The following is a 72089-nucleotide window of genomic DNA, read 5'->3' as shown; positions in this document are numbered from 1 at the left end:
GCACACTCCCTCGTGTACATCTTTCAGGATAACTCTTCCTTCTTCGGGTGTAACGCATCTCTGCAATACTCCCGATATACTTCGCTTGTACAGCTCTCCTTTGACCACAGTAAAAGCTTTGGATCGTCGAATAACTCGCCTTGCTTCTACCGGATCTTCGGGTATTTCTTTCCTTAGGATATATGCTACGTAAACCTGCATCCAGGGAACTTGTACCATCATCACCTCATGTGATTCCTCTTCCTCTCCCGATGTGTTTGCTTCTGATTCTGCTAGAGCCCCCGAGTCTTTCTCAAACTTCTCCTTCTTCTTTAGCTGTTTCGATATTTTCTTCGCCTTAGTTGATCTTTCGCTTATCTCCTCCCAAAATACGCCAGGTGGTATTGCTAAGCATTGCGATCCGATGTTTGCCAAAACATCGGCTTCATCGTTGCTGAGTCTACTAATATGGTTCACTTCACACCCATCAAAGAGTTTCTCGAGTTCATTGTATACCTCCTTGTATGCTATCATGCTGTCATTGACTGCATCGCACTGATTCATCACCTGTTGAGCCACTAGTTGGGAGTCGCCAAAATTTTTTAATCGGGTTGCTCCACAGGCCTTCGCCATCTTCATCCCATGTATGAGCGCTTCATACTCCGCCTCATTATTGGATGCATTGGGAAACGTCATCCGCAGCACGTATTTCATCTTATCTCCTTGAGGTGACACTAATATCACGCCAGCTCCAGCTCCTTCTAACCTCTTGGACCCGTCGAAGTTCATGGTCCAGGTACTCGACAAATCTGGGGGTCCCGTATTTTGCAGCTCCATCCACTCTGCGATGAAGTCTGGCAAAATTTGCGACTTTATTGCTTTTCGTTTTTCATACGTGATGTCCCGAGGGGAAAGCTCTATTCCCCAAAGGGAGACACGGCCTGTAGCTTCTGGATTGTTTAGGATGTTTGATAAAGGCGCCTCATTGACCACTATTATCGGATGCGCCGAAAAATAGTGTCGCAATTTTCTTGCAGTTGTAAACACTCCATACGCTAACTTCTGATACTGCGGGTACCGCTGTTTTGAAGGCGATAAAACTTCACTGATAAAATATACCGGCCTTTGGACTCCATGAAGTTTCCCTTCTTCTTCTCTTTCTACCACAAGTACCGTGCTGACCACCTGAGGTGTGGCCGCGATATATAACAGGAGAGGTTCCTTTTCCTTGGGTGCCACCAGTATTGGAGGTGTCGAGATTGTGCGCTTGAGGTGCTCAAACGCCCTATCTGCTTCTTCGTTCCACTCGAACTTTTCTCCTTGTTTGATGACCGCATAAAAGGGCAGCGCTTTTTCTCCTAGCCTGGCGACAAATCTGCTCAGAGCCACGACACGTCCTGTCAGCTGCTGTATCGCCTTAAGCTTCGTCGGCTTTCTCATTGTCACAATTGCTTGTATCTTCTCAGGATTCGCCTCAATTCCTCTGGCTGATACCAAGTATCCAAGGAGCTCTCCCGCAGGAACGCCAAAGGAACACTTCGTCGGGTTTAGCTTGAGGCGAAACTTGTCGAGGTTGTAGAAGGTTTCCTTGAGATCATCGATTAAAGATAACCCCTGCTTTGTTGTAATTACGACATCATCGATATATACTTGAACGTTTCTACCGATCTGCGTGGCAAGACACTTTTGCATCATCCTTTGATAAGTAGCTCCCGCGTTTTTCAACCCGAAAGGCATCGTTTTATAGCAGAACACACCGTAAGGTGTTATGAAAGCTGTTTTGACCTCATCCTCTTTTTTTAAGCGGATCTGGTTGTAACCAGAATACGCGTCCAGGAAGGAAAGACGTTCGCATCCCCCTGTGGAGTCGATAATTTGATCGATCCTCGGGAGGGGAAAGTGATCATTTAGACAATGTTTATTGAGACACGTGAAATCGACGCACATGCGAAGGACGTCAGTGTTTTTCTTCGGGACCTGGACTGGGTTAGCAACCCATGTGACTTCTGTATGCAGCTCCTTGATGAAGTTTGCCTCTCTAAGTCGATTAATTTCCGACAGCATAGCTTTGCGGTTTGGTTCCGAAAAACGCCGCAAAGGTTGTTTAATTGGTCTAGCCATTAGATCCACGTGAAGATGGTGCTCGGCAAGTTCCCTGGGTACTCCTGGCATGTCAGCTGGACACCATGCGAAGATTTCCCAGCGCTCACGGAGGAACTCGACGAGCGCGCCTTCCTATGCGCTATCCATATTTGTTGCGATAGCTATCGTCTTCTTAGGATCTGTCGGGTGAATCTGTACTTCCTTCGAGTTCTTGGTGGTGTCAAAGGTTGGCTCCTTCAGTGGCCTCCCTCCGTCAGGCAACACATCGTAATCAGTTGTTAACCTTGACGCCATATATTCTGCTTGCATCCCGAAAGTCTCTGACAGCCGATGAAAATCCTTGTCGCACTTATCTGCCAGCGCGAAATTGCCTTTTACTGTGGTTGGGCCCTTGGGTCCAGGGAGCCTCCACAATAAGTATGTGTAATGTGGTACCGCCATAAATCTGGCATAAGCGGGTCGTCCTAGCAGAGCATGATACTGTGACGGGAAGTCCACAACTTCGAACTCTAGTTTCTCTCTTCTGTAATTCTCTCAGGTTCCAAACTGAACGTCGAGATTGATCTTTCTCAATGGATAACTTGGCTTCTCCGGGGTGATACCATGGAAACGTGTGTCAGTTGGTTTTAAATTCGCCAAAGATATGTTCATCTTCCTCAATGTATCTGCATACATGAGGTTTAAGCTGCTGCCTCCATCTATGAACACCCGTGAAACGTCGAATCCTGCAATCACCGCTGGCAGGATCAAAGCTGATTGCCCTGGTCGTGGAACTTGCTGCGGGTGGTCCGCTATGGTGAAGCCGGTGTCCTGCCCCGACCAATTCAAGTACTCAATCGTTGGTGGAGGCATCTTCTCTGACATATAAACTTGTCGCGAAATCACCTTTTGGGTCCTATTCGAAGGTCTACCCTTTTGAATCATCGACACTGCTCCCGTTGTGTCAATATAAGGGCCATTGCTGGCTGGGGTTGCCGCCAATTGCAATTGATGTCTGTTTTCATCGGTAACTGCGGGTGGAGGTGGAAGGTGAATCTCACTCCTTGGCCCCTGAGGGTTTCTGCCTGCTGCCTGTGCATTGGCATGTCCCGCGTATCTATTCAATGCTAGGAAAGTTCGGCAGTCCTTCTGAAGATGACCCGACTGTCTTTTCCCAGTATTATCGAGAAAGAAATGCATCTGGCACGGTCCATTCAAAAGGTCCTCGGGTGATACATGCGGTCTTTGGAACCTTGGTCCATTATTTTGTCTGTTAGAACGGGGAGCATCCCTGTAGTCGCTGCGCTGTTCATTACCCCTTTGATAGTCATCTCGATGATTTTCTCCATTATTTCCTCGGAAGCCAGCCGATATTTGGCCAGGAGCATCATAATCTGAGAACTGTCGAGAAAAGCGTCGTCTATTTTGATTATTTTGGTTGCGGTCGTCCTCAGGCGACCTATGCCGTTTATTTTGAACAGCATCTTCTTCGTCTGCCCAGCGATTCGCTATTTCCATGAGTACTGCTATTGTTTTTGGATTGGTCCTTCCCAAATCCTCGATTAGGTCCTTCCTTCTGATACAAGCAACAAACGCATCTATTGCTCTCTCGTCAGATATGTTCTCTGCCGAATTTTTGATGATGTTCCATCTCTGGATGTACGTCCTCATTGGCTCATCGTACTTCTGTCTGCAGGCCCTCAGCTGCTCTATTGACGCGGGTTTCTTGCATGTGGATAGGAAGTTCTTCACAAACATGTCCTTGAAAGTTTCCCAGCTGTCGATGGATCCAGGTGGTAACTTTTTTATCCATGACCTCGCTGCTCCACTTAGGTGTACCTGAATACTCTGCATGGCAGTTGCTTTGGTTCCACCCGTCAATTTTACTGTCTCCAGGTAGTCGACTAACCAGTCCTCAGGATCTTGCAGACCATCGAACTTCTTGTAGTTGTCGGGTAATTTAAACCCAGACGGGACCCAAGTTTTACGAACTCGTCGAGTGAAGCAAGGGAGCCCGCACATATCTTCCTCATCTACTTCTGGTGAGTGCCGACGTTCTCTCCTTTCTTGTCGCGCCCTATCGATCCGCGCCTGTGTCGCTGTATTTCTCGCATCACCCGTTCTTGGAGGATCTTGCACTACCACCGTGGGTCGTGGACTATTTTGCCTTAGAGCACCTTCGGGAGGTGTACTTGTGCCCGCGAACGCTGTTCCCATGACTCCAACTCCTGCCATAGCCATATTGTACATCGCTTCTCTTGGATCTCCGGGAGGTGACCTGGATGCCAGTATGTAAGCCTGAGTCACCATGTATCGAGCTTCCGGTGTTTTGGGAATAATGTTTCCTCTTGTGTCTATCGACATAAAAGACATGTCGAGGTTTTGGACCAGATGCTCCCTCTCGCCCTCAGGTATATGCTGCAGCCGAGATCTTCCTCTATTACGGGCTGCTCTGTGACTATCTCCCGAAGTTCCTGATTGTCGACTCAGCTCAGCTCTTCGCCTACTTGACGCGGAAGCTGCAGCTTTTCTCTGCTCAAGTATCACCCTTTGTTTCTCCAGCTCTCGACCAACACGCGCGAGTCTATATTGGTATGCTTGCAACTCCTCCATCGTAGCGGCGGTGGTCAGCGGAACTGTACCGTTCAAGGCTGTTGATGCTCTGTCCCAAGCTGCTTGCGGAAGTTGCAACTTTTGGCGTGGTGTAGTTCCGACATACTTGCTGCCTAAACCTCGCGTAAGATCAGCAGGATCGATGTATAGATTTCCCAAATCATCGAAAGCCTCTGATGTTTCGTCCTCCGGGTGACTGGATTCGCCAATCACGTAGACTTGATGGTATGTTGGCCTTGAGTGGTTATCTTCTGGGTCGGTGACACCGTCGTAACGATCGGCGAAGACCTCCCGAATAAGGGTAGATTTGTCGATGAAGCTGAAGCTGTCGATGCTTTCCGAGTCGCTGTCCAGATCGGAGTCCGTGAACGACCTGAAAGACATCCCGCCGAACAGATTGGCGAGATTTTCGCCGACGGCGGGCTTGCCGCTGCTTGTCGACGAGGTTTCTTCGCTTGACTTAGTTGACGATGATGATCCCGAGAAATCAGAGCCAACCGCTAACGGTCCCGAACGGATCGGTGCCGCTAAACGATGTGATCCTTCTCTCCCGACGCAAAAGTAGAAGCTCCCGAACTTCATCTCCATTGGCTCTTCCAGATAGGTATATGCATCCAAACGGGCGGGAGGGTGAGGAACAAAATCAACGAGACCAGTTTCGATCTGTTTACCTCCGTCCATCGCATTGCTTGCCACCGAAGATGTCGACGATGTTGAACGTGCCATCGAGATCAGCTCCTTGTCGCATCTAATTCCCACAGACGGCGCCAATTGACAAGGTATTAACTTGTCAATGCCTACAAGTTGTAGACTAGGGTTTTCGTGGAAGTAGAGAGCAAGTAGATCTCGAGGGTTTCAGCCGGAAAAGTACTCGACTGATAGAAAACTAGGGTTGTGTTGACAATGAAATCGATCCCCTCTTTCTCCCTCGGCTCCCCTTTATATAGGAAGCGAAGCCGAGGGTTTCGTGATGTACAAGTTTACAAAGATCGGGAGACTCTTTGAATCCGTCCCGTAATAGTTACAAGCTCTTGTTCCTAATACAATTCTATCTTTCCAAACCGACACTTAATTGGGCTTCCGGGCTTCATATTCCTCGAGTCATGGGCCTTCAGTAAACCCCGGGTACCTTATTCGGCAGGCCCATTGGGGATGCCTATGTCACCGGGTGCACCTGCCAGTCTACCAGGATCATCTCCCGCCACCTTGACATCGATGGTGACGACCGAGAGGGCTTGGCCGGGCCAGGATAGGGGACCCACGGGAAGCTCTACCCCTCACGCAGACGACAGACCACGTGCGTTCTCGCTACCCGCGTCCCTGATATGGAGATGTCCCATTGGTGGGCGCCGACATGCAGCTTCTCCATCATCATCATGCTTCTTCTACCTAATTAACATCGTGGCAATGGCGTAGGCTCGGCTCACCTGTGGTCGTACAGCGCGGTGGAGCACTCAGCAATATAAGCCCAAGGTCTGGAGTTGCACGACCTCATTGTGCAGTCTTTGCCAGCAAGGAATGAAGCCTACTTCATCTTTTAATCCATACTCATCCCTCGCGTCGCCCTCTTTGCGGGCAACACGAGGGAACCCTAAGCCGCCACCGTCAGCTTCCCCTTCCGGGATCACTCCTTGTCGCTGCTGCCGCTAGCCTCTCTGCGGAGGCGGTAGGCCCTCGTATCCAAAGGGGACGGGGGAGAGCTGCGGCAGATATAGGTATGGACGTCTTTGGGCACGGGTTTGCGCGAAGCGGAAACATGTATGCGCCTCAAGTGGATGTTGGTGGAAAGGAGGAGGTGAGGCGGCGGGCTAGCGGGTCGGGCAGCAGTACGGCTAGCTACAGCAGCCAATCATGCCCATCTAGATCTGATCTGGGCCTTGAGGGCCGTGACTTCTGCCATGGGACTGGCGCGACGACGTTCGGCAGGCCCTGCGATGGGGCGGTGAGGATAGAGGTGAAGGCAGTGGTGTGGCGGCGCGTAAATTCGGTATTGGTGAGGCGCGTTGATCAGCTTGGCCATGGACCTCCTCCTATGGCGGGCCCTCGTGTGGCGTGTCAACGTATGTCAACAAGAGCTATCAAGTGGCATTCTGATTGGAGGTGAGGTGGCCTTCGTTAGCCCTATTCCAATCAGTGGTACTACGGTGTACCGCTGCTGGAGCCGAAGGAGACACAGTCGAGTGGATCGGCGAAATCCCCTAGACTTGTGGCGGAGCCGATGTTGCTTCTGGTTTTTGGGGTCGATTTTAACTCGCCCTCGGAGTCGACAGATGTCGACATTTTTGCAGAAGTGGAATTTTACGCCGACAAGCCCGAATAGACCGTATCTGGTCGGCGAAGTACTCCTTGCGGCCCGATGTGGAAGTCGAAGCTTCCGATCGCCACATCCACCTCCCGGCCTAAGTCGCCGGAAGCCGGGAGAAGGTCGTGTGGGTGCGGACGGATTATTACTGACCCGAAGCACACCTGATCGACCGATTTCATCGAGTTGGTGCTTGATGAAGAAGAAGTCCCCGGATTCATGACTCCAATGCCCAAACTCCCCACGGACGGCGCCAATGATGAGGTGTACTCTCGGCAATGCCCATTATTATGGACTTGGGCTTACGGGAATGAGAACGTTGGTGATTCTGTCAACCTATCCGCCAAACTAGGTAGCCGATAAAAGATTGTAGATTGGAAAAATTAGTCGAGTAGTATATTGCAAAACTAGGGTTACAGAGGTGTTATGCGTATGAGTCGCTTTCCCTCATCGGTGGCTCCTCCTATCCCTTATATAGTGGGCTAGGTCTCCGAGTCCACCTTCGGGTCGGTTACAATCTCTATGTCGGTATACCCGATATGGGCCCTCTTTAGGCGTTTGCCTACCTTATACTCTCCATGGGCCGCGTGTATTCTTTCCCGAGTCTGTACCAAGGGCTAACATGTCGGGTGGGTTGCTCCGTGCGAAAGCTCGGTTCCGATTGTTGGTACCAAAGACGATGACGCTTGTGAGCACCCTCATTGGAAGCTTCATCGGGGAGCTCCTGCACCTGGCTAACCTAAGTGTTCTCCGGGAGAAAGCCTAGATCTTTGTTTAGATCGAATGACGTCCGTGTCTTAGACGTAGCTACCTCCTTGGAGGCACCATCTTGGAGCCACCTAATCGAGTTGGTTGTGTGATTTCTCTGTTCGTAGTGTTGTCAGCCAGTATGGTGCCCGTGGCGGGGTTTGAGTTCATGCTTGGAGGTGGTCATCCGCATCGTGGTTTGCTCTTTGGTCTAGTTGGTAGACCATGCTTGTGGAAGAGTCCGGCGCTCTCATCGGAAGCCGAGTTACCGAGTTTGTGTTCATATTGGATCACCTCATTCCCGTTTGGCACCCCTTCCTCTCTGTGGGTGTTGCGGGGTGGCAACGAGGCGGCCAAGTTCATAGAGCCTAGGCCTTGCTTGGTCAGATGAAGATGGAAGTCGAGACCCTCCTCCCTGATGGTTGTGTCATGGTCCTTCTTGCAAGCCAATGTTGGTGATCGATACGAGGATTGGATTTGTTTTTGTTGTGGTGTTATTGTCATCGTCGTTTTTTTCTAAAAAATTTCCACTCCTTATTTTTTTCTTTTAATTGCTTGGTAGATGAAGATGGAAGTCGAGACCCTCCTCCCTGATGGTTGTGTCATGCTGGTCCTTCTTATAGGCCTGTGTTGCTGGTCGGTGTGAGGATTGGATCTGTTTTTGTTGTGGTGTTATTGTCATCGTTGTTGTTGTTGTTGTAGCTTATTGTTTTGTCACGTCATGGGTCCATGTCCTGACTCGGCTGGGTGTTTTATTGTTTTTAGGCCTGTTTTTTTATAAACCAAACCACTTTCCTTACTAATTGTAAAAAATCATAGCGCTAACTACTCTTAGTTCAAAAGAAGGAATGAAGCCTGCCACACTGATGATGTCAGGAAGGTCCCGCATGATCACTACGTAGTGATGGACATGGACCATGTCTCAGTGTGTGTCTCCCCTCGCACTAGTAGAAAAAGGGAGCCAGTCTCAGTTTTACAATCGGGACTAAATGCCCCCGCCTCTTTAGTCGCGGTTGTTGGGCTGTGAACCGGGACTAAAGCCCACCCATTTTAGTTCTGGTTGTTGTGATGCGAACTGGGCGCGCGCTGGGATGGAGGCCCTTTAGTCCCAGTTTGTAACACCATCTAGGACTAAAGGCCTCCACGTGTATTTTTTTACTTAACTTTTTTTTCTAATTTTTTTCCACTCCCTCTTTTCTTTTATTTTTTCCAGAATTTCTAGTATTTGAGTCATTTAACCAGTTTAGTCTCTAAATACACTTAATCTCTAGTTAAATTACTTACTCGTGATCAACCTTGCCGCTCGGTCAATCATCCTCAAACTACTCCAGTACTAGCACGCTTAACTTCTCGGTTCCTTCGGTTCCGCTTCCAAGTGTTTTGCGCGCATGCTATTTATATTACTATCATATCAATTCTATTAACCTATTAATCACGATGTCACACTTTTTTATTTTTTGAATTTCAAATAGTACTTTTTTTTATAAACAAAAGTAATAATGTAATAATAATCTTGAATAAATAAATAAATAAATTTATTTTGTAATTTTAATTTTTTTTTTGCAAAACCTAAAACCTAAATTTTTTCATATTTCCGTTTAGTAGTTTGAGAATCTAAAACTTGGCTAAAAGTTTTTCGCGTAGATACATTTTATTCAAGTTCGTATACACACAATATTCCCATTTTATTCGAGTTCGTATGCTCACATTAATCCCGGATCCAAACACAAGCGAAACTAATGCTTCGAGCAGCACCGAACGAAAAACTCTTTTTCTACTAGTATCACCATGCACAACCCACTCGCCGCACGTCCGATAGGGTCGTCACTGACCCTCTTGCCGGAAGTTGGGACTGTGTGCTCACAGCGGAGTCAGATCATAAACAGGATTGACTCGGAACGAAAATAAAAATGTCAGATTTTATCTGCAAAGTGAAACTGCTAGGCCCAACAAGGCTCGGCAAATGGATCTTGCTTGCGGGTTTTAATGTCATCCAGGCTTTGTCCGTCTTATGAGTTCATTCTCTAAACACCTACTCACATAATCACTAGTCTTTAGCCAATTTACACCACGCACCTAATCACGCGGTTGTCCGTCAATGTTCGCTGGACTGTCCACTTACATCGGCCATGTCCCACTATCCTCCCGGTAGAATCGCTGCCCCTTCCATCGACAAGTTCAAGTTGTCCTTCATGTTCGAGATGCTGAATATTCTGTGTTTCCTTCAGTCAGTGTTCAATGTCTCGTCCAAACCTATTCTCCTCGTCGAAACCTATACACGGCACAAGCTATCAACAAATGGCATGACGCTTCCATATGAAACATCTGTATGCAAATTGGGGTGGCTAAGAGCATCTCTCTAGTAGTTCTCTAGTAGTACACGTATAAACTCGAACCGAAAACACAGAGTTCGGTCTCCCGAATTTTTCAGTTTCGATGAGTTTCGATGATTTTAGTCGCCGCGCAAAATAGAAACTGAAAACGAGAACTAAAAACGGAAATCAAAAGTTACGGGAAATTTTGCTCCAACGATCCATGCAAAATGAAACGAAATTTTGCTCCGATTGAGCTACATTCGAACATAATTTACACATACTAATCAAAATACTAACTAAACCTACTCCTCCTCGCTAATTTAATCCCAAAAACTACGAAATTGGCCCCGGGATTGTCACCAGGAGGGTTTTTTTGGCGCCGGCGACGCCTATGCGAGGACGAGTGCGGCCACCTTGAATGGCGCCGCCTCCACCGAGCTCCCGCAGGTGAGAGCTGGCCCGTCTTCCTCGTCGTCGTCGCTGTCGCCGCCCGACGGAAGCACCGGCAGTGGCGAGCTACACGAGCCGACGGGCGGTGCCTCGGCTTCCGCATCGCGCGCCTCGGAGGGCGCCGGCCAGTGCACGAACCCGCTTCCACGCTCCGTCAGAGCGCGCCCGCCTCGCGAGGTCCGCCTCCGACCGCACCCCCGGCGAACACGGCGGCGATCTTCCGCCGCCGATTCGCCCCCCTCCCCTACCGCCCCATCTTGCGCGCGCGATTGCAGAGGGAGTGGTGGCTTTCGCGGAGCGAAAAAGCCAAAGACGGCGAAGAAATTTGTCGCCGGAGGTGGAGCGGAGACGCGACGGAGCGGCGGAGTAGGGTTTTGGAACCCTACTCGCCTCCGCGGCATGTATATATACGGGGCAACGCTCGCGTTTCTCAGGACCCCGAGAAACTTATACGGGCCGGACCTCCGATTCGGTCACTGATCTGTGACGCTTTCGGCCCGTACCCGTAAATCCGCCGGAAAAATTGAGTTCTGGCGGGATTTACGGGTTTCTGTTAGAGTTGCTCTAAGGAGATCATTGGTTGGTTGGAATTGGCCGAGAAGTGGTGTGGCCTTCGCACCGAGGAGAGAGCGCTACACATGATGCTGAAGTTACACTACTTGGATCTTATTGTTGTTTAGAAAGTGCAAATCCGTCGAAATTCTTGGCTAACTTAGATCAAAGTGGGTGTTGCAAACACCAATATCTTCCACCTCAGAGCAAATGGCAGGTACAAGACTGACGGGGTCATGGGTAATTCTTTGGGGAATTTTATTATTTGCCCCTATTTACCTAGAAACTATATATACGATTTGCCCTTATTTACATTAGACTCTCTTTTCTGCCACTATTTACTTTACCAATTGATGATTTGCCCTTTTGAATTATTTTTGCTTCTTTTGAGGATTTAGGACAAACCCCAGGACAGAACTGCCCCTAGCTGCACAAGGGAATAGAATCAGATCGGTCCTTTTCTCCTCTGTTTAGAACAGGAATGGGGCTGGGAAGAACTGTCCGCGAGCGCAGCTGCCGCCGGCGCCGCTCGCCACTGCAGCACTCGCGCAGCTTCCGTCATCTACCGCCCGTCCACCTCGCCGTCCGCCTCGGCGACGTCGTGGCAGCCGAGATTTTCATGGAGGCTGCGGCCTACTGGACTAACTGGAGCGCGTGATCTGCGCGGACGACAAGGTGCTCGCACGCGGCGTTGCAGGGATGCTCATGCTCTCCCTTCCGCAGCACGAGTCGCAGCCGGACCAGGCGGTGCGTAGGATGACGTCCACGGCGGTGAGATTCCCCGCGAAGGTCTACACACTCTACAGCGCGAGGAGGTCCTCTATGACTACTCTATGTTAGTAGTCATTTCAGGGGGCGCGACTGACTTTTCCACCGATTTTTCCTCCACGTGAAAGTGCAGCAAAGAAAAAAGAAAAGCTTTTTTATGTTTCACTAGAGTTTCATTTGACATCTCAAAAAGTTTATGTGGTTTCCGTTGATTATTGTTGATAAAGAAAAACGGAATTTTCATTGAAGCGGTTGGCATATGTTATTGGGCATTATCCGATGACCCAAATCTATGATAAAATCAAATTTGTCCTGTGAAAGATAATAACCTATTAGTAATACCAAAATGAAAAACAACTCCACGACATCCATTGGTTTGGAATCATCGTGTTGGCGCACTACTTAACCTCGAAGTGTAGAACCACTAGTTTTCATTCTTGAATAAATTATTCTCCTATTTGCAAATCATTGGTTCTCGTTTTTGTTTCAATAATAATTGTCAAGCATTCTCATATTTGACCAACAACTAAGAACCTCTATGAAACTTTTCAATACTTTTGTGCATTAACAATTCTTTTAATCTGTGATTTTTTCTGAAACAGTGAGGATTCTATTTTTTCGAAGAGTTAAACATTTTTGAAATTAGGGAATAGTTTTCAAAAGTTAGAGAAAATATATTTCACCCGTTGAATTAACCCAGAACGCTTTTTTAAACCTAGCAACCATTTTTTTTTTCCAAAACATGAGCATACGTTAAATATGCGTTGACAGCTTTCATGGTAAAATAATATTCACATTAGCTAGATCTTTCATTTTGGTGGGAGATCAAGTTATTTTTCATAAAACTTACAGAAAACCTTTGCTGGGTTTTCGCAAAAATATGAAAACCATGTAAAACCTCCCCACGACTACTGGCCCAAGTTGGATTGGAAGTGTGGAGTGATTGCACTCATATTTTTCTGCCAATAAGAGATGCAGCTCCTATTTTTCTGTCTTGTTCGAATGCATCTATTATGTGGAACCATAGAGGAAGGAATCAGAAGATTGAGTGGAATATTAGTGAAACAATTATTTATTCATTTAGACCTCAATAAAGCGTAAGCGTAACATGAAACTCTTGTGAAACTTGTATGAAACCTCAACACTTTTTGTGGAGGGAAACTTTTTGTAAATCCGTGAATAGTTTTTTTAAATAGTGAACATTCTATATTTTCCAAGCTATGACCATTTTTATGAAGTGGATGCCCGAGATGTGAGTTTATGAAGTGGTAGAGCATATTGGTTTCGTATGCGACAAATGAATGTCCAAGAGATGAGTTTAGAAAGCGGTAAGTCCAATGATTTTACTTCTTCGAAAAGGACTAAGAAATTTTATCATCAGTTGCAACATGAAACATTTTCGAGAGAGGGACGACTAAGAGATTTATAATAACCTCACCTATAACCTATATAGATTTCTAGCAAAAACAAGAAAAAGATGTAAAAAAAATGACGACTTGTCGGCCCAAATATTTAGCGATGTGGTCACTCATGTTTTTCTTTCTTTAACCTTTTTAGATCTTGACACAAATTCGACTCTAAGAGGATATGTGGTTCTTATTTTGCTATTTTACTTTGGATGCATATGTTATATAGAACCCTAGTAGAACGAATTAGAAGTTTTGGTGAAACAATTATTAATCCCTATGAAACTGCATTGTGATTGAGAGATTGAACAGGACAGACTGTATGAAGTGAAACAATTAATAATTCTTTGAAACTTCAATGAAACTCTTGACAAACATGTAACCCTGATGAAACTCGTGTATAACCTATATGCAACTTTTCAATACTTTTGTGCATTAACAATTATTTTAATCTGTGATTTTTTTTGAAATAGTGAGCATTCTAGTTTTACAAAGCGTTAAACATTTTAAAACTTAGTGGATAGTTTTAAAAAGTTTGAGAAAATATTTTTACCTGTTGAATATTCTTTTTAACCATGACCGCTTTTTGAACCCATAGAACATTTTTCCAAAACATGCTAGATCTTTCATCTGTACGTGGGAGATCAAGTAATTTTTCATAAAACTTAAAGAAAACCTCTACTAAATTTCTAGCAAAAATATGAAAACCATATAAAACGTCCCAATGACTACCGGCCCAAATTGAATTGGAAGTGTGGTGTGATTGGGCTCATGTTTTTCTACCGAGAAGAGATGCGGCTCTTTTTTCTGTCCATAAGGTTGAGTGGAACAATTAGTGAAACAATTATTTATTCAGTCCGTCGTCCTCCTGGTCTCCGACCGCCGTCGCCCCCTCCCCTGGCCTCCCCTGGACGCCGCTCGCTGCCCACTCGCTGCCCCTGAACGCCGCCCGCCGCAGAGCGAGCTGAAGGCTGCCGCCCGCTGCAGTGCCTCCCCTGGCCGCTTCCCGCTGCAGCCTGCAGCCGACAGCTCTTCAGGGCTGCAGCTCTTGAATTCCAAGAATATAGAAGACGTTTTTTTTTGAGCCGCCTCCGGATCTCTCCCGAGGCGACCCCGGGGCGACCGCGCCGCAGCTACCAAACCCCGCCCTCCCCGCGACCCTCTAGCCCCGCTGCCGCCGGAGGAGGCCGTCCCACGGCGGACGGCGGCGGCGGGAGGTCTCCCTCCTCCCTCAAATCCAAAAAACCAACCGAAATCACGTCCCCAAATGGCCCCAGAGCTCGATCCATCCATGCCGCGTCCCGTCGGCGTCCTCAGCGCTCCGGCGTGCTGCTCCTCGGCGGCACACTGCCGGCGCCGTCCTCGCGCAGGTGGACGTGCGAGGTCTGACCCCTCCGCACGCCAATGCATCGACGGCGCTGCCATGTTGCCTCTGCCCCAGCCTCCCGGCCATCAAGCTGCTGGGCGCGCACGCCTCCTCCCCGCCTCGACCCCGTGGGGGCGCGGCTTGGCCCGCTGGACCTCGCGCCAGCCGACGGCTCCCCGCCCCTACTGACGCCTCTGCTGCTCACCGCCGCCGTCATCTATGCTCGGCCAGGGCCCTTCTCCGGCGTTTTTGGCCCCGAGCCCTTGCCCATGGTGGTCCGGTCGTCGATCCCGGCGTGTGCGGCGTGGCTCGGCTTGGCCCATGGCGCCCCTGGGCCCTCTGCAGTTCGGCCGCCCCAGTGGCCCGTGTCCACCCTCCTGGCCGCGGTTCTTGCTGAGTGGGGGAGGTTGGCCCGTCCCGATGTTGTGGTGTCGGTGCACATCCGGGCGAAAGCCTGCGGACGACGACGCCGCGGGCGTCGTGCTCCTTAGTGGAGGCATCCTCTTGGCTCTGTGCTCCACCCGTGCACGCTTGGGGCGGAGTCTGCCTCTTGCTTCCCGCTGGCCACCGGCTAGCTTTCCTGTGGGATCAGGTTGTTGTCATGGTGGCTCCGACAGAGCCGCCTAGATGTTCCGGGGTGGCCTTGGCATGCGTCGCCCTTTGACCACGGGGGCGGCACACCGGTGTCGTCGCCCCAGTCTCGGCTATCCGACGCCCTTCAACTATGCTTCGTCTCGGCTGCACATCGCCCTTCGGCTTCGCCGGCGGCACACCGGTGTTGTCGCACGGTCTCGGCTATCCGATGCCTTTCGACCGTGCCGGGACGCCTCTTGGTGTGCTTCTGTAGGTGTCCAAGTATTCCACTACCTGCTCCCTTGGTCTGCCTGCACGCGGTGTGGTTCTCACCGGAGATCCTCGTCTGGTGGTTGGCTTGAGGTCCTCGAGTTGGCCCCTAGTTGTGGCTTTGCTCGGTTCGTGCTAGTGGCATGACTCGATTCTGCGTCGCCCTTCGACCATGGGGTCGTCACACCGGTGTCGTCGCCCCAGTCTCAGCTATCCGACACCCTTCGACTGAGCTTTGGTCTCGGTTTCTGCAGGTCATTCGTCTTTGCCCGTCGCTTGCCATGCCAAGTCGTAGGGGTCTCCCTTTGAGGTGCTGGCCTCCCGGGGGTTTCGGTTGGCTTCGGATGCTAACCTCCCCTTCCCTTCAAGCTGTATCCCCCTGTATTTCCTCTCCTGTATCCCCCTGTATTTCCTTCAAGCTGTTTGTAAGAACATGAGCCCTCAAAGCTACTTTCGTGGAATGCAACAAGCGGTGGGGCTTCCCCGGCTGCAGCTCTTCCGTTGGAAGCCGGCCGGCCGCCTCACACCACCAATCTGCAGATCGAGCTCAAGGAGGCTCCCAAGTGGGGGAGGCGGCGGGAGCGTCGGCCGCGTCCAGGGTACGGTTGAACATGGGGGCGGGGTCTGCTCGGCGGCAGATGGATGGGCAGGGGTAGGTGGGGGCGTAGCACGGGCGGCGAATGGCGACTGTCTCGGCCGGATTTCGAGGGTGGCGGAGCACGGGAAACGGATGGCGACTCTATCGGCCGGATTTCGCGGGTGGAGGAGCGCCGGCGGTGCAGTACGTGTTGGGATGCTATGGATCTGACCTGTGGTTTTCGATTGAGGAGGGGACACGATGCGAGGCAAAAGTAAGGCAAATCCTTCGCAAAATTCAATAACACGGGGGGTTAGTGGGAGTGCATCTGTACGCACACATGAATGGTCACGATAAGACCGAGACGTCAAACACTGTGTGGTTTTGGTTTTTCGGGCCTAGGTAAGGTTGCCTAGGCTTTCTGTACATTTGTATGGCACCGTGTATCTAGCATAATTAAGAAGCACCCTGATGATACTACGCCCATACAGGACAACTCCCTTGTGCTTGGATAGCATTTTTCTTGGGCTAGAAGTGAGGAGCTCAAAATTCTATGAGCCGTTTCCTAGGACCACTGCCTGGCAAGGTTTTTTTTCTCGGTCACAATTTTTTACCGGGGGACACCAGAAAATACGGTTACCGCGGAATCTCTGAAATCTCGGGAATATTTCGAACGAGTTTATTCAAACGAATTTTGAATTCAAAAAAATTCTAGCGTGAAAGAAAGAATTTTCTACCGTATTTTTGCATAACTGCTAACGCAACGCAGTGGCATGACCTATGTGCCAAACAGCGGTAGGTTTAGTGTTCGAATCACAGTTCTGTCACATTTTTTCTTTTTAAGCAAAAAAGAAGAATTAAATGATCAAAACAAACTTTTGTGGGATCGGGTATTCGAACTCAAGACCAGAGACAAAAGGCTGGCGCGTAGCTAACCACCACGCCGAACAAACACGTTCATATGTACACTATACAAGCTTATTTTATCACAGACTGCAGTCTAAATTCAAATCAAACCGAATTTTTTTGGCCGGTATCACTCTTTCTCGTGGGGTAACGGAATGTTCGGTTTTCGGCGAGATTTCGGATATTCCGGCCGAGAAAAAAATCCCTGCTGCCTGGTCAGCCATTGTTTTCCTCCAATATTCCAGACTACGCTGTTCGGTAGATTGATTTTACATTTGTAAATCTCAAGTCTTGAGTAAGAGCAGTTAGGGAGTATTTATGCAATGGCTATCCCTGAACTTCTCACTATTCTTCATGCGACTGTCATGACTTCCGTGGACCACTCATTATTCTTCATGTGATTGCCAATCACCTACTCATTTCGTGAGGTTCAACCTTTCTTTTTCTCTTCTTCATTTTCAACAGAAAACAAAACATGGACGCACAGTGGTCACGTCATTTAATTTGTGCGTGTTTGCATGACAAAAGTGAAGATATACATTTCCGAATAACTTGTTCAACACTTATCACATGTTTAGCTAACCAATGTTATATATAGTCGCACGTATATTTTCCCAACTTAAGAATTAGTTAGTCTTTAGAATTTCTCCTATAAATGATGCTAGACTACCCTGCCATCCAGGCCACCTGAGAGGGGCAAAACAATCTGATCCGTCCGTTTCAGCCGCACAGTAAATTCTGATTCCCACTTTTACCTACAGCCGTCCGATTCAGTGATTTTTTTCTCACCCGCTGCTGCTCGTTGAGGGTGTATGACGTCTGGGTCCGCGCTTAAGTGGGACCACTTGTTTGCTACGGTGGGCATCCGGAGTCGCGTCGCTCAGAAAATGAAATGCAGCGAAAACCTAACCTACCGCGAGCCTCTCCTCCCAATCCCGTGCCTCCTCTCCTCTCCCCCAATCGCGGCCTCCTCTCTTCCTTCCCAATCAGCCGCCGCCTCCTCTCGTTTCTCCTCCCCAATCCGGTGCAGAGGAGTGGAAAGGGACGGCGGCGACCCGTGCGGCGCCAGTGGTGGCGGACTCGCCGTTCCCCGCGAGCGAGGAGACAGGGACGGCGGCGACCCGTGCGGCCCCAGTGGTGGCGGACTCGCCGTTCCCCGCGAGCGAGGAGACAGGGACGGCGGCGACCCGTGCGGCGCCAGTGGTGGCGGACTCGCCGTTCCCCGCGAGCGAGGAGACGAGATCGGTGGGGCCCTCGACCTGCGCGAGAGGCGGCGTGCGGCGTGGCGGCGGCTCCTGTCCTCTCGGCTCCGGGGCTCGAGGTTTTCTTCTCCCCTCACGTATTTGGGCCTCTCGCGCCTAGCGACGGCGCGGTGGAAGGTGGCGGCTGGACAGGGCAGTGGAAGGAGGCGTGCGCCAGCCCCGCCGGTGGTTTCCTTCATCTCCACGCGGCGGTTGGCGACGCAGAGATGGGCGACGCGCACGTCGCGCATGCCCCTCCTCCTTGGCATGTTCTCATCTCTGTCGGGCAGGTGAGCTGTTGCTTCTTTTCTCTGTCTTGGGTACTGCGTTGTGGGCTACTGAGGCCCTCACGTTGATATTGGATCTGCAGCAAGCAACATGGAAGAAACTTTGTTCCCACAGCACAAGTGCACGAGAGGAGAAGAAGAGCACCAGACTTGAGATGTTGAGCGTCACAGTGACGCAGCCCGCTCGCCATGGCAGGTTGTGAGTGAGTTTTGCTCCTTCTTTTCTGAAGTTTCTTCGTGTGATTAAATGCTTTCGTTATGTGATTATTTCACAGTGCAAATCAGGTGCAAAACTGTGTCATTTAGATTTATTTTCAGTGGAGTATCCTGAACCACCAAAGATTTTCTTTTTTACAGAGCATGCAAGATTGAGGAATTTGATTGGAGCGCTTCACATAGTGGTCTAAGTCTCTGGTTCCTCCTATGCCAATGTCCCGTTAGTTCCGATTGTATTCACCAACTTTACACTTTCTTCCTGATTTTGTTTTGTAGTCACAATGCTACATAACTCAAGAAATGCTCCTATTCTACAAGTAACCAAATATGTTAATATTGTAGTTGTTTGTGTCATTTAGATTTATTTTCAGTGGAGTATCCTGAACCACCAAAGATTTTCTTTTTTACAGAGCATGCAAGATTGAGGAATTTGATTGGAGCGCTTCACATAGTGGTCTAAGTCTCTGGTTCCTCCTATGCCAATGTCCCTTTAGTTCCGATTGTATTCACCAACTTTACACTTTCTTCCTGATTTTGTTTTGTAGTCACAATGCTACATAACTCAAGAAATGCTCCTATTCTACAAGTAACCAAATATGTTAATATTGTAGTTGTTATGCCACCTTCAGGACACATGTTAATAGTTTATTTTATATTTGAAACCTGTCTTTGTTCGTCTTTACACAAATGAAAAGCTTGAGTGTTGCCGAGTCAAAAGAACATGCTTTTCGAGACAATCATTCCGGTTCTAATGTTTACTAAATTTTGGAAAGCTTTTAATACTACTTGATTTTAACTGTCTGGCTTCAAATAGATTTATTATACAACAAAGTAATGTTGTGGAGATTTTGCCAATGATATTGCTCTAATTGGGTATGAATTTTTTCCTCTTTGTGTACGACACATGCTAGAGAATGTAAGGAACCTTAAAAGTGTTTTCTTCTATTTTGCGGTTGACAGAAATCCATCATCTGAACAATGGGGGCATGGCATACTCTCTGCAGCTCACTACGGTAGGGAAGTACTTCACGTCATGTCCAAAAGCCGAGTGTACGTCGACACAGCGGGTGGGGTCGGTGTCACGTCCACTGACCGAGCGGTTTGTATGGACCTAGATATATAATTTCTATTTTGAGTTATTTGTGATTTTTGCTTGCTGAAACAATCTGATGTTTTTAATAGCTTCCAGATCATAACATGGTGGTAAATGGAAACTTATAAAATAAATTTGTTTGCAGGGTGTTGCTGAGCTGGGATGAACATTCATGGATTAATATATGTCTATATTTTTACTAGAAGACGATGAAGATTTGAATGTCTGCATGTAATGCTTCACAATTTTACTCCTTGCTTTTGAAGGCTCTGCATGCTTCTCTTCCAACCAATTACTTACTAGGTACAACTTTATTCCTTTACCACATCATAATTGTTTTATTTACTCTTGGCGTCCATGTTTTATATTAGTACATATCCATGTATAGGCTCAAGGTGCTAATATATGCATTGTGCTTTGTGTTGATTCACCGGTTATTTAATACCGAGTTGCGTGCGTGTTTCCTTTTTAAGAATGTTTGATTTCCATGCAAACAGTGTCATATATGCAAAATGCCAAGTTAGATTTTTGCTAAACCATAGTACATATATAGCGGCAATGCTCGTTTAGTTGAGCTGTATATATGTCTTTCTAAGTTTGTGTAGTTCAATATATTTCATTTAATTGTTGGGAAAATTAGCACCTTCCCTATATCTCCTTCCATGTGCACTCTCTGTTGTGTTTTTGGTTTGCAGTGAGTAAAGGTGCAGCTTTGTTGTTCTTCCTTGCATTGAAGCATGTCGACTAAACCTTCTGCTCCTATCATGCCGCCCAAGGATTTGTTTAGAATGTGCTAATAAATATAGGTCTATGGTGTTCTCCGCTGTTGTAGCAGCAGTAGATGAGGAGCCCTACGATATCCTATATGCCCAACCTATGGTCTAAATTTTATCTACGTCTATGTATGCCACATTGCCACGAACTACTGACTGAAACTAAAATTTATCTGCTTTTATGCATAGCCGATATTCTCTACATATGTTTTCAATCGCTGGTGCTGTCTGTATTTATGCTGCATTTGTTGCTGTCATCTGTTTCATTTTGTGGGTTAAGAAAAAATGAAAGCAGATCTATTGAAGATATCTTTTTTAAGTACATCGGCTTTCTATGGTGTGCTTTCTGAGAGGCATCTGTGTAGCATGTCTGCATTTACTTTGTTATTTTCAACGCACATGCTCACGACATGGGTAGGCACTGAATGATTGTATTGGTCTGATGGCCATCTTTTTTATTTAGCAATTTGAGTATTTCAGCTTACTCTCAGAGATCTATCACTTGCTTAGCTATGTCAGTGTTTTCTTTTCAAATATCTTAAGGAAATGGGAGCTTCTTGGCCAAAGTATTCTGTTTGAAGCACATGTTGCTTCAGGATTTGAGCTGTGTTCATGTGCAGCTATAATAAGAGTAAAACAGAACCAATGTTTCCATAGATCAAATTTGGGACTAAACACTGACGCCTGCCTTATGTTACTGCCCTATGCTATAATTTCTATTAGATTTGAATTTTCTATGCTATGTCTATGAAGTTTTGTCTGCATTTAAGACCTGCTGCTGCTCCATGGTAATCCTAAGGTAAATCCACATGTGGTAGTTCAGATCCCAACATCAAACAATCCTCTGTTTTTTCTGAGAGGCATTTGTGTAGCATGTCTGCATTTACTTTGTTATTTTCAACGCACATGCTCACGACATGGGTAGGCACTGAATGATTGTATTGGTCTGATGGCCATCTTTTTTATTTAGCAATTTGAGTATTTCAGTTTACTCTCAGAGTTTGAATATGTCACTGAATCCGTTTTACAATTTCTCCTCTTGAGATATGACAATCATTCCCAAACCATGTATTAGCTCATGCCCAGATTTCATTCAGAAAGTAGTCTGTTTCCGAAATGTGTAGATGGATAATTGTTCAGATTTTGTTCTCAGGGTTCCTAATTTGCTTACATATAAGAGTTGCACATATATACATATATTCTCATGCCAATGCATATATTTGTCTCGTGAATGGCAGCTGCAACAGCCTGACAGTATGTTCCTAAGATTGTTGTTGCTGAAGAGATGATTGCATGTGAAGAACTGCTACAGATCAGATGGCAACCTTTGATCAGGTTTTCACCTTATGATCTCTTGGAGTGATCTTACCATTCTATGGCAACCTTTGATCAGGTTTTCACCTTATGATCTCTTGGAGTTATCTTACCTTTCTAATGTGTATTCGTAAATTTCCATTTTATTTTGCTTCTTTGACTTTTTTACATTTATGCGATTAAACCTCTCATTCTCTTTGAGTTTTTACATTTCTTTGATTTGTCACAACGAAGAGATGCTTGATGAATCATATATATACTGATATATATATGTTCCTTTCAGGTTATCAACAACAGGTTTGGCATCGTTGAGGCTGCCTTTTTTATGTTAGTATTTGTGCTAAATTTTTGAAGCTGCTGCATCGTAAAGAATTGCTTTGAAGAAAATATGTATTTGGTTCTAAGATGTGTTCAATTTTTTTAATTTGTTGAATAGTATACACGCAGCGTTTATTATTGTTACTGTTTAAACTCTGAATTATTTGAGCTGAAAAATACGAGTTTGAACCTGAAAAGTTATGAGTTTCGGCAATGCATATGCCTCCGATTTAGATTCAACACACGTACAGAAGCATGCTGTCACTAAAAAGAATGACATCAGTTTGTTGATAGAATAGGACTGCTAAACTGCCTTGAGTTCGTTGATACTGCTAAACTGCCTTGAGTTCGTTGATACAATGACAACATATGGTTCCGGCCATGGGCAGTGATATGGTTCATTTATTTTCTCAAGAAAAGAAAAGTGCTTTAGTTTTTTTACATCTATTTTAATTTTTGGTGCAAATGGGGTGGCATTTGATGTATGCAGTCAATGGAGATTGACCATGATGATGGCTGCATATGAGTGAAGAAGACAAATGCTCTGGATGATGCCAATATGTACAAGGATACAGGGGTGGGTCTATCAAATTCCTGCTATGCATCTCTGATACTGGTTAAAGTGAGCTGTGGCGGAGAGAGTTACATTGGTATTTCATTTTCCATATCCTTGCATTTATGCATCTTACTCAATGAATGTGTTAACAAGCTCATATTTCAAGGGATTGGTCATTCATGGTCCGTTCAAAATGGTTTCATGGTCCATATTAAAAGGGATTGGTCATTCATGGTCCATATCCAGAGAGTATTGTATACATGTTATTGCAGCATTGGTACATTCCTTTTAGGTAAAGTAGAAAATGGTTTTTTGTTTTGTATATAATTGGTTGTAGTAGCCAGTGAATAGTAACCCTATCCCATGAATATCCCCCAAGCCATTGTTTCATTTTGCATCTCTGATTTCATAGTAGCCAGTGAATAGTAACCCTATCCCATGAATATCCCCCAAGCCATTGTTTCATTTTGCATATCTGATTTCATATTCGGGCTGACATAGCATATTCTCCTTGTGCAGAAGCAAAGTGCCATGGTTATCATCACTGTTTTGGAGGATATAGACTCTATGCCTCTCCATCCCTTGGGCTTCTTTGAGTGCCGAAGTGTTTCATGCTGAATGGTACATATAATCTTGCGCCGTTTTTGTATTTGGAGTAAAACAGGGATATATTATGTGCAATTCAAAAACGGTACATTTTGCTTTCAGTTCTTATGTATATTTATTACTAGCAGTACAAGTTTCCTTTGCTCTTCCCCTAGAAAAGAACATTTTTAAATTTTCCCGAATGGGGATAATTATTTTTGACCCTTTCTCTTATTTAGGTTGGTGTTGGCATGTGCATGGAGGGAATAATAGAGCATAATCCACTTGTTTATTATCTAAATAGCATTCTGTGGTCAAAAGATTAAAGCTGATGTATGCATTAGAAATACACATGGTCCCTGATGTGCCGTAAATTATGTTTTACTCCTCTCATGTAATCATTTTAGACAAAGCTTTTCAACTTCATAGATCAGTGCATAACGTTTAAACTTGAAAGATTAAGTTATAATTAATCTGGTCTAAAGTGCTTCTGCCGAGGCTTTCTTTATGTACTTCCTGGTTTCAGTAACCCCATGAGATTTATTGATATTTTTATATCTACAGGGTCTATGTTGGTTGATGATATAGACCCACGTAGCAGATCAGGCGTCAGCTTGACTTTCTTTTCACCATGCCCCAATCTCTGAACTACTCAATTCTTACATGGAGTAATTTTCTGGTTAAAAGGTACTTGGTAAATGGAGCACGGTGCTGGAGGGAACAGAGGCGGCTGGACGAGGCAGCGGCGCGATGGGTTTGGGCTGGTGCAGGGAAGGGGGGCTGCCGTGCGTGCGGGAAAAAGTGGTGTTGGTCATCGCGGGAGCTCGGACAGCGATGGCGGTCGGACAACAGAGTGGCCCCTTCTCAGTGGAGGATCTTCTCTTCTCCGTCCTTGACTTCCTGGCGATGCGGTTTGCCGGGTGAACAGAGGCGTCTAAACAAGGCAGCGGCGCGATGGGGCTGGGCCGGTGCGGGGAAGCGAGGTTGCTATGCGTGTGGGGAAAGGAGGTGCAGGTCATTGCAGACTCATCTCTTCCCGCCCACTTCATCTCAACCAGGCAGCATGACCAGCAGCGACGTGCCGCTGCCGCCGAAGCGGTTAGGGGTCCGAAGCTGCTCGCCGAGCCCTGTCACCGCAGGTGTTCTGCCAGAGCGCCGCAACTCCCTGCCTCGACAAGGAGGCGTAGCATTGATGGCGGGCGACGACCGGACCAGGCAAGTCCATCCCCTCTCCTATCCTCTTCCATCTCAGTATTTGTTCCTCTATGCGTTGTCGGCGTGGCAGTGTATACTCGATAGCGTGTGGCAGTGGCATCTAGGCGTACAACGCCGACATCTTGGCGTGGTGAGTGCGAGGAAGCACGCTGCTGGCTGCAAAGCTAGCTTAATTTAGCAAGCTATCCAGATCGATTGGATACTTTTTTTTCTTTGGTAGCACGCTATGCACATGTCTCTGAATTCTTCTTCTCTCTCAGTGCTGGGAAATTGTAGAACAGATAAGCCATGGCTGAGATGTATCTCACCGAGAAAAGCTGAAGATGGAATCATCTATTTTGGGTGATTAGTCGGCTTTCAGTTTCAGCTCCTTTTTTTTTGAAATGGGGCAGCCCCAGCCTCTTCATCAATTTCAGCTCATGTGTCTCCCATCTCGTCATCCACAAAATCATGGAAGTTGGAAAGAACCTTCAGCTTATGTAGAAGTAGACATGAAAGTGTGAAGACCTCAAATAATACTATGAGAGCATATGATATACTTTTAACAACATGGCATCAGTAATGAGCAACTTTCTTCAGATTTTCAATATATCTTGTTATCTTTCTATGTTTGGGAGTCGAATAATGTCTGATTGGTTTTCCATATTTCAGCTGAAGAAGTACTTCAACGACACCGGAGATTTAATGGACATTCAGATGGTACATCATCATATTCCTTGCTCACCTCATTCAAGTTATCCGCATGCAGTAGAATTTATGCATTTACTGCTGCCAGCTGTTCTGTACTAATTAATGTATGTTAAATTTCATTTTCCCAGAACAACGTTTGGAATCAGCTGATCCAGTTTGAGCTCCTGTGATCAAACCACAATATTTTGTCGATCTGCTCCATTTATGATCACGATAGTTGAGCATTTATTCATCTCTCAAATATTTTCTGCTAATAAGTCTTCACATAATCATATTCTCTCTTACTGCTCTTTTAATAAGAGACTTGCTCGTTGCTCCTCATAAAAAGAACAAAAATATTGATATTACGTTGTATAATTACTAATATTTCTGACCGCTCACAGAATTTGTGTTCATTTTGTTTTCTTGTCAGTATGTAACAAGGAGGCAGTATGTCATAGTGGCTGATTTGGAGGAAGGATTTATATTTTTTAGCTTCCCATTATGATTGAATAAGAACAATAGATTAATTTTCCTATTGGCAGCAGACACGTGCTGATTGGCTATTCAACATTAGCTTGCAGTTCACTATCAGGGCCAAAATGAAGCTGCAATTCACTCGCATAGTCCTTCTCATGAGGTATTTCTTTTCCTTTGACCTGAAATAGTAGTAATAGTGGTTCCAGGAGGCTATGATGGTTTTCTAATTAGCTATCCCTGCCATGAGGTATTTCTTTGGTTTATTTTAATCATTTCCATGCTGTCAAGCTTTTGGCTTTTGGCTGATGATAAATATTACTAGGCAGGACCTGGAGGTATTCTGACAGCTGTGAATCGAGTGCGAGGTCTTCCTTAGGTACCCGTGCATTACTACCTTTTTTTTTTTAAGTAGTGCAATTACTACCTTCTCAGCTGGTGTTAGTTCATGTTTGGAAACTCTCACAGCCACTACTCGGTTTGATTGATGTGTACTTGTTACAATTTTCAGTAGCAAGTGTGTCACATATTTCCAAATACCATTATGAGTCATCTTTTCTATTCGACTTCTTACTTCTGATTGATATATTTGATTTGTATCTTCTGCTATGACATGTCTCCGCATTTAGATTGACCATATCAGTGTTACATGTACAGTTATGCCATCCTGATTCCAGTTATGCCATCCTGATTCCGCCTTCTCTTTGCTTAGTATATATATGTTTAATTCATGTTCCAGTATGTGCTGCAAAAATAGTTTTATTGTTATATGCTAAATAAATTAATATGGTCTGACTTAGCGGTGGACCAAATTAATTTATTTTCCTTTCTGAAGCCTCCATTTCTAGGTAGATATAAATCGCGACATCGAGCACGTGACGAGTTTATCTTTCTCTTGCATGAGCAAGAACAAGCCAATTGCTGCATGAAAGAGATAATTTGTTTGCCTTCTCTAAAATATTTACTTTTCTTTGTAAAGTTTTAGCCTATAAATATAACAGTTAACATGTCAGTAATCACACCAAGTAATGGCAGCCTCGGCTATATATAATAAAATAAAGTATTTGCCAGATGTTGGTTGTCATGTTTTATAGTTCTGTCCATGCTGCTTATTATGTGTTGTTCATGCTTTAACTTGTTTCTCATGCAAAATTATTCAGCCTTTTGTGCAAGCTATGGTTGATTCTGCTACAACATACATATTGGTCTTAGGACCAACACTGTTGCCAAGTCGGGTGGGACGGGTAAGAAACCAAAGCAGTAGTTGGTCTGCTATGCTATGTCTGCACATGATGTTTGTATATTAGGTACAACCTAATTACATTGTGTATACACGTTTCTGATCTTCCATACTGCTATGCAATTGTTCTGTTTCTATATCATTCCTTTAGAAATTATGATATATATTCTGAATTTCTATTGGCAGGGTGGTGACGATGGTGCTGTCTTGACACACTGGCAAAAGATGAATCGGTTGCAGATTAAATGATTTTTTTATTATTATGTAGCTTCTATTTCTTGGTTCAATGCAATCTGGTATTTTTGCCGTAGAGTTTTATGTTGACATTACTGTCACTTCACTTGCAATATGGTATTGTTGCCACTTCAAAATTTGCATTATTATTTGATCAAATTCAATCTCGTGTTGTTCTGGATATTTCCTCGCTATTTCCGTGAACAATGAAATATATACTAATTATTAATACTAAAATAAGATGAAATTATGGTTCAAATTGTGACTTGATTATGCCATTTGCGCGATAGCGCAACGGGTCATCTAGTACTATGAAACACAGGAGGAAAACAAGAGATCCTGGTTTATCTATACTCTTATATTGCAGAACCTCACTAAGAGAGGACAGTGTGTTTTTGCACCCGGGTGCATATGCACCCTTTATTTGAAATGCGTTTTCAACATATTTAAAAATGTCAAAAAATACAGGAAAAAATGTCTCGTGTATATCTTGACATGTTACATGATCACGTAGTTGTTTCAGCAAAAACCGACATGTTTTGTGCCCCGTGTAAAAAGACATATTTTTTTCTATTTTTTTAACTTATTAAAATATGTTTTACATATATTAGGTGCATATGCACCTGAGATCAGTTTTGAATTCCGTTCAAGTTTCTTCTATAGATGCACACATCTGGTACCGTGGGTTGCTTTCCACGTTGACAGACGCCGATCGCATGGGCGCCACACAGTGAAGTGTGGCGTTGCTCACATAGGCGTCACACAAAATGGTTAGCGGACTGAAATATTTTTGCCGGAGGTCATTTCGTGCAATACTTTCATTAAAGTGTTATTTTTATGAAAATCGCCACGCAGACTGGACCGAAAGAACGATCTAGGGGCTGTTTGGTTCAGTGGCTATCCACTGGATGACAGTTGATATCCACTTTTTTAGTGGTTATCCAGCGTTTGGTTTGGAGGTTAAAAAGGATAGGGATAACCAGATTTGGCTCAAAACGGTGGTTGAGCCCATCCCGCAAAAAGTGTTGGACGAGGCCAACCACTTTTGGCTCTCTCACCGAACCGTTTTCTCGTTCGGTCACCCCCTCCTGATAGAAAAGCACCATATCTTCGCTCGCATCTCTACATGGTGGTTTTTGGAGGGAGACGCCACCCGACACATGGGGGTGTGCTCGAAGGGAAAGACAAACAACAAACAGTAGGTAGGTGAGCCATAGATCAACATCGGCACGGTTATCCATCGGCAGACGCGTATGCCAAAGCACACTCCTATCTGCAACCAAACAGGCTGTGGGCTGCACGAGCAGGGAAGAAAGTAGTCTATGCAGGCACCCAAACAACGGGGCCTTGCTTCCCTCTCCGGTGCAGAAAAAGCTGCCCATGCTACCAAACGACCCGCGCTTCATGGCCCATGGCCCGTTCGCGACGCGCAGGGAGGCCCATCTCGCTGGCGCAGTGGTGCAAGAAATCCATGCAAGTTACCAAACGCTCCCAAAGCGTAGGTGACTCGCTTTGGCATGGGCCACCCATACACATACTACTTGGGACATATCAAGTCTCCAAACACCCAACTTGTAGAGTTAGCCAATCATTTCTTTTTAAATCCTGGTTTCCCGCTTGTTTTTTTCTTCAAAATGAGAGCATAGCCCCAGCCTCTACATCAACTTTTTTTTATTAGATTATTCACAAAGCCTTACAAGGAAGATACAAAGATCAACTCGAAGCCACCTTTCTAGCGACAATTCACTATACCTACAAGCAGGGGCGGGCGCAGCGCCCCTATTCCCCGGCGCTCGCCCGGGCTTCCGGCCGGCCGGCAATGAGTATTTTATACGTATTTGACGCATATTTGACACTGTTTGACACTATTTGACACTGTCTGGCACTGTTTGCCCGAGCTTCCAAATATTTTTGGGTCCGCTTCTGCCTACAAGAGTGATAAGGGGGTGACCATGAACAGGGCCAGTACCCTGACAATACACCAACACACATCATCTAAAACCGAATGCCTTCCCAAGCCGCCCATTGGCGGGTGAGAAGCACAACCAGTCAAGCAAACCCTCAACGCACGCTATTGCACACGCCGCAGAAATCGCTACCGCCGTCTTCCTCGAACCCATCTCCAAGAGGAATCTCCGCGTTGACCTTGGTAGGCCTGCCATCGATGCCTCCACGACGCCAGACGACACCACCATCCTGCGTTCGTCCATCACACTGCGTCCGTCTCCGAGACACCACTACACCATGCCCCCAAGACTCGACGATGCCGACGCAGCAAAAGCACACCGCTCCACCTCAGCACCACCACCATCCGTAGTCTTCTCCAAAAACGATGCCCGCAACAGGTAGAACGGCGCTGCGTGCCGCCATCGTCCGATCCGGGAGACCCGGGTCTAGGGTTTCCCCCGGAGCAGCCCAGGCGAAAAGAACGCAGACTGTAGAGACAATGCCTTCAACAAGGTAACAATAAACAGGCGCCGCCATCGTCTGCCATGACCGAAATCGGGGCCGGCTTTCACCGGCAGCCACGCCTCGCCGTCGGGAACTAGACGGCGGATCGCGAGATCCGCCGAAGGTAGCCAATAAACTAGCCGATCTCCTCCGGCGAAAGAGAAGACCACCACCGCCGTGCCTAGAGTAGATGCTCCAGGCGCCCTCGTGAAGCGAAAGGAACACAAACGAGGACCGCACGCCGCTGCCCGCAGGAGCCCGCACATCCCTTCCGCCCGAGCCCCATGGGGCCCGATCGGACTGAACGGCGCCGCTGCTGCATCTTGCGACCGCCGGACCAACTGTGGCCGCCGTCCCCTCGCTACACCGACGCCATGAGAAGAGGCAACGAGCGCCATCATCCCTGTCAACTCGGCGCCTGGAGGGAAGTCCGCCGCCGCCACCACACCGCCCGGGCTTTGCCCGGCGATGCTCCCGGCAGCGGCGGCGGTAGTGAGAACGCAGGAGGGGGCTAGAGGAGTGGTGGGTGAGGCACGCCCCGGCAGCGGCGCGGCGCCGCCACGCGGGGGCGGTTTAGGGTTGGGGCGGTTTCCCGCCTGTTTAATTCGCCGGTTCTACGCAGAAAATAAATGAATTAAGTGCAGAGCAAATTGTACTACGTAAGAGCACAATTAAAACGGTGAAATTACGGTTTTCACACGGTACATTCCAATGCACGAAGAATGTGGTGACGCACAAAAAAAAGTAGACAATGTTAACATTAATTCTTTGGTTCCGTTATTACCAAGATGATGGTATCCACGAATATTCCAATGCGCACTGCATACATGATGACTGATACCAGACGATCCACGAAGGATGGTATCATACAGTGTACCGAGTGAACGTCAAAAGCAGCCGCTGTCACCTTCATTAGATGATGGATCTTCGTGGATGATTAATCGATTTCCATGATTGCAATTCCCTCGTCACACGCGATGGCGAGGCTACACGCATATGATGCTCTGGTTAGAGACGGAATCTAGAAAATTAAATGATGGGGGGCGACTACACAATTCGTGGGAGATTCATTTACCTTTTAGTCATTTTAATGCATGCGAAGCCCTTGACACGTCCCATATTAAAATTAACCCTATTCTCATACCTGCAAAATTATAAAGCATGGTAGTATTTCCATTGACTGGTTCTAGTACCGTTGATGCATGGCGTCATTATGAAGGAATGAGAAATGCAGTTGCAATGTTTGCCCGAGTGAAAGATGTTGGCTAGCGTAGGGTAATAAAAATGGTACCTGTGAGTTGTTGAGTTACAAAAAGCAACAGTGTGGTCCTCTGACACTGTAAGCAGAATCGGACGACCCGAGGGACCTTCAACCACAGCAATATTACAGCCCCATTTTTGGAGTCCGTTGATAAGTTTGATACATGTATTTGATTGCAAATCCCAGATCTGGTAAAAACATGGAGCTTGAGGCGGCACAACAAAATAATTTACACATGCATCATTAGTAGTAAGTACTATATTTTGCTTCTTTTTTCATGAGCTCTGCATGTGTTGCTATAAAAAAATATTGAAGATGTCATACCTGTGCACTCCCCCTGAACGCACTGTGTGTAACCAAATACTGCAAAGCCCCGCCCGGGCAGAAATAATCAAGAGCCAAAGCAAATCCTTGATCGCACACGAATGAGGCGACGGGAGTAGGAGAATCCATGTTCCAAAACTGTCAATTTCAAGCATCAGTATGACATTATTAGGGAAATTGATATGGAAACTGCTCTTATACTAAAAAAAAATCTACACCAACTAATTAATAAACCTTTATCGTGGAGTGAAGTGAACAACTAGCAAAAGTGTTTCCCGCAGTCTGCGGGTTGAACTTGGCTTGAACCACACAGTTTGAGTGTCCTTGGAATGTCCTTATGCACTGCCAGCCAGCCTCCCAGTTCCAAAGTTTGATCAGCTCGTCCCAAGATGCCGAGAGCACTAATGGCTCACTAGGGTGAACCGCCAGTGAGGTGACGCGTTCCGCGTGACCTCTAAACTTCTGCAGCTTCTCCATTGTTATGTATGAGTACACGTGGATGTATCCTTGATCATCGCCGGCCACAAAACCCATTAACGGCTCAACGAATTTAGCTGCCCGAATGATTTCTTTACCTCCGAATGTCAGCAGTCCTGTTTTAGCTTGGAATGTCATCACTTTTGTCTGCGAGGAAATGCAAAATGCGTGATCAGCCAAGTACATGTCCTCCTACTCTATATTTTAAAGCAATATGTAAATTTCTCAAGTGTCTCCATGAGCCGCACCGCCCTGTCGTCATCTTCAAAAACCCCGGCCCTCGAGCGCTGTGCCTACTGAGCAGCGGGCATTCAAGACTGCCGGGCCACTTGGGACACGGTACGAGGGCATCTCCAGCCCCAGTCCGTTTTGATCCGTGCGGACAGGCAGGCCAAAAAAAAAAAAAACTCCAGCGGGACACCGCCCCGTCGCGTCGTTCGCGCAGGTCCCCAGGGCGCCCAAGCGCAGCTAGTTCTGTCCCAGCCGACGCTGATGCCGACGAAGGAGGAAGAGAGCGTGCCACGGCTCGCTGCCTCTTCCGGAGTATCTCTACCGCCTCCTCATAAGCGCCCGCGACTGCCAGTACAGTAGCCATGTCCCGATAAGCGCAGCTCCTCACTGCGCCCCTGCCGCGCGGCCAGGTCGTCCTTCTCCTGGACGGCCGCTGCCGCCTCGCACGCCCGCGCAACCTCGCCGCTCCATCCTCCGGCTCCGCGCCCCAACACGCGCTCGGGCACGTCCATGAGCAGCAAGAAGCGCCTCCCGATTGGAGCTAGCAGCCAGCACCGGGAGCCTTCATCCCCTTCGATCCAAACTACTAGCTAGCTGTTTCTCGAATCCATCCAGTACTCCTTCAACGGCCGACTGCTGCTCCTTCAACGGCCTGAGATCCGTGGCCACCTTCACCACAGCCTCCTGCGCCGCCGACGGCCTAGCCGCAGTTGCCGTAGGCTACCCTTCCTCCTCCACCGCCGGCGTACCAGCTTCTATGGCCGATGCCGGAGTTCATCGACCTCGTCAGCGACGACGAGCATTAGCCCATAGCTAGGTTTTAGCATGCCTTGCTGGCCATTTTTAAGTCTATTTATGTATTTTTTATTAATGTACATTATGGGTTTATGAATGGGAAAAAAATTATGCGTCAGCCCGCTGTGGACACCCCTAGACGCAAACAGACGCACGGTGAGCGTCCGTTTTGGCGTCCGAAATGCGTCGCTCCGCTGAAGATGCCTTTACTCACGAGGTGTCCGAGCTCATTCAAGGCAAATTCAGGCTCTCATTCAAGACCCCTGCACCTACCCGCATTCATTCGCAGACAAACAGAGGCAAGGATCGCCAATGCCTCAGATCCTTTGCAATTGTGGTTACACCATCTTCTCTATTCGTGTCCTTCAAACCTTGTTCGATAATACCACCGGATCGAATGTTTAGCGGACCCGCCGCTTTTGGAACACATCTCTACCAAAAATAGGTCCCTAATTTTTTTTAGGGTTTTGGATATTTAAAGATATAACCAATTTAAACATACCATAAAAATAAATATGTTTGAAAATATTGTCTCCAAATTGAGCGAAAATTAGAGCCGCACTTACTATCGGCGCACCACCATTTGGTGCGCCGGTGGTACTTTGCTTACCACATGGTGGTGCGCCGGCAGTAAGTGCAGCTCTAATTTATCCCACCACAGCCCCCTGGATCGCCTTTTCAATTTTCGAAAAAATAAAAGAAAATGATAGAAGTTTCAAAAAATAAAATCCTTTGAGATGCCCATGTGTTATGTCACCCAGTTTTAGTGAAAATTTAAAAACATGGATTTCGATATATTATACGTGTCATGTTTCGGTAAAACGAGATTTCTGGTTGCATACGACCTCCGATGAAAAATATTTTTTATATCAAAATGTATCTACGCGAAATTTCCTATTGTCAAACGCGAAATGCCTCCTCCTCCACCTACACCACACCTCCAGCCTCCTCCTCCAGCACCTCCTGCACCGGCGCGGCGACGACAAAATGGCAGCCCGTGGCCACGGTTTTCGAGGATGAGCCCGATCTAGATCTAGATCTAAATCGGATTTTTTTTGAATTTCCAAAAACATTACCGCCGGCGTACCAGGCTGGTGCGCCGGCAATAAATCGTGTTACCGCTGGCGCACCAGCTGGTGCGCCGGCAATAAGACGTTATCACCAGCATGTTACCGCCGGTGGGCGTTGGTGCGCCGGCGATAAGCAAAATAGGTGCGCCGGCAATAGGCCTTTTCCTAGTAGTGGGGGTCTCCTCTGCTGTGCTGCCAGGTATGGGGACACTGGTGGCCAGCCTATAATTTTTTTTTAAAGAAAAAAACCAGAGTAGTCGCGTGCCTGTACTTGCTGCCAAATAAATTGACCACTCGCGTGTGGGTGGACACGCGTCAAGTACGACGATAGCACTGGCGTGATAGTACTGGCGGGCCCCCGAACGCAACTGATAGCTAAAATACACACATGAGCAGTAGCCTTTTCTGTAGTAGTGGGAGGACTATATCCGAGATAGACGACTCCTTGGATGACACTATCATGTTGTTCGGGCAAACGATCCTATATCTTGATGTTAAGGTGGCCCTAATAAAAAGGTAGAAGAAGGAAAGCCCCGAAAAATATAAAATAAGGAAAGTCTCTTGCCTTGGAGAGGTGGCTATAGTATAGCAAACTAAGCTATTCAACCAGATGTTTAGGTCAAACAAGATTCCCGAAGAGTGGAGGAAATGAATAGTAGTACCTATCTTCAAAAATAAAGGGGAAGTTCATATATATACCAATTACTAAGGAATTAAGCTTATGATCCATACTATGAAGCTTTGGGAGAAAGTTGTCGAGTATCGCTTGGGGACAAAGATGAATGTCACTAAAAACCAATTTGGTTTCATGGCTGAGATAGGACTACAGAGACAATTAACTTCCTTTGCCATTTTTTTTGGCACACATCATTAGTAACATTCCATATTTTTGAGTTATTTTCGAAAGAATGGTATAAGTTATAGCTTCTCTTTTTCATTGCACACTGTGCTAGGGATGATAAAGGGATGATATTACACACCTGGTTTCGATGGTTCCAAATAAAGATATTTCCATTGTTACAACCAACCAATATCCTGCACAACACACATAGGGATACTTAAATGTAGAATAATAATATATGATACAAGAGTGTTTACACAATTATTATACCAATTACTCGTTTTCATTTACCACTATATGTTAATTAAATAACTACTCATCCACAGTTACTCCTACCTGAGGAACAAAGTATACCACGTGTATGTAAAAAAATATGAATCATTCGTTGTATGCTCAAGCTTAGATGAATTAAACAAAACTCGTGTATTGTTTTTATATAAATTATTTTACCATGTCTATTCAATGGCAAAACAGACTGCCCCGAGTTTTATAAATGTGGTTGTTTGGGACATAGAGAATTTCATCCTTTGAAAACACTGTGTAGAAATACTATTAAAATATTTAGATTATATACTGGAAATCATATGCATATATTTTGTTGGGATTTATAAATACACCTGGGAAGAAACAAGTGTTAAATGTTTTGGAGATTATTTTGATGTCCAAAATGACAACGTGTATGAAACTAGAGGGAGTATCTCCCATGATTTTTTGTTGATTAGAAGGTTAGAAAGTATATATTTTTCAACTGTGTTGATGTTTGTTGACTTGACTTTGTTGATGTTTTTTGTGAAGTGCATATTGCATTTATTAAATAACTATCTATGATTTAGTAGATAATTATGCCAACGATTTTTGTTTTATATTATTTATATATGGAAGGGGAGGGCGTTTTGGTGCTTGAGCGCATATGCTCCTTATACCTGGACCGCACTTCCTTACGTGGGGCATGTGCTGAACTTATTTTAGTTGCAGATATGCACGACCGGACAATTTATGATTTTAGTTGCTTTTTATGGATATACTATAGGCTAGCTCCAATTGCTAAATTTCAGTGAATTCGTATGGTGTGACCACAATTTCCACCGTGCATGGAATGTTTTTTGATTTTATATTTTAAGTATAACAACTTTTACAAGAAAATGGTGTTTCCGTACTTAATTAGTAATTTTCTAATTTTACATAAATTTATGTAAAAGTGGTTTTAACAAATGCATCCAATAGATAATGACATGTGTTCTAGGTGCCATTTCGTTTATGCATGATGTGTATATTATTTTCATATTGTTTCAGTTCAATTTACTTATCTTGTATTCCACATATGATGTTATCACATATGTGGAAATTAGAAGAATACATTATGTGATATGAGAAGCAGCGGATTGTTCAACAGTTCAAGAAAATATCATGCATTGAGAAGAAAGGACTCCTCATATGAGAACTAGATCACCAGCAGGTGGGAGATGGAAGGGTCAGCCCTTGAGTAGTTAAGCCGACCCTTATGATTACCCCTTTTATTTTCAGTACCAATGGTTTACTAAATATATAAATGTGTTATGACAAAAAAGGGTTTATACATGTGTGCAGTCCCAAATATATTAATTTAACCGAGGATTGTCGACCCATGCAAAGTTAATGTGTGAGGATGGCTTGGATCTAGAAGATTAGAGACAGTTTCCAAGTCCTTTAAGTTGTTTGAAGAATCACACCAAGAATAGGAATAATCATAGTATGAAAGAGGGATAAGATACCTGATCTGGTAGATGAAACTTGGTGCTCAGTTAGAACTAAATCATTTACCAACATATATCCATTTATAAGCTTGAAGCCATAATTACCGAGATTGTACTCTGACGTGAGGTCTAGAAACTTTGCTTGGTTAATTTTCTTTAGGCTCCTAGAGCTTCAATGGACTTGCTTTTAAGGTTTTGCTACAAAAATAGCCTCTCAAAGAATCATATCCTAAAGGCTTGCCATGGGTGCTATGCTTTTCAATTAGGCGTTGATGGTGTATAATTCATTCCTTCTAGGATTCACTCATTCTTTTGTTCGACAATTATATTTTTTGTTCTCGGTTATACTAATTTGATTGGGTGGTACCTGGATTCGGTTATGGACTTGTTCATTTCATGAGCACCGGTCACGGTTCGCTTCACATGTTTCCTGGACTGGTTTCCTTCGAATGGTGAAACTTGATTTTTGAAACCTCGCTAGCATCTGGTCTCCAGTCGGCAATACGGGAAAATGGTTCTCGAAATGGATGTACAAAGTAAGTCGTCAATCCTTGTGTGACTGTGCTTGTTTAAGAGCAATCGACTATGAGAAAATCAGATAGTTGAGGCTAATCCTAGGGTGAATGATATGGAACACAACGCCTTTGATTATAAATCTTGTTGAGAAACTATGGTTTTATATTGGCTGCATATAAGACACTAGTCAGTGAAATCGTAGCTTCATCGGTTTGAACTTTGGGTTATTCATCTAACCTCTCACGCTTATTGTTCTTGAGTCCCATCTTAAGAGTGGAAAAGTTTGTGATCGCGAGTGAGGTTTAGTTGAGAGTCAAGCAAGTGCATCTTTGAGCCTAGAGATGATGATATATTTCTATTGAATAACCATCTCCTAGTTGTCTAGGAGTCGATTAGTAGCTTCCATTTGTGTGGATCCTCCTTAAGATGTTTGTGAAGATCCGAGGATCACCTCAAGATACACCATTAGTGATTAGGTAAGTTCCTTTTGAACTTAGCTCAAACAGAAGAATGTGAAATCCAAGTGATTTCAATGCTACGTGCCTAAGCCTCAACAATAGAGACATGGAGTTGCACCAATCACGGGAACCTACAGATTGATCCGGTGTCTTAGGTTCTAACTCGTTACTATAACTTTCATGTTTTACGTTGTTTTTAGTTGGGTTAGTCCTTGCAAGTTCATTTATTGCTTCCGTTTTAGTTAGCTCTAAATTTCTAAGATTTTGATAGTATCCTCTTCATCAAGGCCAATCGATAGACCTCAGTCTTTCAAGTTCCTTTGACATATCCCTTTCATCCTGGTACTTCAAGAGAAGCGAATCTGGATCCAGAGACATGAGCTAAAGTATTTTCTCTCAAATATAGAAGGGAAAATCAATCTATTCGACCACGTCCATACTAGTTCATCGTGATCAACATCTCCGCGAGTATACACACATCTCCACCACCGTTTTTAACACCTCTATAAATTACTTACTGTTATTTGGCACCTCTCCTAAACTCATCTCCGGAATTACCAATATTTGGTAATCTTACTCTACGCTATTTATAATCTTAACCATTTAATTCATACCGTGATTTCTTCTTTATCCCCATATTCAAGTATTTCATTGTTGATTGTGACTTTTATAGTAATTTATTTAGTTCTCTGTGGCACAAAAAATCTCAAGTGAAAGTTAAGAACATGATTAGAAATAAGTGGTTGAGTATACTCTCATACTTACGAGTAGCCATTTTTTAATAGACATAGATTATGGAGTGTTAATTAATGGTTGTTGGTTAAAGCATAGATTGTGGCGTGTTAATTAGTGGGTTTTTTAAAAAGCAGTCATACAGTCTCCTACCCTATTTTGATTTCCATATAGTATTTCACGGTGATGTATTAAAATATATATGGTTGTCTCGGGAAATGTGACCTACTCCTATGATAGGATTGAGGTGGACAAAATTCGTTCAGACCTTCAACAAGGACTTGACTCACGACTGCGAGTCGTGTGAAACTTCACCGATGTCGAGACTAGAGCATTTTGTAAGTAACCAATTTCTCACGGCCGACAATACCATGTGCTATTTATACACGATTTCTTCCTGTCCAAAATGAATATTATTTTTTGACGATTTTATTTATACCAGCCATGAATAAAAAGGCCAACTCAAGAAAAGTTCTTATTTGTAGTAAAACACACTATGAGTAATGTTTTGGATATACCCTGTGCTGACTTTTCCTGTAATCGGGGTCAACTTGACTTTGGTTCAAATGATTTGCACATATACAGCTCGGCCTTGGCTTGATGGCTATGACGCTGTCGTCAGGGTCGAGCGTTGCATGTGTTGGTCCTAGTGATCGGTGGCTATCCCGCTGGCCTCAAACGGATCAACACCGGATGCACCCCAGAGATTGACGTTGTCCTCGCGCCGAAGCCCTGCAATTGAAAGCTGTCCCTCATGACGGCCAGCGGCGAGTGTGCTGAGGACATGTGATCCTCTTCGCCTGGAGCAGGTGGTCTTCCAGCCGGCTTTACCGGGGGATTGATTGGCTTAAGATGAGTACCTCTCCACACAATGGGTGAATCTGCCTGTGTGGTTTCGAGGAGGCACATCTCAAGGACCTACTTTTGTCGGTACCATCCGGTACGTCAACCATGGCACCTTTTGCTGCGATTACGGTGGTATTGACAATGATGGAAATATCAAGATGGTTGCATTGTTCACTTCGAGTTTGGGATTTCAAGGGATGACAGCGGCGAGATTTTAGATGTGGTGAAGACTATCAGCCGGATGATCGGTGTTTTGTAACATGCTAGGCAAGCGGGGACGGCAACACAATGGGGCTTCGTTCTTGGTGGTGTTCTCTGGGCCCCAAGTTTCGGCTTCTGGGGTTAAAACCCTAGGTCTGACCTTCACTGGTTGTACCTGGCAATGGCGGATCTATATATTCATCTCCTTGTTGAAGGTATTGTCTGGAGTTTATTCAAACTTTCTTCGGGATGGCACTGTTTCCTTCTTGAAGGCGTCGTTCTTGGAGAACCTTTTTGGAAACTCAAGTGTGGCTTTTGGTGGTGGTAGTTCATGTTGCTTCGCTGATCAGTTCGGCGGGGATTTTTTCTTTCACTTTTTTTTGGATGTGTGCATCCTTGATGTCTATTTTGATATTATGTTGTTGCAGAGGCTGGGTGTAATTGATATTTCTTGATATTAATATATTCCTTTTATCAAAAAAAAATACACCTCATCCAGTCAACCCCTAAGGGGTTGTTTGGATATGTGATTTATCCAGAACGCATTCTCCATCATCCCGATTAACCGCCTAACAAACTAAAACTTTGTTTGTTTCGTTTCCGTAAACTGTGGATATATAAAACCGGGTTCTCCAAAACCCAGATTTCCGAGGTTATGGAAAAACGACTATTTGGCGTTTTTTGCAAAAACGCGATCCTAGCATACGAGTACAACTGATTTTTTTGCCGCCCCGCATTTTGCTCAACAAACTCGCTGGCAGCCGCCAGTCCTGCTGTCGCCGCCGCTGCAGCAGCCGCTAGCGACGCGGCCAACACGAGCTTGCTCATCGGGCCAAGCCGCATGCCAGCGGATGCTGGCCAAAACGTAGCTGCGCCCGCCTCTCCACCGTATGGAGTGCTGCTTCTGGTTTTGTTGTTGCATCGTCCGCATCCTGCGTGTAGTTGCTGCGTCCTGCGTGTGCTCTGCTCTGGTTGTGGTACTACTTGCTCGGTGCTCATGATCCTCGTCCGTCGGCTCGTCGAACCCGCCAAGGCGACAACAGGCTTGCCACTTCGCACGAGTCACCATGAAGGATGGAAACAACATGTGCGTAGTCGCAGCCGTCGACGACGCGCTGGGCAGCGACGGCCGCCTTGAGCGTCTTGCTTGCTGCCGCTGCTCGGCGAGGCCTTCTTGGCTTCTCGCTCTTAATTCTCCTCTTGTGTGCCGCTGCCGCCTTGCGCACATCCCCGCATCTCTGTTTTTTTTTAGAAACGGTTTTAAAATTTTCTAACCCAAACATAGTTTTCCGTGAACCAATTCTTGACGGAAAAGTTCGTAAAACTGGGTTTTCTAAAAATTAGCCTAAAACTCATTTTGGGAGAACTGATAGCCAATACTCCGTATCCAAACAACCACTAAGAGCGATCCAGCTAGCAATCTAAAAAAAAAGGAGATGCAACTTGTAGTCTAGGATGGTATCCCAATAAAAAACGTGGTGCAAGTGATATTTATGTATATATGTTAAATTACTATAGAAAAGTTTTGCTAAAATATCTGCTTAGATGACAGGAAAATCGTAAAGTAAAGACCTGGTATAGGCATCAACTTACCAGGGCTTTGTTGAATGTGTATCTATTGCAGTATTGTATCCCGAACTCTCCATGGTGTCTATGATCTACAGAAATCGTAGTTTGTAAAGTAGTTCACCACAGAGAAGCAAGATTTATGGAAGAGAGACATACCTTGATTCTCGGTTTAACCGGCTGCTGGATAATAGACACAATAATCACCCGCACCAGTAAGTAAAACAAAAGACCAAACAAAGCAACAAATATCAGGCCTTATCCAGATGCACGTACGTATGATTGACCAATAGCATCTCAAGTTAAAGTTGGTTTGTCTATAAGACAAAACGGACCTGAAAGGTTGGCGTGTTACCAGCAGTCGTTATTGTTGCTTCGTGCACCCTACCATTATTGTCAGTTACATGGAGTGGGTAAGAGATCGATTTGCTTTCCAGGTTATGCAGCATCTCATTCTCATTGCAAATGCAAGGGCACAACTACAAGACGATTCCAAAAGAGCTGTTAATTAGCGTACATGCGCATACAGACAGAAGTACAAGCATATATGTATAAAAAAAATTATCCTGTACCTACATGTATAAATTTTACAGCTTCTGCTTGGGAATTTGCACTACAGAAACATAAATAAATTAATTCCATATTTGCACAGGAAGCTACCGTCTTTTACCGTTGGCCACTGCTTGCCATAGTATATATGATACGAGTCATACGACTTTGCTATCATGGAAAAAGAATCGTGGTGTTTCGGCTCCTTTGTCCGTCTAATTTTGATATTTGCACCACAAAAGTTGCCAAGACGATATGTGCTAAAATCAATTACTAGAGACATATATACGTGCGCAGAATCAATTACTTATCGAGCATGCAGCTAGATGCAGAAATTTGGGTACTCCCTCTATTTTAGTTTACTTTTTTTTTTCGATAAAGGGAATATATTAATATCAGAAGATACCAATTACACCCAGCCTCTGCAACAACGCAATGTCCTAATAATATTACGGCTGCACACAGCCAAAAAAGAGAAAAAGGAAACTAAGAAATAAAAGTACCACTACAACATCCCAGCCCTAGCAACAGTAATACATCCACCACCAAGACAACACCTGAAATTCAGACTCTTCAAAAGCAACGCCTCCAAGAAGGGAACAGTGCATCAGCGCCGTCGTCGCCCGGTCAAAGATCTTAGGTTTTCACCCTGAAGATAGTCTCCGCTCTCAAAACAATGCCTTCAACAAGGACATTGTCAGGCACAACCAGTTAAGGCCAGACCTTGGGTTTTCACCCTGAAAGGTATGACTCCGAACTTCACATGTGCTGCCGCCCCCACTTTCATACCACTGTTGCGAAGTCCGGAACACCAAGCAAACCCCTCAACAGCGCAAAGACTTGAACCTCCATTAGCTAGTCCTCCAAATCCGGCCTTCATGATATTCTCTTCTTCTGACTTCACCATGGATCAGCTGTCACTTGGTGTCAACACAGAAAAGAGCTTCGCGCAGCACCCTCCAAAACCAAACGGTCGGAATAAAAGCATGGGCGCGCACGACCGAATACCACCGATCCAGCAAACTACAGGCAATAGAAGCACTGTTACATTCGCCAGCGGCGCCTTCCGGAACTCAACACTCTGGCCAGATCATGAAGGGCTGGCCTCCGGCAGGTCTTCATCTTCGCCCAAGACAGACCCTAGGACCGCCGCCTTTATTCAGGTCGGGCCCCCACGCCGGCGACCATCCCAGGCTGGCCATGGTTGCCGCCGGAGACACCAAGCAGATCACGTAGTCCGAAGACACCGCACACGCCTGGTCACCGCCGCAGCCGAAAGCCAGCCCTCCACCGCCGGCCGCCAAGAGGCGAGGAGAAGGGGACCTAGGGTTTCCCCTTGCAGCCCGCCCCCACCCCTCCCTCCGCCGCCGGCAGGGCACTCCACCACCTCGTCGTCCGTCATGGCGTCCCCGAGCCAAGGCCAGGCGCCGCCATCGAGGTCCCCGACGAAAGGGCCGCGCTCCGGCCCGAGGAAGACGACCCACGCCCGACCTCCTCGCGCGAGATGACGGTGCATCCCCGCCGCCGCCACCGCCGGCCGGCCTTTGCCAGACCGCGCCCCCTGGCGGCGGCGAGGGAGGGGAGGGGGAGAGGGGGAGGCGGCGACGGCGGGGTAGAGTTCCCCCCGGCCGCCACGCGGGGGTGGCTCAGGAGGAGGACGGGGGCGGCTCGGGAGGATGCCACCAGAATCCATGTGCCCTTTTATTTTAGTTTACTAGTCCTGCACGTACCTAGATCGTCAATTTGATCTATATAATATAAATTATATAACATAAAAATTATACCATTAGAAAGTATAAAAACTAAAGTTTCTAAGAGATATATTTTTGCAAATATATATCTTATGTTAAATTGGTCAAATTAATAACTTAGCAATACGTGTACGACTAGTAAACTAAAACGGAGGGAATATTGATTTGCCTGTATTGCCTCACAATCGCAGTGTACAATGGGCCGCCCGCCCATGGATGCAAGCGTTTGAATTGAGCGGGGCATGTACCGGCACCTGGTAGGCAACAAACGGACTCTCCATAATCAGGTTTAATTTTACAGTTTTGTTCTCTCCATCGGCGTGCGAGTCTCCATCAGCGATATGGAGTATAAAGTAAGGAGTAAGGCACTAAGGTGGGATTCGAAGTTTGATACCGTGCCAACCGTGGACATCACTACAACAGTGGTCACAGTTTTGTTAACACGTGATAACGAAAGGTACTATACTTTCTCGTCTCACGTGTAAACAGTTATTCGATATGGGCAAAAAAATAAGAGAAATTATGCCATTAGAGATCGCACCTGGTGGTCCAAGCCATTTTTTAGTGCCTCAAAAATCTGGATTCCATACTCTGTCTGATTTAGATTACTGACGATTGCACCAATACTTGGCCTTTTGCGTCGATCTTTCTCAACACAACTTAGAGCTATTTCGATGCAACTCCTTGTTTGTATAGAATACGCATGTGGCCCTTGTAGCCTACTCATCCAGTTCATGTGTACCTAAAAATTAAAACAACAACAACAACGTCATAAATGTGTAACATTGATATCGATAAAAGGCAACACTTTGTCTTACGAGATCAGCAAACTCTTGGGAAGACATTTCATCAATTGTGAAGTAGGCTTCTTGTCCCATCATTATCTTTATGACCAGGACACCCAAGCTGAATATATCAAACTTAGTTGAGATCAAACCTCCGTTTATGTACTCTGGTGGTATGTACCCACTGCATGAGAAATGATACATGTTAATGTGTGATACTATTCGGGCAATGCAGCCTTTATCGTACAATTTGTTTAGCTCCACATGAAAATATTGGCTTACAGTGTTCCTAGATTACTGTTTGTCTTTCCTGTTTTTTCTTCCAAAAACAGCCTTGACACGCCGAAATCTGCGATTTTTGGTGACATGTTCTCGTCCAACAATACATTGGCTGGTTTTAAATCTAAATGAAACATTGGATCAGGTTTTAATTTCTCATGAAGGTATTCCAAGCCCTCGCATATCCCCTTAATTATTGCATAGCGTGTATGCCAATTACATGCATTAGATTCATCTGCATCAACAAACAAAGAGCATCCACAAGTTTGTGGCAGTTAAATTAGTTAAGTATTAACTTATTACCTCCTAATACAAGTAGAGCGCCACATATCATACCATAAATAAAATTATCAAGGCTTCCGTTGCACATATACTCGAAGCACAGCATCCTCCTAATCTTTTCAGCAAAAAACATCCTTCCATTAAGAGATACATGTTCTCCCTTGGTTTCATTGCAAGAGCCAACTAACCGGACAACATTTTTGTGCTCTAGAATTGCAAGGTTGCGATACTCCTTTTCAAATTGCTCATCGTCCAAGTCTAAGACGTCTTTAAGCACCTTCACAGCAATCTTTACTCCATCTTTATGCTCTCCCTATTGAACATTCCACATGCATGCTTTAATTTTCTAATTTTAGTGACATAGATAACATGTATAAAGAAGAAAAGAGTATATGCATGATGTAATCGTCCCGATAGATAACTCTACCCCATGTACTAAATCCTTGTTAACCGAAAATGTTGCATACCGAGACCATCAAAGCCACCTCATGATCTTCTGTGTTTTTTATATAGAGGCTCAGAGTAATTGCTTTCGATTACAACATCTAATATTCCAACTTTAACTGATAGCCCAACACTAATTCTAACATAAACCACAAAAGAGTAGACAAATTAAGTTAATAATGGAGTGAATGGTATGATGTTCAGTGTATATATGAAGTGCGAGAGTCAACTCACATGCATATGAAAATGCTTTATCTAACTGTAGGAAATTGTTGGTACAAGTACTAAATGTTACATAATATCTTCAATCATACCAGATAAACATCTCCATATGCACCCCCTCCAAGTTTTCGGTGCTTAGAGAAACCATCTGTAATTTCTTCTAATAGCTCGAGGGACATAAGCTTGGGAACCCCCGTGGCGTTGTCCATGCTACTACCTTCTCTGATAAAAAAAATTGAAAATATATGTTACCTAAGAAAATGGCTAAATGTAGATGCACGCAGAAGCAGGTATAGACACTTGACAGGTGAAAATTGAGCACTTGGAACACACGACATTACTTGAGCATAGCTAACCTAATTGATAGTCCTCTTTCACAAAATCTAATAAGTGCAAAAAATATACTAATACTATCCTCCTCTCCCCGTGCAGCGCCAGCGCCGCTGGTGGAGGCATTCCATTGTCAGGACATCTCCAACGGCCCGACCAATTTCGAGCAAAAAAAGTATCTGTTTTGATTCGTTTGGCTCGGGTCGCGGACACAAAATCGGAGTTATCTGAGCGCTTCTCTTTTTGGGTTGGGGGCTGCCCCAGCTTCCGACTAAAAAAAATTCGATAATTTTTATTGCTACAAAGTTCATCTTACATAGGGCAAAAAAGGGAAAACATGACTAAGACAGATAAAACCCAAGCTTAGGGATTGTTTTAAAGAATTCTAGATAAGTAGGGTTCGCGCGATGCCACCTAATCGTCGTTGCCGAGGTCAATGAAGACCGACGGCTCCCATGCCCAAGGCCAGAATGGCACCGGAGGAGGTCCAGGTGCTGGTGCAGGATGACGTCCATATGGCGGTGGCACATGTGCTGGTGAGGGAGGCGCTGGTGGCGCGCCGCGCATAGGGGTGTGGTGCGGGAGGTGTCACCGGTCAGCCATGCGCTGTGCTGGTGTGGGAGGTGTCACCGGTCAACCATGCGCCAATGTGGATTCATGCGGATGGGTGGCAAGGCCCTCCCACTTAGCGAGCTTGTTGAGCTCAGTCTGGGCCATTGCCAGCTCGAAGGCCTCTTCCTCGGTCAGCTCTAGCGGTTGAATCTCCGGGTTGATGATGGGTAGATCAGGCTGACCCCAGCATTTCCCTCGCCGTCTTCATCCACGTGCCTGGTGTCGTCGTCTAAGAGGCCTCATGGTAGAGGTAGGCCACATCACCTAGGTACCCCGCTCGGTGTCGCGGATCGAACTCCCCTAAGCTGAACGTGTCCTAGTTGTAACTGTCCAACACGAAAGCCCGGGTCCTCATGGAGACTGTAGCACGGGATGAACTGGTAATGGCACATCTCATTGCGCCGCTCACGTCCCTCCCGCGGCACGGGCGGCACAGTCACCCTCCGAGAGTTCGATAGCCCTCCTCCGGGGAGGTTGACATTTGGACACAGCATGGGGTGGCCCGAGTCATAGAGCTTGCGCGCGTGTAGTCGACTAGAACATACCGCTGGTTCCGCTCCTTCTTACTGTCTCTGCGCGACAAGCCGGCCTCATGGTCAATGTTCGTCTTGAGGAACGGTCAGGACTTGCCCATGGCGGTGGTTGGTGGTAGTCTATGGAGGAGTGGAAGATGACAATGACATGGATGTGGGCGAAACTGGGCGCGGCCACTTGGCTCAAAAATCCAGGGCACGTGCCTCACCAGCACTGGCATGTGGAAGCCGAGGTGATGGGCCATTAACACGACGCATAATGGTGCTCTGCCCGCTAGCGCTCACGCGCACAAGGTGAAGCGGGCACGTGACGCTGCTAGGAGAGCCCGAGGAAACGGGCATGGATACGGACACATTTAGGCATGTGTGCACTGTCTATGCATATGTGTTGTTTTGCCAATCACCCTAATTATCCTAATCCTGAATGAAATTGAAAGTGTAAAATGTGGACTGATGTATTATTGTTGGAGAAGGAATAGTTGTGAACTTTTATATTTGGTCATCCCTCTGATAATCGCAGTGAAAGAGTACATGATTTCAGCTGACTAGCTCGCATATGAACAGACTTCAAACCTGACACACCTCTCGAAGGATATTCCTTAGCTTGTTAGATCTGTCAGCTGGTATTCCAAGATTGTTGTTGCAGCGTTGTTTGTGACAACGACTGAATTGGAAGAAGAGCGGCTTGCTGTTTGTTGTTCAGACTTCAGGGCTCTTTAACACTGCAACAAAAAAATAAGGAATCCAAACATCTTAGTTGTTTGTCGAATTTACTCTAAATATGACTCTTTCCAATTAAATTTAGATATCTTGCTAAATAGTTCCTCTGCTGCAAATTAACTGACTCAGATTTATCTAGATTCACATGTATCTATATGCATTTTACTTTGTTCATACACACGAATCTAGAGAGATATGTGACAATTTATTTGCAAGGGAGGTAGTACATGGTGATGTCTTTGTGTTCTCTAGTTTTCTGTTTATGTGTCCTATTCATGCGGTGTTTTGATACTACTAAAAATATATGTTTTTGAGAACTAATCTATGGTTGGATGGTTTGGAGGGCAATGTCACCCTAGCCCACCAAGTATAAATTCATGGTTTGTCACTTTGGTGTCTCATAAGGCGGAATATTCTTTAGTGGGAAGCAAGACGTTTGCGGTAACTTCATCAATATCAAGATCCATCGGCCTAGTTTCTTGGACCTCAGTCTCTCAGAAGTTCTCGTAGGGACATGGTGTGCGTCTGTGGTGAATTCGTTAATCTCAAGACCTGCCGGACCGGTCGGGGTGCTCATAGGAACACACTGTGCTTCCGTGGTGACTTCGTCAATCTCAAGATCCGTTGAACCAGTTTTTTAGACTCAGTCTTTCAGAGGTGCTCATAGGGACATGATGTGCAGATATGCATGGATGTGTTCCTACATGTGAGTGTACATGAGCATATACGTTCCGCCAAAAAAATGCATGTTCCAGTTTCATTTTGTGTATGTAACGTTAGGCATGTGCTTCCATAGACCCCCAAATGTTAAAACAGTGTAAACCACCGAAGAGGTGAAAACGGTTGAGATTGAAGGATACCTGTTCAGAATTAGGTGTAGGATGGCTAAAATTAAATGATACCACGGTACCTCTTTGGGGTTACATTGTTTTAAGATTGGGGGTCTATGGAATACAAGCCGTAACGTACGTTAATCTACTTGAGCTCTCTGCTACCTTGTTACTGCTTGAGGGCAATAGGAACCACAAAGAGTCAAGAATACACGTTGCTAGACGTAATAGACATCCATGTACATGCAGGGACCCACGGCCCGGATGGTCGACTTACTATTTTTCAGTTGGATGGTCGACCAGGATGCACGTACACTACCATGCTCTATAGCGATCAAAGTATCAAACAACGATGAAAAATTCAATTGAACAGCAGAATGGCATCGTGCATGTTAAATTTTTTTTACTGAAAATGACTGGCAAGGTGACTTGGAAAAAAAAGAACTCCGTATTTGCTTGAGAAACAAGAAAGAATCTGGTAAGAGGATGAATCTGGTAGGCGAGGTACCAGTCGCGGGCCCGGACCCGTGACTGGTAGCCAAAATTGACACGTGACTAGTAGAATTTTATGTACTAGTGTATGTGTCCTCTGTGTGCCATGTTTTGATACTACTAAAAATGCATGTTCCACGGAACCAATTTGTAGTTGGATGGTTAGAAGAGCAATGACATCCCCAGTTCAGCAGGTATCAAATCTCGGGTTTGACACTTTAGTATCTCATAAAAGCGAAATATCCTTTAAAGAGAGGCAAGTTGTCTATGGTGACTTCGTCAATCTTACGACCAACCAGACTAGTTTCTTCACGTTAGTCTTCTAGGAGATCCTCATAGGGACATGGTGTGCGCCCGAACGTTTCATGTGCTTACATAAGTGATTGTATGTACGTATTCATAAGGATTTAAGTTTCGGCAAAAAAAGTGCATGTTTCAGTTCCATTTTATGTATGTAACGTTTATTTACTTCAGCTCTCTCCTACTTTGTTGTTCCTGCTTGAGGGCAATAGGAACCATAAAGAGTTAGGGCTCCTTTGATTTATAGGATTTGTAAAGGAATTGTATAGGATTTGGATCCTATGGGAAATTTTCCTATACAAGTTGTTTGATTCATAGGAACACATCCTATATGAACTAATCCTATAGGAATCTTGTAGTACAAATCCTATAGGAAAAAAGCATTTGGTCATACCTCATGGAAAAATTCCTTTGCTACAATCAAACACACTCCATCTTCCCATAGGATTCAAATGGGCATGACATGCCAACCCTATGCTTTTCCTATTTCTATGTTTTTCCTATCCTATGAATCAAAGGAGCCCTTAAGAGCATCTACAGCGGGGCGACGCATTTTTGGTTTTTGCCTTTTCTCGTCCGTTTGCGTTTTGATCCTTCTCCAGCGGGGAGATGCATTCCGGGTTTTTTTTATCCGTTGCGTCCAGAGAGACGTATTTGCTACCCAAATATGCGTCAGCTTTGCGTCTAGCGGACTGACCGCGTTACAGCTTCTCATCCGCATGCATCCGCTCTGTGTCAAAGCTAGCCCATATGTCAGTCACTATTTTACCCCACCTATCTCACTTTCCTCTCTCTCCCGTCTCTCTCTTCTTCTCCTCTCTCCTCAAATCCTCCGACGAGATAGATCGCCATCGGAACCGCTCGTGCCTCCGAGCTCCGATGGGGCGCGGCCGCGAGCAGCGATAGTCTGCAACGGTGAGGCGCGGCGAGAGCCCAAGCGAGTTGCTGGCGCGGTAGTGGTTATCAACGGCGACAGGGTCGGCAGGAGGGCAGCGCGGCCTGCACGTTCCCTCGAGGAGAGGTCGAAGGCGGCGCCCGAGTCGTCGGCTGCGACCACGACGACGGGGCCCGAGCGGTCGCCGGTGAAGCCGACCAGGTACAGGCAGGGAGCCACGTCTGGCGAGCCCAGACGCGCCAGGCGGGACCGCTCCACAGCCGCTCCTAGAGGCGCGCGTCTCCGTCGCTTCCGCCTCCAAGGCGCGACTCCAGTCGGAGGTAGCCATCGCCGCCGGCGAAGCGGTCGCAGGACCAGCGCCTCGACGCGCGGCCTCCTGCCCGCAGCGGAAGCCTCGAGTGCCTTCGAGGCCGTGCGGCTGTGCGTGTCTCCCTTGCCTCCGCCTCCAAGGCGTGACCCCGGTCGGAGGTCGCTGTCGCCGGCGGCGAAGCAGTCGCAGGACCAGCGCCTCGACTCCCGCGAGGCCGTGCGGCTGCATGCCGACGCCGCGGCGTGCGCAGGATGCACCTCCCCAGCCATCGATATCGATGCCCGGATGGTCGACTGACTATTTTTCAGTTGGATGGTCGCCCAGGATGCACACTATCATGCTTGCTCTAGTGATCAATGTATCAAACAGGATCAAAGTATACAATTCAAAATTTGAACTGCAAATGACCGGCGAGGTGGAGCGACAAGGCGCACCCCATCCTTCGTCCATAAACAAAACGAAGTTCACATAGTCTCACACAACTATGCGATAGAAGGCCCAGATCTAACAACTCGCTGGAGACGGATTGGTTGCGGCAGAAATCTTGAAAAAAAAAGAACTCCCTATTTGCTTGAGAAACTAGAAGGAATCTACTAAGAAGAAAGATGCATTGATCTAACCAGCTTGTAGGCGGGAGATGGATAGCAAGAGAGCGAACCTGAAGATCGATGGCTGCAGGAAGAAGTGTTACGCTCTCTGATATTGATACAAGGTTTGGCTTGGATCTCAATTCTCAAGTCTATATTCAAGCGAGAGAGAAAGGGTAAGATGTCTCCGGTTCATTCGTTCAGTCGCGTGTCTATCCTGTTCAAAGATCCTGTTACAGGCGTGTGGCTCATATAGCCTCAGCTGCGTCAAGTTTTCCACAGTCGCGTGCGGAGTTGGGCTTCACCGCTCGTTCGGGTCGTGCGGCGGTCGTCGTAGCAGGTTAGAAGTTCCTTTCAGCTATTTGGCGACGACGAAGACGATGACCCAGGGAGGGGCGACGGGCTTCAACTTCAACTACGGCTATCCGAAAGGATAATTGCCTCGGCACCGGGCCCCAGGCCGAGCCGACGATATCCGCTGCGCTCAACGCCACGCGCAGGGACGATGGTGTACAGGTTAAGTGTACGTTTGGTTCTAACCTGACGCCGGACTTACCAAATAGATAACTGTGGAAAGTCAGAAATTACGCCATGTCCAGGCTAAGTACCTGTCGATGCGAAAACGGTTGTTCAAGGACGAGCTCTCTATGGTTCTCTATAGGGCAAATTGGAAATCACAGTCAGACCTCAAATTGAAAAGTGGATAGATAACAGCGTGTAATCTATTGGTTCATCTGTTACGTGTACAAGTACTTTCCTTGCTATAATCTGAACCGCAATAATCTCCTATAAATATCAGTGGAAGCTGCTCTTCAAAAAAAAGAATAGCCTATTCCTCTATATCTCACATGGGTTTCATAATTATAGGAATTGGTTCCATAACCAACATTGGACTCAATGGAGCTATTTTACAAATATTATCCCATGGATTTATTGGTGCTACACTTTTTTTCTTGGCAGGAACGGCTTCTGATAGAATGCGTCTTGTTTATCTCGAAGTAACACCCTAGCACTCTCACACACAGGATTACTCACGATTATAGTCTAGGATTTGAGAAACGAGATCCAATACATCTCCGTGAGAAACGAGATCCAATACATCTCCGCGTCACGCAGAGTCAGGAATCCAGACGAGCCGAAGCCCTAGACAGGAAGGAGAGAGAGAGAGACTCGGTCGAGTCAGGTTTAGCTTAGCAATACAATCGATGCCTTTGACCGGGCGCAGCCGTGGCTATATTAGTCGACCTGGGACGACAGCGACGCTGGCAGGTGGCCCCGCTTCTCTCGTCGGTGCGCCTCCCGGATCCTTAGACGTGCCACTCTTCGGTTGGTGGACCTGATTGCCTGGGGCAGTGTCTGTGTCGTGACAATACCCCCTCCTGAAGACACAGCTTGTCCCCAAGCTGTAGCTGAAGGGAAAACATCGACGATAGCGAACAAGTTTTCCCAGGTGTCGCAATTTGAAGGCATACCTGACCAATGTATTTTGAGTTGAGGCACCATCTTGGCTCCACGGCGAATGAACCTCTCGTCAGTCACCCTATCAGGTTGCACCAAGAGGAAATCCACCATGGAAACTGGCAGGACTGTATCAGTAGTTTTGATGGCTTTTTTCAGTTGAGATACATGGATCACCGGATGAATCTTGGCTGTAGCTGGCAGCTGCAGTTTGTAGGAAACTTGTCCGACTCGTTTCAGCACAGAGTAGGGGCCAAAGTACTTGAATCCAAGCTTCTGAGAGGAACGATTCGCCACAGAAGTTTGCACGTAAGGTTGGAGCCTGAGATATACCTGATCGCCCACTTGGAACACGTGTTCGACGCGATTCTTGTCCGCTTGATGCTTCATTCGTTGTTGAGCACGAGCTAGGTGTTGTCGGGTCAGTTCAGTCATGGTTTGCCTCTCGCGCAGCCAAGTATCCAATTCGCCCACACCTGTATCTGTGGTGTTGCTGATACCAAAATGGCGGGGAGAGCGGCCATAGAGCACCTCAAACGGAGAACGCCCTAATGCCGAATGTGGAGTGGTATTGTACCAATACTCAGCCTGTGTCATCCAACCATCCCATTTCTTCAGAGTTGCATGTACCAAGCATCGTAGGTAGGTTTCAAGGCACTGGTTTAGACGTTCTGTCTGACCATCCGTCTGGGGGTGGTAGGAAGAGCTCATATTGAGGGTGGTATCGGCTAGGCGAAACAGCTGTTGCCAGAAGTGACTGACAAAGATTTTATCTCGGTCAGTGATGAGTACCTTGGGTAGTCCGTGTAGCCGGTACACTGTGTCAAAGAATGCCTGCGCGACTGAAGTGGCCGTGAATGGGTGTTTCAGAGGAATAAAGTGTCCAAACTTGGTCAGCTTGTCCACTACTACCAGGATGGTGTCAAACTTGTTTGAGACTGGTAGCCCTTCAATGAAATCCATCCCCACTGTGTGCCATGCTTCTTTCGGAATTGGAAGTGGATGTAGCTTTCCAGGATAGCGCACGTGCTCACTTTTTGCTTGCTGACACACTGTGCAAGATTGCACGAATTTGGTAACTGACACTTTCAAACCAGGCCATGAGAACAGCTTTTTGATCTTCTGATAGGTAGGCAGGATGCCTGAATGACCGCCCAAGGCGCTGTGATGGAAGGCGAGCAAAACTGCCTGGTGGGCCTGGTGTTGTGTGCCCAGCCAGACGCGCCCTTTGTGCCTGATGACACCTTTGTGCAGAGAATATCCTTGGTCGTTTGTTTGAGTAATTGCCAGTTCTGTGAGCAATTCTTGTGCCTTTGGGTCATTTTTGTATCCTTCGATGACTGATTCGACCCATCGAGGTTGTACTGCAGATATGGCCATAACCTCAGTGTTGTGTGGACGTCGAGACAAAGCATCAGCAGCCCGATTAGTGACCCCTTTCTTGTACACCACCTTGTACTGGAGTCCCATTAGCTTGAAGAAAGCTTTCTGTTGGATGGGAGTGCTGAATTTGTGCTCACCCAAATGTACAAGGCTGCGTTGGTCTGTGTGGATAGTAAACTGTCTGTGTTGCAAGTAGCTCCTCCATTTGTCGATGGCTAAGAGGATAGCGAGACATTCCTTATCGTAGACTAATAATGCTTGGTTTCTCGGCCCCAATGCCTTACTGAGGAATGCCAGAGGATGACCCTGTTGCATAAGGACGGCACCCACGCCGGTGGCACAAGCATCTGCTTCCAGTACAAAGTCTTTTGTGAAATCTGGTAAGGCCAACACATGCGCCTGTACCAAAGCTGTTTTGAGGGAAAGGAAGGCATCATGTACCACTGGGGACCAAACGAACGCATTGTTCTTCTTCAGTAGATCCGTCAAGGGCCGTGAAATTATCCCAAAATGGCGGATGAACTTTCTGTAGTACCCTGCCAGACCAAGAAACCCCTTAACTGTGTCGGATTAGAAGGTTGAGGCCAATGTTGCACTGCTTCTATCTTGGTAGGGTCGTTCGACACCCCATCGGCACTAATGATATGGCCGAGATACTCGAGCGATGTTTGCGCGAAGGAGCATTTGCTGCGTTTCACATAGAGGTTGTTCTGTTCCAACAGCTGGAAGACTGTTTCGAGGTGTTTCTTGTGTTCTTGGATAGTGGGACTGTATACCAGAATATCATCCACGAACACCAGGACGTATTTGCGAATGATGTGGGCAAACACTGTGTTCATCGCCGCTTGGAAAGTGGCCGGTGCACAAGAGAGACCAAATGGCATCACCAAGAATTCGTAATGGCCACTGTGGGTTCGAAAAGTTGTCTTGATCTCATCCTGTGGTACCATGCGTATCTGATGAAAGCCAGAGCGGAGATCGAGTTTGGTGAAGAACTTAGCTCCAGCTAATTCATCCAAAAGTTCCTCGACCACTAGCATTGGGTATCTGTCCTTCAGTGTGACAATGTTCAGTTGGCGGTAGTCGATGCAGAATCGCCATGTGCCATCTTTCTTTTTCACCAGTAACACTGGCGAGGCAAAAGGACTCTTGCTCTCTTTGATGATTCCCTGTACCAACATTTCTTTTATCTATTTTTCAATTTCATCCTTCTGCTGAGGCGAATATCGGTAGGGTCTCACATTCACAGGTTGCACGCCTTGCATAAGGTTGATCTTGTGATCATACGGCGGGTGTGGAGGCAGCCCTTTGGGTGTACCGAAACAAGACTCATGCTCCATCAGCACTTGGGCAATTTCATCAGGTAGGTCTTGCTTGTTTGGATCAATAGTAAGAGAAGACAATTGCACTATGTGGAGAATTGCCATGTCCTTCTCTAGTTGCTGCAATTCTTCTGGGGAAATGAAAGCACAAGAGGAAGTTTTATCCTGCACTCCTTTTATAGTGATTCGCTTGCCATTTTGCTTTATCCGGAAGACCTTCTTCTTCCAGTCCATCCACATTGGGCCCAAAGTATCCAACCAGTCCATGCCAACAATGATATCATAGGAAGGCAGATCAAATACACGGAATGAGGTTGTGAAAGTGGCTCCTTGACATTCCCAGGGCACATCAACCACTTCTGTGCAAACTTGCTCTCTTGCTCCATTTAATACCGTCACTGTAACAGGATCGATGGCGACGGTAGGCAGCCCCAACTGCTCCACTGCTGCTGAGCTGATGAAGTTCCCAAAGCTTCCAGAATCGACGAGAATAAGGACCTATTTATCTCGTATAGTGCCTTGTAGACGCAGACTTTTCTTTTTCACAATCCCACCAATAGCTCCCAAGGATATGTGCATGAACGTTTCTTCACTGCTGCTATTGCCCTCAGACTCCTCTCCTTCACTGTCGACCACCGACAGTTGCAATATTTCGACCAGTTCCTCGACAAGGTTGAGAGGTACTGATTTCCTGCATTTGTGGCCTGGATGGAACTTATCACCACATTTGAAGCACTCTCCTCTTTCTCTTCTCTGAGCCTTGAGGAGTTGAAATTTGTTCTGCCATTGTGGTTTGTTATCCCCCTTGTCCTTGTCTTCAGTTTTGTGGTTGAGGATACCTTTTCCCGGAAAACCAGTTCTGGCATAAGCTGGCTGGTAAGTGCTTCTGTGCCGCGAAGGAGGCGAAAAGAGCCTTGATTCGTCAGATAACTCCTCCTGCGTTTCAGCAAGAGACAAGGCGGCATCAACTGTTCGAGGATGATGCAAACAAATAGCACATTGTATGTCTTTGCGTAAGCCTTTTACAAATTTAGTAACAAAGAAAACCTCATAATAGTGTTTGTTATGAATTAAAATTTTGTGTCTAAGTTCCTCAAATTCTTGGTAATATTGAGCTACTGTTTCCTTCTGTCTACACCTTTCTATAGCCTGTAGGTATCTATGGTGTTTGTTTTTACCGATTTTTTCATGAATTGCCACACACAACTCCTCCCAGCTATCTATGTCATGTTCAGCCTCATATGTTTGTAGCCACAAAGCAGCATTGCCTACAAAATGCATAGAAGCAAAACTAGCCCAGGTATCATGCTCTACATCATAGAGTGCAAAGTATTTCTCACACACTCCTTTCCACCACTTGGGGTTCTCTCCGTCAAAATTAGGGAAATCAGTTTTGGGAGGTCTACTGTTGTTCCTATTGTATGAACGAGATTCGTGAGTGAAGCTATCAGCACCAGTGTCAGATCGGTTGGACATGTCAAACTTTACAGGGGTGTGGGGAAACTTTCGCGTACCCTTGCCCAGGGCAGGTGCCATTGCCTTGGAGGCTCTGGTCACGATACCCTGTGGATGTTGGTCTTCACGGTGCCCATCGGGCCGTGGTGTCTCGTCGTCGGAGGAGGATAGTGCCGACTCAAGCACAGCCACACGCTCACCCACTTCCGCCAAGGATAGTTGCAGAGCATGGAGGGAGCCCTCCACGGTCGGCATCCAGGAGGAGAAGCTCTTGAGGTTCTCGCACATCGTTGACTGGTTGACAGCGAATGATGCAAGCGAGGCGTTGACGGCCTTGAGTGCCGCCGCCGTATCCTCTCCTTGCTTTTTCATCGCCGCGCCGAAGGAGATCATGTCGGCCTGCAGCTTCTCCATGGCAACGAACTCCCACCCCTCCCACGTCGTCGAGATCGTGGCGAGAGTCAACCGCCGCCGCCGAGATGCGCCCCTGATCTGATTCGGTGGGTGGGACGGGATCTGACGAGCCGATGAGGAATCGGCACCAGATCGCTCACCCACGCCCGAATCCTTGTCGGAGATGTCCGTCGCCGACCACGCCGTCGTCGAATCGCCTCCGATCTCGAATTTTTTTGGGGAATTTTGTGGCAGATTTTGGTGGCGAATTCGGTGGATCTATGGCTCTGATACCATGTGTAACACCCTAGCACTCTCACACACAGGATTACTCGCGATTATAGTCTAGGATTTGAGCAACGAGATCCGATACATCTCCGCGTCACGCAGAGTCAGGAATCCAGAGGAGCCGAAGCCCCGGAGAGGAAGGAAAGAGAGAGACTCGGTCTGAGTCAGGTTTAGCTTAGCAATACAATCGATGCCTTTGACCGGGCGCAGCCGTGGCTATATTAGTCGACCTGGGACGATGGCGACACTGGCAGGTGGCCCCGCTTCTCTCGTCGGTGCGCCTCCTGGATCCTTAGACGTGCCACTCTTCGGTTGGTGGACCTGATCGCCTGGGGCAGTGTCTGTGTCGTGACACCCATCCCAGTGAGAATTGATGAACTTGTTTTCTGTGGTTTTCACTGTAAAGTTTCAATGGAAATATTTAATTGCGTGGTGTTTTAATGAATTGGGCATTGTCAGGTAGCACCATGTTGACATTAGCAGTCAGAAATTTATTGCTATGGTTGATAGTGGATTAGTTTTCACTTTTTAGTAGGCACTGGAGTGATCCAATTCAAATGCAAACAAGAAATATCTAACAAGGCAAGCTGCCTACATAGGGGCTCAACAGACCACCTGCCATGCCACAAGAGAACTGAAGAACCAGAGCCAAGTGAGCACTGGGAAATTTCCTTGAAAGTCCGCAAACACTTGAGACAATCCCTCCACCTCATGGGTGCATAAACATTAAATGGTTGGTTCGCATAAAATTCCCAGAAAGAATTTGAATGGGTATAAAACTGCGCCACTTACCTAAAAATTTGTTTGGCACTACAAGGTTCATTGAATTTTAAAAATATACAACTCTCTAATCTGCCGACAAAACATGGCGTGCAAGGCATTATCCAACGATGAACAAAAGATTTCATCTTATACTAACCACATGCATAAAAATGATCTGCTAGCATCTAAATTTGTGTTATGAACTCAATCCCTAAAGAGTCAGAAGGGGTTTAGTGGAACAAAAAAAATCACTATATGTATGTCGTCCTGGTTCCTAGGCATGGTACTAGCTCACCTGTTATTCTCCTCCAGTATCCTATACACTAGTGGAAAACGGGGCAATAGGCCCGGTCCATTTGGGCCTTTAGACCCGGTTCCCGAACCGGGACCAACAAGGCGGGACTAAAGGGGGTACCCTTTAGTCCCGGTTCAAACATAAACCGGGCCTAAAGGCCTCGACACGTGGTGCGGCCAGGGAGCTCGCGGTGGAAGGGCTTTGGTCCCGGTTCGTGGTACGAACCGGGCCTATGTTTCTCCGTCAGCGTGAGAATTGCTATTTCTCGCCGTCTGGCACAGATTTCGTCAAGAGCAAAGCGTTTCTCCGCCGCAGAGAATGGCTTGTTTCCCTTGCCGCGCAGTAGTTTCAGCAATGCATATATATATATCATTCAAGAAACCACAAAAAATCGTCATGAATATATATAGACATCGTCAACAGTACACGACATAGTCAACACAGTACACGTAATGCATGCATATTTACAATACAACTTTTCCTGAACGAATATCGTCCGACGTCACGATCTTCCGATAGTGCTCTCCACCTGGGGTAAGGACCTCGGTAATAAAGAATCCCGCGATTTCCTCTTGAATTGCTTTTATTTGATCCGCCGTTATGAGTGTCCGCAGCGTGTCATCTATATTTAAAAAAGGAGATCAATATATGAATGGAACTCAATACAATAGATGGTACTAATTAAGATTAATTGTGAAAATTTGTTATCGTACACGAGTGTGGTGTATTTGGGCATCCCCACCCTTGGGACAGGACATGTCACGCATGAAGGTGCAGACGTAGTATCCACATAAGTTATTCCCTTTTTCCTGCCTCATACACTTTACGAAAAATAGTTCGATCAAACTAATAATCAAGCATCGTATTGAAAGTAAATATCATATATAAAGTTTCACGGACATAGCTATATATATAGTACTACTTACAGGGTAATCTCTAAATGTAAGCTCCGGTTTCCATTCACCCGGAACAGTATTGATGAACCGTTTCCAAGCCCTGCCCGATAAAAAATAATGAGTAAATGAGTAATTGATTAGTTGATGATATCTTCGAATTAGAGCAGATGAAGATGCCAATACGAAATTGATTGAAACTACCTCTGGAGGATGGCAGCCATGTCCGCCCATTCCGCATATTCTTTACGTTTCGAGTCCATAACGTTTACGACTCCAAGGTGAAGATCAATGATTAGGAGAATAAAGTGGAAACTGCACAAGCATAGCTTAATGATTACGAGAATAAAGTGGAAGGTGCACAAGCATAATGTATGTTATATATAACACTCACTTAAAGTTGTAGGGAAAGAATATATCCTCTTTGTCTGCTTGCTTCTCTAAAAACATTACGATGTTGTCCTCTGTGTCCTTGGGGTACCGTCGAACCGTAACTTCATGAACTGTGTTTGGGTCTATGAACCTCAGCCGTAGGAGCTGCCTCTTTTGTATTCCAGCTTCTTCATTCTGCATAATTAAATGTATAGCGTACACAAAGAATATAATGAGGATAATTGTTAGTGCAAATGAATGAGCTACAAACTTAATTACACAAATAAATCACTTACAGGTGCAGTAGCAAATCGATGACAGCTTTGTCGAGGCTGCCTTGATTGAATAACTGAAACAGTTCTTCTAACTCAAGGTTTATCTCGTCTTCCCCCCGGAAGTAATGCTCATCTCTAAGATACACCGTGATGTAGCTTTCACATCTTCGACAGGCTTTCAGGTACCAGTCATGCAACCTTCGCATCTGAGTCCCTAGACGCGCGAGCTCGCCAGGTTTGACGAGATCAGATCCGTATCTATACTTGTTGTCTAACGCGTACATGTAACGGCGAACGTGCTGGTCCTCCGCTTCAATGCGCTGAGCTACCTCCTCCGGCGGGGCCGGCTCCCTCTGAAACGACCGTGGCCCATAAGACCTCCACCAAAGAATATCCGGGTCGACAACGGGACCCGGATTCCGCACCAAGGTCCGCGACCCGGAAGCTAAGACCTCCCAAGGCCACCCCGGCGAGCCCACCCGGACCTCCCCCATCTGCTCCATCTCCTCGGTGAGAGTCGACCACGGCCCGCCGGCTGTCGTCAAGTCGCGGCATCGTAGCTACGGAAACAAATCATATATATATGTACCAACGTTAACATAAATTAAAAAATAAATTCACTACTTAGTCGGCGCCGGCACTACCGTTGGGGGCGCCGACTACATACTTTATTTTGGGCCGGTGTCACTACATACTCACTAACTAACACTAACACTAACTATATAACTAATTTTTCACTAACACTAACTCTAACACTAACTTTTTCACTAACACTAACACTAACTTTTTCACTAACACTAACACTAACAAACTAACTAATTTTCTAACACTATTAACACTAACACTAACAAACTAACACTAACACTAACACTAACAAACTAACTAATTTTCTATCTAACACTAACTAATTAATCTAACATATATAAAAACAAAAATCTAAAAATCTAACACTAATTAAACACTAAAAATCTAAAAATCTAACATATATAAAAACAAAAATCTAAAAATCTAACACTAAACAAAAATCTAATTAATCTAACACTAATTTTCTATCTAACACTAAACTAATTAATCTAACATATATAAAAACAAAAATCTAAAAATCTAACACTAAACACTAAAAATCTAAAAATCTAACATATATAAAAACAAAAATCTAAAAATCTAACACTAAACAAAAAATCTAATTAATCTAACACTAATTTTCTATCTAACACTAAACTAATTAATCTAACATATATAAAAACAAAAATCTAAAAATCTTAAAACTTAAAAAAAAAAAAAATGGTGGCCGGCCAAGCTCACCTTAAGGCGCCACAAGGAGAGGAGGCGCGTGGCGTGGCGGCACGGCGGACGGCGGCGGGCCGGCGGCGGTCGGGCGGACGCGGCGGACGGCGGCGGGACGGCGGCGGGCGGACGGACGCGCGCGGGCGGACGGGCGCGGACGGCCGCGGCGCTGGCGGGCGTATGCTGGCGTGGCGGCGTGGCGGCGCGGACGGCGGACGGCGGACGGCGCGCCGACGGCGCGGGAAGGCGACGGCGAGCGGTGGCGGCGGCGCGTGGGCGGCAAGTGGCGAAGCGGCAGCCTGGCGGCGTTGCTTTGGCTGCTCGCGCGATTGATCTCCGCGCGGAGACGAAGTGTCGCTTTTATACTTCCCTTTTGGACCCGGGTGCGTTTTACAAACCGGGTCCAAAGGCCTCTTGACCCGGTTTGTAATACAAACCGGACTAAAGGCCATTTTTGGCGTTTTCGCTGCGTCGCGCAAAAAAGGTTTTAGTCCCGGTTTGTAATACAAACCGGTCCAAAGGCCAAATTTTTAAAAACTTTCAATCCCGCCTTATTTCAAATGAAAAAGCCAGCGCACCGCCACCGCTCACCACCGGTCGCGTGTAGTGGCCATCGCCACGCCACCGCCGCCCACCACCGCCACCGCCGTGTATCAAGCCACTGCTGCACCGCGTGTACGCTTCACCACCGCCACCGCCACCGCTTGCCACCACCGCTACCGCTGTGTAGTGGCGCATCGCCGCCACCGCTTGCCCACCACCGCCACCGCCGTGTACGCCACTGTCGGCACCGCCGTATCGCCCACCACCGCCACCGCCACCGTCGCCACCACCGTCACCGCCATGTACGGCTACCGCCGGTACTGCTCACCACCGCCACCGCCACACGTGTCTTCCGCGTGCCACGTGTCGCCGCCGCTTCACGCGTGCCTCGCCCGCCGCCACCGCCGTGCGACGTAGATCTCGCTTCCACGTGCCACGCCCGCCGCTTCCCGCGCCAATTGCCGCCGCCGCCGCTTTCCACGTGCCACGCCGCCGCTTTCCCGCGCCACTGCCGTCGCCGCCGCTTCCACGTGCCACGCCCGCCGCTTCCCCGCGCTTACCTGTCGCCAAACTTGCCGCGCCGCCGCTGTGCTATAAAGCGCCGCGTGCGCGCGTGAACCACACGTCGCCGCTGCCGCCTCCGCTCATTCGCCGCCGGATGCCGCCGCGCTGTCGCGTGCTCGTCCGCTTTCCGTGGCGCCGAGCGGCCGAACGGTAGGTTCTACGCCGAGATGCGTGCCGGTGGCTTCCGGCTCACCCTCGCACGTACAACACCCCGGAGCTGGCGGCGCGCGCTACGACGCGCCGACAACGACCCTCGGTGGGACGACATTTGGACCGAGACAACCTCCGACGACGAGTAGATCGACTAGACTAGTTGTTTATCTATTTTATTGTATTTTCAATAAAGTCGTTGTGGCGTACGCTCGATGATGAGAAAAGTTTCCGCGATTACATGTGGAATTAAAGCACAGAACTCAACCGAAAATTAATTAAGATACATGGCCAGATAGTACTCGTGCCTAGCCCTATAGTACTCGTGCCTAGCTCAACCGAAAATTAATTAAGATACATGGCCAGATTCGACCGTTCAGTCATCTACCATACTCGTGCCTAGCCCTATAGTACTCGCCACCGTAGTCGTCGTAGTCGCCGTCATCATCGTCGCCGGCATCGGGGTCACGGTAGTCAAACCTCGGCGGGAGAGCACGCGTGGGCTGGGACCGAGGTAGCGCAGGCGGGGGCCACGGTGGGCCATGACGCCCGGAGAGTTCGGTCGCGCCACCACAGCCGACGGCCGGCCTCGTTGAAGTTCGAAGGAGGCGGGCCGCCCTCCCCGTGCCGGCGAGCGCCCTCTCACGCCGATTGATGAAGAAGCTCTCCCAAGTCGGGCTGTAGTCGGGATGCCACCGGGGATTCCTCCCGCTGCCTCGGCGTGAGCTCGAAGTAGTAGTGGTTCGTGATGGCCATCTCGCGCGCCACACCTAGAGGGACAGGAGGGACCGGTACCCTCCGACGCTCAAAGAACCAGCCGGTAGGGACGCGGTAGCCGGCGGCAGGGGCAGTTCGACGCGCAAAGCGCCTCCGCCTCCCGGAGGGTTAGAGATACGATGGAAGCCATGTGACCTGGTGATGAGGTTTGCGATATGAGTCTAGATGTGATATGTAAATGGAGGCCAAGCCAACATATATATAGTGAAAAAATGGCGGGAGGACGGAGGCGGGAAGCGGTGGAAAGCGCGGGAAGAAAAATAGGCGGGAACGCAAAGTGGCGCCAAAACCGGCTTGCGGATAAGGACGTGTGGGTAACCTTTAGTCCCGGCTGGTGGGTACAACCGGGACTAAAGATCCTTTTTTGTGTCATCTAACAAAACTGCGTCGGGTGGGATAAGGATTTGTGGGTAATCCTTTAGTCCCGGCTGGGTACAACCGGGACTAAAGATGTCGGCAGGATAAGAACGCATGGGTGCGCACGACTTCGATGAGATAAAGCATGTAGCGCACGACGCCCGTCGAAGGAACAAGACAAAGTAGAAGAGGTGCCGTGCCATAAAAGGAGCATCGATACGCCTTGCCAAGCCCCCGAACGACTACATCTCATCTAACAATGTTGGGGAAAGGGTTGGGAAATCTCCCAAGTGGCGCATCTCCACTTTTAATATCTTACATACGCTTACATGATTACACAAAAATAAATGGGAAATTGATTGCCATGTTGACATACTCATTTGTGCCATGAACATTCTTCAATTAACTTGATGATGGAGCATCTTCATCATTTAATTAATCTTCTTCGGTCGTAACCATGGAGCATCTTCATCATTTAACTTGATGCTTGGATCAATGTTCACTCAAGGGTGGAATTTCATCAAACTGATTATAATCTTCTGACATGTCTGTCTTGTCCTCCACTCCCACGATGCTTTCTTCCGTAAAGAACTATGTGGCGCTTTGGCTCATCGTTTGATGTATTTGTTTCCTTATGTTTCTTTTTCTTGGTTTGGTAGACATATCCTTCACATAGAAAACCCAGGCCACATCCTTGGCTAGGACGAATGGTTCGTCTCTATACCCAAGATTGTTGAGATCCACTGTTGTCATTCCATACAACTTGTCTACCTCGAACCCCGCCTCCCGTTTTGTTGACCCATTTGCACCTAAACAAAGGGACCTTAAAAGAAGGTCCATACTCAAGTTCCCATATATCCTCTATGTAACCATAATATGTGTCATTTGGGCCTTCATTCATTATTGCATCAAAGCGGACACCACTGTTTTGGTTGGTGCTCTTTATCTTGGGCGATCGTGTAAAATGTATTCCCATTTATCTCTGCACTTTGGAAAGTCACTACAATCGAAGATGGTGTCTGGGCCGACAAGTACAACCGATCTTCAATATGTTCGTTATTCAGGAGATGTTTTTGCAACCAACCGCCGAAAAGTCGACATGTGTTCACGTCTAATCCAACTGCTCGACCGCCTGGTTCTCGGGAGCGTAGAAAGTTCTTGTGGTCACCGATATACGGAGCCACCAATGTGGAACTTTGTAGGACTGTGTAGTGTGCTTGAGTCAAAGAAATCCCGTCCCTACATATCATTGATTTCCTTCCTAGCGTGCCTTTTCCACTTAGTCTCCCTTCATGCCGCGATTCAGGAACACCAATCGGCTTAAGGTCAGGAATAAAGTCAACACAGTAATTCAATGACTCCTCTGCTCCATAGCCCTTGGAGATGCTTCCTTCTCGGCCTAGCACGTTATGAACATATTTCTCTTCAAGACTCCCATGAACCTCTCGAAGGGGAACATATTGTGTAGAAACACAGACCGAGAATGGAAATCTCATCGCCACTGTGTGAACGAGGAGATGTGTCATAATATTGAAGAAGGATGGTGGGAACACCAGCTCAAAACTAACGAGACATTGGACCACATCATTCTGCAACCTCGGTAGAATTTCTGGATTTATTACCTTCTGAGAAATTGCATTGAGGAATGCACATAGCTTCACAATGGGCAGTCGAACATTTTCCGGTAGAAGCCCCCTCAATGCAATCGGAAGCAACCGTGTCATTATCACGTGACAATATGAGACTTCAAGTTCTGGAATGTTTTCTTCTCCATATTTATTATTCCCTTTATATTGGAGGAGAAGCCGACGGGACCTTGATACTGCTAAGACATTCAAAAAATATTTCCTTCTCTCGCTTTTGTAAGAGCGTAGCTGGATAAATGACGCCCTTTAACTCTCTCATGCAGCTTTTTGGGGTCTTTCCAACGTCGGTCCTCCCGTGCTTCTCGGTGTATCTTTTGTCTTCCCGTACACACCCAGAAAGCCTAGCAGGTTCACGCAAAGATTCTTCGTCACGTGCATCACATCGATTGAAGAGCGGACCTCTAAGACTTCCCAATAGGGTAGATCCAAAAATATAGATTTCTTCTTCCACATGGGCGCGTGTCCTGCATCGTCATTCGGAATGCACCGTCCGCCAGACCCTTTCCAAATATTACATCTAGATCCTTGACCATACCAAATATATCAACACCATCACGATGGGGAGGCTTCCTCCGGTGATCAGCCTCACCGTTGTAATGCTTGCCTTTCTTTCTACGGATGGGTAAGCCTAAGAAATCGACGATGCCCTGTGCACACGACCTTCTGACCTTTTTCCAAATAATCACCTTCGAGCTCATGTAAACAGTGTGTGCATGCATTGTATCCCTTGTTTGACTGTCCTGAAATGTTACCAAGAGCAGGCCACCATTGATGGTTACGAAAAGCATCGCTCTTAGGTCAAATTCCTCCCCGCTTGTGCTCGTCCCACACACGCACACCTGCTAGCGACCACAGCTGCACAAGGTCTTCCACTACTGGCTTCAGGGACACATCAATGTCGTTCTCGGTTGCTTCGGGCCTTGTATGAGCACTGGCATCATAATGAACTTCCGCTTCATGCACAACCAAGGAGGAAGGTTATATATACAAAGAGTCACAGGCCAGGTGCTATGGTCAGCCTCCGCTCTCCAAAAGGATTCATGCCATCGTAGACCGAGACCAAACCGTAAGTTCCTTTGCATCCCGTGCAAAGTTTGGGAACTCTCTATCGATTTTTCTCCATTGGGAGCCATCAGCAGGTGCCTCAACATCACGTCTTTCTTACGGTCTTCTTTGTGCCATCGCAACAACCTAGCATGCTCTTTATTTCGAACAAGCGTTTCAGCTCGTGGTATTATAGGAGCATACCACATAACCTTGGCAGGAACCCTCTTCCGGGGCGCTCGCCCTCAACATCACCAGGGTCATCTCGTCTGATCTATACCGCAATGCAAAGGCACACCGGACATGCATCCAAATTCTCGTACTCATCGCGTAGAGGATGCAGTCATTAATGCATGCATGTATCTTTTGCACATCTAATCCTAGAGGGCAGCATAATCTTCTTCGCTTCGTACGCATCGGCGGGCAGTCGTTACCCCTTGGAAGCTTCCTCTTAATTATTGTCAAGAACTTTCCAAATCCCGAGCCGTTGACACCGTTTCTCTGCCTTCCATTGCAACAATTCCAAGGTGTGCTTCCTAGCTTTTATGGCCATCTTCGCAAGTTGGGTATAACAATTTGTTGTGATCTTCTATCATCTTGTCGAAGGCCAACCTTTCCTTTTCGCCACATTCTCTCCTTGCATCAAGAATGGCCCGGCCAAGATCATCATCAGCAGCTCATCCGGGTGCCTCTTGATCTTCTACTTCATTGTCTTCATTGCCTTCGCAGATCATCATCGTATTCAGGGAAATTGGGATAACCGTCATCATCCTCTTCCTCTTCGTCATTGTCTTCCATCATAACCCCTATTTCTCCGTGCTTATCCAACAATAGTAACTGGGCATGAAACCGGATCGCAGAAGGTGGCTGTGAATGAGACTCGAGCGAGCGTAATTTACGGTATTCTTGCAGTCCACACATGGACAATACATGAAGCCACCATGTTTGTTTGCCTCCGCCACGGCCATAAAATTATCCAGTGCCCGCATGAACTCGTCAAACCGTCGGTCAATGTACATCCATTGCCGATTCATCTGCATGATATAATTAAGCTGATCAAAACCATTACAGAACATCACGATGTATATATACACATGCATTTTATCAATTGCAGATGGAAAGGATAAAGTTGTTAACCTCGATGAAGAAGAAAAAAGCAAGTTAAGTGTGGCTTGATTTGTGTAAACTCAAGTGGCAAATCCTCTTAAGCATTTCATCAAACACCTCTTGTGCATGTGAAGAAGAGAGGAGAGCAATACACCCTCTTGTGAAGGTAGTGAAAAAATGGCTAAGTGTGGCTCACACGTGGGCAGGGGCAAGGTTATATAGCGCAGGGGGTTTTGGACCCGGTTTGTATGACAAACCGGGACTAAAGGCTTCCCAGTGCCGACACGGCTCCGGCGCGCCTCGCGGGTGGGATTTGGTCCCGGTTTGTCATACAAACCGGGTCCAAAGGCCGCTACAGGACAGGCAACAGCGGGTGGGGTCGTCCTGGGCAGAAACGAACCGGGTCCAATGGGGGCATTGGACCCGGTTTGGTTCAGCAGTGGGTCATTTGCTTGGGTCCAAAGGCCTCTTCTCCACTAGTGATACTACCCGATCGGTATATTTGTTTGACATTTGAGAATAGCAAGTCTTGATGATGCTATATGATGGAAGTATTTATCCAGTTGACAACACTTAAGTTCTCACTATTCTTCATGCGATTAGCATTCATCTACCGCTTTCACGAAGCTTTACCATTCAACTACAATGATGGCACATGATTTTGCAGTGCATACTTGCATGGTAAAAGAAACGATACAACAAGTTCTGAATGACTTGCTTACCACTTATCACATAAACTATATATATAGTCCCACATATATTCACATGCCTTAGGATTTACGATGTCAAATGTCCAGTTTTACATGAGTTCAGATCAAAGTTTTAAATAGCCGGATATAGGGAGACATGCCGCTGCGGCTATGCCATTTATAAACTAAATGAGAAAAAAAACCCCGCTAATAACCGGCTATAGCCCTGTTTAGCCCCTAATTAGGCTTAAATTTAACCGCTAAACCTCATGTATTTTGAATTTTTTTTTTTATTTCCCCCGAAGAGAACAGAAATTCAAAATACAGGATTTTGGTTTCCCTGGGGGAGGCGGCCCATCGGTTTTCTTAATGGATTTTTTGGCCACTGATCATACAGCCTGCAGACGACTGGTCGGCAGCGGCTGTGGGCTGCTGGGTAATGATGGAGGCACTAGTAGAAAACTGGACTTTCGTCTAGGCCTTTTGCCCCGGCCCAGTCTGGAGCCGGGACAAATGGCCTGGCCACGTCGCCCCGAAACCAGTTGGAGGGCACGGGGCCTTTTGTCCCGGTCCGTTAGTTAGGACCCTTTTGTCGTGGGTCGTGCCACGGGCCGGGACAAAAGGTCCAGGCCTATATATGCACAGCCAGCCCCCCCCCCCCCAAGCTCCCTACATTTTTTTCCTTGGTGGTGAAAGGTGGAGGTTTATGCTAGCTCTTTTTTTTGTTCATGTGCACAAGAGGTGTTTGATGAAATGTTTGTGAGGATGCCACTTGATTTTATTTGATAAGATTTCTCTTCTTTTTGGTCCTCAAAGGTTAGCAACTATTTTCTCGTATACATAGTCCGCACAATACTAATTTTAGCATGGTGATTGCATTTGATACATAATTGTACTTATGGTGCAGATGAGTCATCCATGGATGTACGGTAACCGATGCGATCCCGCTTTCAGAGAGGGCGTGAAATCTTTTCTGCTTGTGGCCGAGGCCAACAAGTCGAAGCAAGGTTTTATTTGTTGTCCATGTCTGAAATGTAAGAATGAGAAGGATTACTCTTGCTCAAGAGTCATTCAGAGCCACCTGCTTCGGCACGGATTCATGTCCGGCTATAATGTTTGGACCAAGCACGGAGAAGAAGGGGTTATGATGGAAGACGGCGATGAAGAAGAAGATAACGATGACAAGTACCGATCAATGTTCTATGAATACGATGATACCGAAATGGAAGACAATGAAGAAGAAGGAGGTGAAGAACGGGCACCAGATGAGCCTGGTGATGATGATCTTCGTCGGGCCATTTCTGATGCAAGGAGAGACTGTGGCACAGATAAGGAGAGGTTGCAGTTCGACAAGATGTTGGAGGACCACCAAAAATTGTTGTACCCAGGTTGTGAAGATGTGCAGAAAAAGCTGGGTAGCATATTGGAATTGCTGAAATGGAAGACAGACGCCGGTGTGACTGACTCAGGATTTGAAAAATTGCTGATAATATTAAAGAAGCTGTTTCCAAGAAAGAACGAATTGTCCGCCAGTACGTATGAAGCAAAGAAGCTTGTCTGCCCTCTAGGATTAGATGTGCAGAAGATACATGCATGCATTAATGACTGTATCCTCTACCGCGGTGAGAAGTACGAGAATTTGAATAAATGCCCGATATGCGGTGTATTGCGGTATAAGATCAGAAGAGATGACCCTGGTGATGTTGAGGGCGAGCCACCCAGGAAGAGGGTTCCTGCGAAGGTGATGTGGTATGCTCCCATAATACCACGGTTGAAACGTTTGTTCAGAAACAAAGAGCATGCCAAGTTGTTGCGATGGCACATGGAAGAACGTAAGAAAGACGCGATGTTGAGGCACCCCGCTGATGGTCGGCAGTGGAGAAACATCGAGAGAGAGTTCCCGGATTTTGCAGGTGAGGCAAGGAACTTATGGTTTGGTCTAAGTACAGATGGCATGAATCCTTTTGGAGAGCAGAGCTGCAGTCACAGCACCTGGCCCGTGACTCTATGTATCTACAACCTTCCCCCTTGGTTGTTCATGAAGCGGAAATTCATTATGATGCCAGTGCTTATCCAAGGCCCAAAGCAACCCGGCAACGACATTGATGTGTACCTAAGGCCATTAGTTGATGAACTTTTGGAGTTGTGGGCCGAACCAGGTGTACGTGTGTGGGATGAGCACACCGAACAAGAATTTGACCTACGAGCGTTGCTATTCGTAACCATCAAGGATTGGCCTGCTGTTAGTAACATTTTAGGACAGACGAACAAGGGATACAATGCATGCACACACTGTTTAGATGAGACTGAAAGTAAATATTTGGAAAAAAGTAGGAAAAATGTGTACCCGTACAATCGTCGTTTTCTTCCGCGCAGGCATGCCTTAAGGAAAAAAGGCAAGCATTTCAATGGCGAGGCAGAACCCCGTCCGAAGCCTGTCCCCCGTAGTGGTGCTGATGTATTTGACATGGTCAAGGATTTAAATGTTATCTTTGGAAAGGGTCCAGGCAGTCGACCTGTTCCGAAAGACGCCGACGAACACGCGCCCATGTGGAAGAGGAAATATATTTTTTGGGAGCTAGAATATTGGAAAGTCCTGGAAGTCCGCTCTGCAATCGACGTGATGCACCTGACCAAAAATCTTTGTGTGAATATTCTAGGTTTCCTGGGCGTGTATGGGAAGACAAAAGATACAACAGAAGCACGGGAGGACCAGCAATGTCATAAAGGACGAGACGGCAATCATCCATGGCAGTTTCAAGGGCCTGCCAGCTACGCTCTTACCAAAGAAGAGAAGGAAATCTTTTTTGAAGCCCTATTCAGTATCAAGGTTCCGTCTGGTTTCTCATCGAATATAAAGGGAATAGTAAATATGAAGGAGAAAAAATTCCAGAACCTAAAGTCTCATGACTGCCACGTACTTATGACGCAATTGCTTCCGGTTGCATTGAGGGGACTTGTACCAGAAAATGTTCGACTAGCCATTGTGAAGATATGTGCATTCCTCAATGCAATTTCTCAGAAGGTAATGGATCCAGAAACTTTGTCAGGGTTACAGGTTGATGTGGTCGAATGTCTTGTCAGCTTCGAGTTGTTGTTCCCACCATCCTTCTTCAATATTATGACGCACCTCCTAGTTCACCTAGTTGATGAGATTAGAATTCTCGGTCCTGTATTTCTACACAATATGTTCCCCTTCAAGAGGTTCATGGGATTCTTGAAGAAATATGTTCATAACCGCGCTAGGCCAGAAGGAAGCATCTCAAAGGGCTACGGAACAGAGGAGGTCATTGAGTTTTGTGTTGACTTTCTTCCTGACCATAAGTCGATTGGTGTTCCTGAATCTCGGTATGAGGGGAGGCTGATTGGAAAAGGCACACTAGGAAGGAAAGCAACGGTGTGCATAGACAAGCTTTCTTTCAATCAAGCACACTACACAGTTCTATACAATTCCAGCTTGGTGGCTCCGTACATCGAGATACACAAGAATGTTGTACGAGAAGTAAACCCAGGCCATCCCGAGTCCTTGATTACACGTCAACACATGAAGACCTTCGGCAGTTGGTTGCAAACACATCTCATGAGTAACAACACTGTTGGAGAGCAGCTGTACTTGTTGGCCAGGTTACCATCTTCAAACATATGTACATTCCAAGGGTACGAGATAAATGGGAATATATTTTACACGATCGCCCAAGATAAAAAGAGCACCAACCAAAACAGTGGTGTCCGCTTCGATGCAAAAGACGAGAATGGGCAGACCACCACATATTATGGGTACATAGAGGAGATATGGGAACTTGACTATGGACCTACTTTTAAGGTCCCTTTGTTTCAGTGCAAATGGGTCAAGCTCAGCGGGGTACAGGTAGACGATAAGTACGGTATGATAACAGTGGATCTCAACAATCTTGCGTACATGGACGAGCCATTCGTCCTAGCCAACGAGGTGGCTCTCAGGTAGGTGTGGACTTTGCTGCTCATGTGGACTGCTACCAGGAGGAGTCGATGGCCTTTGCTGCTCATGTGGACTGCTAGCAGGAGGAGTCGATGGTCTTTCCTGCTCATGTGGACTGCTACGAGGAGTCGGTGGCCTTTGCAAAAGGACGATGTATTTCTTGGGCCATAGGGTGAAACCGTGCTTGACATCGGCCATTGTCTTCTCATCGTCGCCTCTAGGAAAATCAAGCTCCACTGTTTCAAAACCCGGAACAACTTCATCCACCCCGACACGAACACAGCCAGGTGGAATGGGCATATGATGGTGCGTTGCTCCATCTTCATTTGGGTAAACATAGCCGACCACCACCTTAACGGACGCGTTCCTGAATAACATATGTAGCTCGCAATCTGTCTTCTTCGTGACATAATCCACGGGGTAGCTTCCTGATGGGATTCGTAGCATAGAAAACAAAAAATTTCCTACCGCAAGAACGAATAACAAGCCAAGATCCAATCTAGTAGATGGTAGCAACGAGAAGA

General features: G+C 46.5%; 1 protein-coding gene and 3 long non-coding RNA genes across 8 annotated transcripts; 2 read left to right on the top strand and 2 right to left on the bottom strand.

Annotated features, from left to right (window-relative positions):
- Nucleotides 1-19459: 19459 nt before the first annotated feature.
- On the top strand, nt 19460-22762 carry LOC127326321 (uncharacterized). Of its 2 annotated transcripts, none has more exons than XR_011745868.1 (5): nt 19460-19749; nt 19889-20046; nt 21755-21909; nt 22114-22157; nt 22639-22762. It is a non-coding gene; the product is annotated as an uncharacterized lncRNA (long non-coding RNA). The 2 variants fall into 2 exon arrangements; XR_011745869.1 differs by having other exon boundaries at nt 19460-19753.
- Nucleotides 22763-25841: 3079 nt separating this feature from the next.
- Nucleotides 25842-27126, top strand: LOC127326323 (uncharacterized). The gene is made up of 3 exons (XR_011745867.1): nt 25842-26029; nt 26811-26957; nt 27077-27126. It is a non-coding gene; the product is annotated as an uncharacterized lncRNA (long non-coding RNA).
- A 3161-nt stretch (nt 27127-30287) lies between these two features.
- Nucleotides 30288-50780, bottom strand: LOC127326298 (uncharacterized). 4 transcript variants are annotated; one of them, XM_051353153.2, is made up of 16 exons: nt 50619-50780; nt 46996-47135; nt 45031-45160; nt 44327-44585; nt 43994-44225; nt 43745-43895; nt 43468-43668; nt 40962-41105; nt 40786-40809; nt 40654-40718; nt 34714-34768; nt 31395-31784; nt 31161-31298; nt 30867-31024; nt 30651-30719; nt 30288-30561 (listed from the first exon to the last, which is right to left on the bottom strand). In XM_051353153.2, the coding sequence occupies exons 3-16, from the start codon at nt 45145-45147 to the stop codon at nt 30513-30515; spliced, it is 2052 nt and encodes a 683-aa protein (XP_051209113.1). In that variant the 5' UTR covers nt 45148-45160; nt 46996-47135; nt 50619-50780; the 3' UTR covers nt 30288-30512. The 4 variants fall into 4 exon arrangements, with proteins under 4 accessions (XP_051209113.1, XP_051209115.1, XP_051209114.1 ...); XM_051353155.2 differs by having other exon boundaries at nt 40786-40806; XM_051353154.1 differs by lacking the exon at nt 46996-47135 and having other exon boundaries at nt 50619-50777.
- Nucleotides 50781-58838: 8058 nt separating this feature from the next.
- Nucleotides 58839-59320, bottom strand: LOC139831196 (uncharacterized). Its single transcript, XR_011745866.1, has 3 exons — nt 59191-59320; nt 59001-59111; nt 58839-58899 (listed from the first exon to the last, which is right to left on the bottom strand). It is a non-coding gene; the product is annotated as an uncharacterized lncRNA (long non-coding RNA).
- Between the last annotated feature and the right edge of the window lie 12769 nt (nt 59321-72089).

Source organism: Lolium perenne, chromosome 5, assembly GCF_019359855.2.
Source record: "Lolium perenne isolate Kyuss_39 chromosome 5, Kyuss_2.0, whole genome shotgun sequence".
NCBI classification, from domain to species: Eukaryota; Viridiplantae; Streptophyta; class Magnoliopsida; order Poales; family Poaceae; genus Lolium; species Lolium perenne.
This window is presented reverse-complemented; position numbering and strand designations above follow the sequence as displayed.

Coding starts and splice junctions, on each gene's coding strand:
- LOC127326298 (XM_051353153.2), bottom strand. CDS start 45,147: ATGGACAACGCCACGGGGGTTCCCAAGCTTATGTCCCTCGAGCTATTA. Junction 34,769..40,653: donor ACACATTCAACAAAGCCCTG/GTAAGTTGATGC, acceptor TGTGTTGTGCAG/GATATTGGTTGGTTGTAACA. Junction 31,299..31,394: donor CACTTCACTCCACGATAAAG/GTTTATTAATTA, acceptor TGAAATTGACAG/TTTTGGAACATGGATTCTCC.